Consider the following 69,204-nt stretch of genomic DNA (forward strand, 5'->3'; position numbering starts at 1 on the left):
AATGACTCCATACATTTAGAAAATGGGGAAGAAGGGATAAATCCTTTCAGGGGGATTTCAATTAATGTAGAAGGCTTGAGGGAAATAGAAAATCATTAGAAAACGACAGTAATGGGGCACCTGGTTGGTTCAGTCAGTTGAGCATCTGACTCTTGATTTCAGCTCAGGTCATGATCTCAGGGTGGTGAGATTGAGCCCTGCGTCCAACTCTGCACAGAGCATGGAGCCTGCTTGGGATTCTCTCCTTCCTCTGCGAGGCCCTCCCCCCACCCCCGCGTGCGCTCTCTCAAAAAAGAAAACCACGGTAATAATTGCTATAGTCAAGGTCAATGGATGAATGCTAAAATTAGTGGAACAGGATAACTTGCATAGTCTCAAAAAACCTACCTCAAGATTTACTGATTACTGTGGTGATTTTAACATTAGAGCGTAAATTCTTTGCTAACTCTCCTTCCAGGAGGTTTAGCCTCCCTCCTCTTAAGTGGGAGCTGGGCTTAGTGACTTGGCTTCTAACAGAGTATGGAAAGATATAAGTAAAAGAAAACAAAAACACCTTACCCTTAAAAGTGATCAATTTTGGGGCGCCTGGGTGGCTCAGTTGGTTAAGTGTCTGCCTTCAGCTCAGGTCATGATCCCAGGACCCTGGGATCTAGCCCCACATGGGGCTCCCTGCTCAGCAGGGAGCCTGCTTCTCCCTCTGCCTCTGCCATCCCCCACCCCCATACACTGCTTGTGCTCTCTGGCTCTATCTCTCTGTCAAATAAGTAAAATCCTAAAAAAAAAAAAAAAAAAAAACGAATTCAGAAGATGTTTAAAGTACAACCTAAATTAATTTTCCCTTCAACTCCCTTGGGCACATATTTACTTTTACCTGCAGTCTCTCACAGCAATTATACTATGACCTTGCTGTACACCTACAAGATAAGAAAGAGAAAAAGCCGTTCAAGAGGGCCTGGCCAACAAGGCTGAGTCTACTGAGCAAAAGTCAAGTTAGCCTTTTCTTCACTTTCTCCAACCCCATTCCTCCAGCCTTAGATGGGGTGCTTTTGTAGAATTTTTAGAGTATGGAAGACACACGTCTAGGGCTTCCTCCTGTTCTTGGCCCATGCTCTCAGGGGAGCAAAGGCAAAAGACTGAAACTAGCAACTTCTAGGATGATGCCATGCAATGGTTCTCTGTAGCATTTCTGGGAAATATTATAAATTATAAATTTCAAGTAACCTTAATTTGGATTCTGGTCACAGCGTATGTGGAGGAGGTGGTCTAGAAGGTATTTTTAGAGCCCTTGCATGAGACACACAAGAAAAATAGAAGCATGACCTATGATTAAGACATCAGCTGACAGCATTTCTTATATCTATCCTGTCTGAGGGAGACCATGGGGCATTGGTAGAAATATGGTAAAAGTCCCTCAGGCGATTTGTCCATGTAAAACCTGGAATCAGGCAAAGTGAGAACAAAACAGCATCCTTCAACTCCCCAATTCCTCAGAACTCCTTTCTAGATCAGAGTGCAGTGGTATTTCTCTGAGAGAACCCTACCAACTTAGGACAAAATCTCGTAAGCCTGGCTTATCAGATACAAGTCCTTGAATTCTTGGGCACAGAAGACCTTTAACCTTTCCCTAACCCTTAGAAAGAGCCTCGGGGAACTTCCTCTCCCATAAGATAGAATTACAGGAAAATAAGGTTCTAGAACTTAAAAGGGTCAGTCCATGGTGAGTCCGTGCGTAGGACTGTTCCATCTCTCCATTTGTTTTCATCTTTGTGACCTTCAATTTGAGAGCTACACTTTTGTGGTTTCTTCCAAGAATGCAAATTACTATATTGACAAACATGTGCACGTCAAGTGGCTGCTGCCGCTGGGTCAGAGGCTGTGAAAGCCAGGAGTCTCGTTCTGCTCAGCGCCGCGGCTTTTCGCCTCTCATCTGGGCACTTAGTTCTGCACGGAACAGGCTGTTTCTACGGGAGGGACCTGATGTTCTGTCTAAATGCCCTGACTGGAGGGCACTTTCAACCAACTCTTCCTTCTCTTACTCTTTCTTGACTAAGTGAGACGTCTTCACGCTCTGCTCAAACCAAGCACCGCCGGCCAGCATCACTCATTCCTCCTCCTTGGCAGGAATGGCATCTCAGGACCCTCGCGCCAGCAAATGACACAAGATTTCTAAAGCCTGCTTTCAAAGAATATCTATTAAAGAGCTGGTTCTCTTTCTTGCAGTTCTAGGAAGGACTGAGGTTAAATCAGAAAAGAAACATGAGAACGTCCATATTCTTCTTCATCTGCACCCACATCAGAACACAGGTAGGACTGCACTGGAGATTTTCTGACACTTTATTTTAAAATTTTAACCAAGAACGTAGCCACTGGTGTCTTCCGGCGTTGCATCTCTAGCACACGGGGCTGGTGCATCTTCACTCCCAGGACAGAAAGTATACGTTGCCCAGTGTGTCTCCCACTGCAAGCTGCAGGGTAGAGTCCGGGCCCAGCCAAGGTTCCAGGCAGCTGACAGCCGCTTCGCACTGGAACAGACCCAGCTACAACGGGGAACAAAAGACGGGGAGATGAAGGCTACAAGCCTAGGGCCTCCTTACTAACTCAGTTTTCTCTCACATTGACACCTTTTATTTAGAACCAGGTTAGTTGCACATGATAGCAAGGAGAGAAGAAAATAAATTTTGATCTTTTGTACATTCGTTGCCCAAGTTTGCTCTCTGTGACATCCCTTTAGCCCTCCTTGCACACGTACACACTTACCAGCTGCATACTGGGTCTCTCCCACAGCTTAACATCTCTGTCCTTTGAAGCTGTCACCAGCAACCCAGGCAGCACATGGAGGGCTGTGACACAGCCCGAGTGAATCTTGGAGGGGTAGGAGAAGGACCATGGTGAGCTTTCAGTGGCCCCTCCTCTGTCGAGGAAGCATCCACTTGTCAGACCTAGAGCCTCCTCCCCTCTATTTGTGACCCATCCCTCAAACTCACCTTTCTACGCTGCTGAGTCGACAGCTGTGGGGGTGGGGACCAGCTATATGCGCTGCTGTCATTCACAGATGAGGCTGTCTCTGGAGTTGGGGTTTCAGGCATTTCTGTTTTCTGCCAGATGTCACCTGTCTCCCATTCTCCTTCAGGGGTACGCTTGGCAAGTTTCCATAGCATCCCATCAGAGCTGGCGCACAAAAATGAGGACTCTGCCATTTCAAGGACAGAGGTTAGAGCTAGGTTTCCAGCTTCGAAGGACCCACCATCCCCTACAAGGCATCTCCAGACCTGTGGGTCCTCCCATCCCACTCACCAGATTCCGGTTTGGCCTGGGTTACCAACACGAAGGTTCCAGTAGGATTCTCCAAGTCTGGCTTAAACTCAAGGCTCTCTTCAAACTCTCCTGCCTCCTTTTGCCTCTGTGAAAGGATGGCTCATTCTGTTTGGCCTACTCATAGCGCTGACCCTACCCAGCCAAAGCAACTGTTTTTGGCTCTGGGCTGGTCAGGACTTTCTTAACAGTAATTTAGACATAGTAAAGAGTGTGAATCTTCTTCTTCTTCTTTTTTTTTTTTTTAAGATTTTACTTATTTATTGTCAGAGAGAGAGAGAGAAAGCACATAAGCAGGGGGAGCGGCAGGCAGAGGGAGAAGCAGGCAACCTGCTGAGCAAGAAGCCAGTGTGGGACTCAATCCCAGGACCTTGGGATCATGGCCTGAGCCGAAGGCAGACGCTTAACCGACTGAGCCACCCGGGTCAGTATGTATACATCCATGCACTCACTGCCCAGGTCAGGATGTAGAACATTTCCGGGGCGCCTGGGTGGCTCAGTCATTAAGCGTCTGCCTTCGGCTCAGGCCATGATCCCAGGGTCCTGGGATCGAGTCCTGTGTCAGGCTCTCCGCTCAGCAGGAAGCCTGCTTCTTCCTCTCCTACTCCCCCTGCTTGTGTTCCCTCTCTCACTGTCTCTGTCAAATAAATAAAATCTAAAAGAAAAAAAAAAAAAGATGTAGAACATTTCCATCACCCTAGGAACTTGCCTTCATGACCCTTCCCAGTCAATACCAGAGCACCCTGACCCTCCGAGTTAACAATATTCTGAGTTCTATCACCATAAATTAGTTCTGCTTGTTCTTTAACTTTATTTGAATGAAATCATGTAGTATGTACTCTTTTGTGTCTGGCTTCTTTCACCCAACGTAATGTCTATCAGATGTGTCTGTGTTGTTCCAGACACTAGTACTCTCAGTGGCAAGACAAGAGAGGCATGAAAAAAAATGCAATTAAGAAAACTCCTACATTGATGGTTTCCCGTGATTTTTTTTTAAACACTGGCATCCTTTTTTGTAACAATAAAATCATATAGGGAAGCTGAAACCCACTACAGAATGCTCTTAAGTAGGGCTGCTTCAGTCGAAGGAGGAAGGGAATTTGGAACCAACGCCTTTCCATTCCTCTTATCCTCAGTCATGGCCCCAAGGTTTTAAAAGTATTGGTCCCGGACAAATGTGGCAACACACACTCAAATAGCACTTACCAAGGAAAAAAGGCCTCCAGGTTCCGTTGGCTGCAGGACAAACACACCATAGTCTTGGTGGGCGGACAACAACATAGCGCACTCCGAATAGTTGCTGCTCCTGGTTTACAAGAAAGAAAAGAGGCTGAACCCATGAACATCTATCTGTAGGACCCCAGTGTTTCGTTCTAAGTGAGACCCAAGTCCAGGATAACCACTAACCCCCTTCTCCTTTTTCTGTAGCCCGAGAGGAAACGGCTTTTTGGGTCCTACCAGATTACAGAAGGAGCCTCCCCTGGCTTCACGCGCTGCAACTGCAAACCCGCGTTGGCCAAGATGAGGGAGTGACCGTCTGGAGCCAGGGCCACACCTGTCAGGAACCCTAAGTCCTCCTGCAGAACTCGGGTCAGGTGAAGACTGCAACTGAAAACAAGGTACAAGGTCAAGGAACGACCTATTTTAGTCTGCCTTTCTCAGGCTCCTCGGCTCCCCACGAACTCCTCAGGAGTGAAGTACAAAACACAATCGGTTACCTTCCCTACAAATTCTCTTCCTCTTCCTCTTTCTCTTTTACCGGTATTCATTGTCACCATCCCCTTCCCTGCTCGCACGAGGAATCTCTTACCTTCTTGTCTTTTCTTCCCTCCCGACCTCCACCTGATCAATAAGCACTAGGGATTCTACTTGCCAGCACAGGCCTAGATCTCTATCCCTCCTCCCACCGCCTGGCCTGGGGCCCACACTACATCTCCCTGCACTAGAGCAACCGCTGTGAGGGCAGTCTCCCTGCCTCTAATATCTCTCTACCACTGTCCAGCTTCCATACTGCCACTGGAGTCTTCTTCCTAAACGGCAGACAATTATTCTCAAAATCCTTACACGGTGCCCTCTACAGTCTGGCCCCAGTTTATCTTTTCGATCCAGTTCCCCAACACCCCCGCCCCCACTCTCACCAAGAACCCAGTGACTCAGCTGTGCCCAGAATATACCATGCCCTCTCATGCCTCCTTGCCTTTCGCTACTACTGCATCCTCTTCCTGAAGCACCATTCCCTTCCCCAGGGGTCCAGAAAACTCCTACCCATCCTTAAAGCCCAACCTCAAATAGCAACTCTTTCGTAAACCATAAATTCCTCAAACTCTGGGAACTACAGATCTCTCTCTTCATCACAGCACTAATCACCCTGCCTACCGCTGGTGGTTTACTTAAGTGCATACTCCTCTACTGTGCTTCCTAAATCAAAAGGTGATTTCCATCTGGTTCGTACAGCCTGGCTCAGAGTTTAGCATTAAGTAGACACTTGAGAATTATTATTTAAATTGACATGCTGGGGAGCCAAAAACCATTTCCCAGTGACTTTTTCCCACTTACTAACATCCTACTGAGCTAGTTCAGAAGTAAAGGTGGAGTGATTTGCACAAAATCCTGGGTTTAAGGAGACCACTGACGTACACGTTAACCCAGCTGGCCCATCTCACCTGAAATTTCTGGGTGTCGAACCCTCCTGCAGTTCCACTTGCCACTCGCTGACCTTTTCATTGTTGCTGAGAACAATCAAGGTGCGTGCCGAGTACCATAGCAGAGCACTGATGTGGCCTGCAGCCTTGGGAGCATAACAAGTCCATTTCAGTGTTCCTGAGGATTAACCCTCTTTCCCCTCCCAGCCACCTATGCACACACCAGTAGCACAGGCGCGGCTGGGGCAGGACTCACACAGACAAGCACCGAGGTTGCCCCAACGCACCTGTGCTGTGGCCACAGCCTTAGCTTTGTGCCACAAGGTTAGTTCCCCAGTTCGATTCCCAGATGCTGCCATAGAACCATCTGGGGCCCAGGCCACAGCAGTGATGGCTGCAGGACTCCTGGGCATATATGTGTCATCTGGAGAAGGAAGGAAGTGATGCCTTAGAAGCTGGACCACTGCTGGGACGTGAGAGGACATAGCAGACCACCCTTGACCTTCACGGCCCCACTAACACACCCCTCTTTCACATGTTGCCTCTGTCCATGCCTCACTCACCTGCTTCCTCAGGTACCTGCCAGAGCCGCACGGAGCCATCCTCTGAGGTGGTCAGCAGGAGGCCTGAGGTCTCTGAAACTGCAGCCGCACTGATTGGGCCACTGTGTCCCAGGAAGGTGTGTGTTTGAAACACCTAGGGAGAAAGGACGGAGATGGGAGAGCAGGGGTCAATGCCACAGGAGGTTGTCCCGCTCTGCCCTCTCCACTCCATCCACCCCAGTCCTTTCAGGGAACTCACCAAGAGTGGCTGCCACAACCGTGTGGCCCCATCCAGTCCAACAGTCACCACTAGAAGCTCTGACCCAGGCTGTCCAGCTGATAAGGCCCAGAGATGAAGTCAGGAGAAGGAGGGAAGCAGGTGGGAAGGGCAGAAAGGGAGCTGACGCTTCCTTACCTGCCCGGGGCTCCAGGGCAGCTGCACAGTGGCTGATAGGTCCCGAGTGAGCAGGGATGCTCGTCAGCTCCACGCCCTGGTGGTCCCACACTTTCAAGGTCCCATCTCGGCCCACAGACACCACGTGTTCCTCCTGCCCCAGAGCACAGGATCAGAGCAAGTCGCACTGAGCAGGACGTGGGGAGTGTGACTCCTAACACCGAGGTGAGGGCTGACCACTAAAGGCTCAGGAGATGTCCAAGAGTACGGAGAACTCGGGGGCCCAGGCAGGGCGGATCAGGCCTGCAACCCTGCACGAGGTCCGGATACTGAGCTGCCCGCTCCCTCCCCTCACACCGACCCTCCATCTCAATACTCTTGTCCTGCTCTGACCCAGGCCCGAGCATCTCATTCTCTACACTTCTTTTGCCTTCGAGATTAGATACCCAGTGCACCCAGTGTCCCAAAGCCTCCTGAGCCCTCCCAGAGGCCCCAGTGAGCTCTCCACCGCCTCCTCACCACGGCCACTACGGCGCTCACGGCACTCTGATGACCGAGGAACTGGCCAAGCTGCCGTTGCCGTTCTGGGTCCCACAGCCCCACAGAGCCATCGGTGGAGCAGGAGACCTGTGTAGTCAGAGTTAGAGGCGTGGGAGTATCAGCCTGCCTCCAGCATTTCTGTAGGTCTATCATGTGGGCGGGGTGGGGGGCAGTAAGGCTTGTGATTAAGAACACAGGCTGTCCTGGGTTCAAATCCTATCTCCACCATTCTTTACTTTGTGACCTGGGGCAAGTTCATCCCTCTGTGCCTTAGGCTTCTCATCCGGCCGACGGGATGACAACAGTGTCGCTACTGGATGGGGCTACTGTGGGGCTGGTGCGCATACGTGAAGGACGGCCTGGTACGTGCTGAGTCCTGAATAAATAGTGCCTATTGTCCTTGGTGTTAACACACTGTCCGACAACAAACCCAGACAAAGGTGAACAGGCTGCGATGCCAAGGAAAGATCCGGCTCCCCAGAGGGCAGGGGCAGAGAGCAGACTATGACAATTCATTCAACTGATTCTCGCTCCTTTCTCATCTCTTCTTGAGAAGAAGTGTGGGGACTCTGCACTGGAAAACTAGACTTCACCAACCTTGAGTGCATAATGTGAGGGGTGTTTTGCTTAGGACTGAAGAAATCACAGCAGTCGCCTCTACCTGCAGGGACAGGGCATCCTGAGCCCTTGGGGACACAGTTCTGTGTTCTCGTGAGGAGTGAGGGCTTTCTTACGTTTACTGCTTCCGCCTCATCACTTACCTGACCCTGGGAATGTTCTTTAACCTAACAGCTCAAGAGCCTCGTCTGTGAGATAGAGATAGTAGTAATGTCTACCTTGTCAAGTTGCTGTAAAGACTAAACGAGTTGTAAAGAATAAATGAGGCAAGATATACGAAGAGCTTAGTTCAATGCCTGGCACGTACTAAGTGCTCGATAAATGTCGGCTATTACTATTATTGTCGATGGGTGTCAGAAATAGGACGACACGGGCAGTGTGGTCCTCCCCCAGGAACCCTGCTGAGCTCTGCCCATCCCCACCTCTTCCCTTACCAGTAGGTTGTCTTTGGTCCAGGCACAGCCGGTGACCCAGTCACGGTGACAGGCAGAGAAGGAGCAAATCAGAACAGGGGCTTTGGGCATCCGCACATCCCAGCAGAAGAGATTCTGGATAGGTCCCAAGAGAGGGAGCAGTCAGGACCACAGGAGGGAGGTAGAAATATCGGGGCCATTTCCGGCGAGAAATTTTAAGGGAAAAGGGAGTATCAAGGAAGGGGATGGTGGACAGAGGCGGCACAGGAGGTGTGGAAAAGCAAAATGCCTCAGGAGCCATGGGAAATGGGACTGTTCAGGAATCCAGGACTCAGAGGGGCTGTGGGGGTCAAGGTGGGAGGACACCCATGGCTCACCCGGTCCCTGCCCCCGGTGGCCAGCCTGCCTCCATCAGTGCTGAAGCAACAGCAGCTCACGGGACCCTTATGTTCCCGGAGCTCGGTGCCACAGGGAAAGTCTTCTGCTGTCTGTGCCAGGGTCAGCGGCTGCCTTGGCCAGAGCCGCACTGTGAAATCTTCTGCATTAGAAATAGGGAGAAAGGAAGATTCCCTGAAAGAGGAAGTGAGACGGACCCCAAAGACAGAGGCAATCACGCCGGGTAGGGTGATATCCCACAGCAGTGAGTCACAGGCTGTGGAGAGTCTGAGTGACGAAGGTCAGTCATCACATGAGGTCACAAGACAGGATACCAGGCACTCCCAGCTCTGGCTCTTCAGCTGTCTACCTCCCTGCTACACCTCCAGACCCTCCTCTTCTCAAGTGACCACTACCGCTTGGACCAAGTCTCCTACCCAGAGAGGACTAAGACCATTCTGCATTTTCACCTCAACACCTCTCTCCTCCACCTAAGGGAAACCCATCCCCGTACACAGCAAAGTCTCCCCCGGGGCAGAAACTCAGGGGATTACAGGGATTAACAGAGGTCCCAGAATTCTTGTTAGGAAACAAGAACAAACAGTCTAGACTGATAATGCAAGAGAAATGCATTTAAACGCACTTTGAAAGTTGTAAAAATAATTATGTGTGTTTCCTGTACACATACACATATAAATTGAGGGAAGATACTAGCATATTTAAAAGGAAGCTGCCCACTGCACCTGAGGCAGAAGCCAAGAGTTCACTGGAGGTGGCCAGTCCCAACACGGGCTTCTGGTATCTGGATAAGAGCCAGAGGGACTGAAGGGAACTCTCCTTGAGAGCCCAGCCTTGCAGGGACCCGTCTTCGGCACCGCTCACCAACACCTTGGGGCTTAGCCAGACCAGTGCAGACACTGCCACATCTAGGGCTTGACATTGAGCCCCCTGGGAACCTAGAGCACGAGGAAAAAACCAAAGAGCGAGACACTTGGAAAGGGAGTTCAGGGTGGGGAGGCCCTTTCCAAAGGCTCTAACACCCCGTCCCCTCTCTCTTCAGTACCTGGAGCAATTTTGTAGGTCCTGATGCCGTCTGCTCGGTACCCAACGGCCACCCGATCACCATCTGGGCTGAGAGCCACAGAGAGGGCAGGAGAGAGAGAAAGGGAACCTAGGCACCCCCGGGGCCTACCCAGAGATCCGGACCACACCTGAACCTGAGGCCAAGAACAGAACTTAAAGATATACCACTTCCACCCCAGAGTGACAGCCACCCCCATTAACGTCCTCCTCCCCGCTAAAGACTCTTCTCCTGAAAGCAGCCCATGCCTACACTGCGCCCTCTCCCTGTAGCTTGCACCAGCAAAGCTCCTCCACAGGGTCCCCAACAAAGGCTCCACCCGCACCCAAATATGCCTTTCCTCCCCGCTCCTTCTAACCTACCACCAGCCCTCCACCACCTGACCTTGCCATCCTCTCCAGCTGTCAGTAACTGGCGCCCAGCACGCAGGAAAAGGGCAGTGGCCACAATGCCATGGTGGGCAGGGAAGGCAGCCAGCCGTGCCCCCTCATGCCAGGACCACAGTTCCACCATGCCATCCAGCCGACCCACAGCCACAACGCGCCCAGGAACACTGAACGCCACGCTACGGACAGAAGCTCCCGGGGCTCCCAGGTCCTATACAAGGAAGGAGAAATGAAAATGTGAGGACCTGCTCTCAACACGAGCCCAAAGTGAAAGAGAATGTGGATGTCCGTCATTCCGTATCTTCCACTTGCACCCTCCTGTGCTTCCACCCCAGGGAGACACGTGACCTTCTCACCTTGGCAACTTTGAGCCCGTCCACATGGAAGAGGCTGAAACTGCCAGCCCAGCTGCCTACCGCTACCATCTGCCCCTCTGGGTGGAAAGCAACGCAGTTCAGGGGCCTGGGTCCCGCGTGCTGGAAGGCCAGCTGCCCACGGACTGTGTCCCATAGCTGAAGGAGAGAGAAGGAGAGAAATCTAGGTGCGGAGTACAGATGCCTGAGCTTCTCGGACCCAGAGGCCACCTTGTCCAGTCCCCTGCCCTCAGCAGGAAAGGCCTCCCCAGGCCAAGCAGTCAGCAGCTCTGCCACACTAAGAACAACTTCATGGAGCTGACTTGGCGTTTAGGGCCACTCTGCCTATCACAGGGCCTTGGTCATTACCTTTACGCATCCCCCCAGGCACACGGTGGCCAGCAGCCGGCGGTCCGGGCTTAGGCAGCAGCCGGTGATTTGATACTGGTGAGCACTGGTCTGGAGCACCCTATCCCGGGGAGACAAAGTTAGGTTTCTAGAACCCCCTGGCCTCCCTCCTGTTTCCCCTCCCGCGGGGGGCTTCCGACAAGCAGGGAAGGCCCTCACTCCAACACATGGGGAAGGGACCCCGTACCGACAACCTTGCTGCAGGTCCCAGAGCTCCAGAAGCCCATCAAAGGCAGTAAGAAAGAGGGCATTGTCCGAGAGGAATGAGCAGGAGGAGACCCCGTCGCAGCCGCTCACCAAGGACTTCTCCTATGAGAACGAGCAGGGAAGCATGCTCAGGACATTCCCCTGATCCCCAATGTCCAGCCGCGCCAAGCTCCAACCAAAAAGGAGGCCAAGGCAAGAAGGACTGGAGAAAGGGTGGCCCTCTGGCCCCATATCAGGAGCACTTACTAGAAGTGAAAAGTTTTGGGCCCCACTCCAGATGCAGGCCAAGCCTTGGTTCAAGTGGAGCCACATCCTCTCCCCTCCTCCCAACCCCATATGTATCCCCAAGTCACAGAAGATCCTGATGGGTCTGTATGTATGCATATATACATGGGGGTGGGTGGTGATATGGGTGGGAGGCAGAGAGGGAGTGGCTGCGGCTGTGGGACCCACCTCTCCAGCCTAATCTGCTATTACCTTCCCGTAAGCACCCTCTGCTACAATCATTCCCAGCAATTTCCTCGAAACAGTCTCCCCTATGCCTTTCATTCAACTGGAATGCCTGCCCTTGCCTGTCCCATGTTCTCCTGAAAGCACCCAACGCACTCAGCTCTTGTCTATGTCACGTGGCTATGTTTTGGTTCCTTTTCACCTCGTATGTCGTATCTTTCAACAGAACTGACCACTGGGTGGGCAAAGACAACGTCCTAGCCCTGTGTTCCCTGCGATACTTAGAACAGCACAGCTTTGAATGGAAGCTGTGCGGTAAATATTTGGAAGGTGTGATTGATTTCATACCAAGCCTTTGATCTGATGTGAGGGAAATACAAATTGCTGAATCAACCAGGGTGATAACCGGTGGGGCTGGCTTGCTAAGGTCTTCAGGGCAGTCTGTGAGGCTTTTTCTGGAGGCAAACTCTGCCCACCTTGAGAGTCATACCTGCCAGGTTCTCAGGTCCAACAGGTAAACCATCCCACTGGCAGTGCCCACAGCCGCTCTTTGCCCACTGGGGGACAGAGCCACTGCTGTGGGGGATGAGGAAACTGCCAGAGACAGGCTGGAGCTAGAGAGAGAGTAGGAAGAAAGGGAGGAAATGAGGAATTCAGGGAAGGAAGGGAATGGAAATTCACACTTGCATTGCTGTGACCGAATCCCCCTCTCCATGGTGACTCTGGTCTGTATTTCTCCAGTTTCAGAAAGGGCTGTAGCTTGCTCTCTGACAGGCTTACCAGCATCTGGGGCCATGGGCCTTACCTTTGCTGGCCCTCCACGGTGTGGGGTTTATTAAGCCATCGTAGCATGTGCTGGAGGCGCCATCGCTGGGAAAGCTGTGGGGCCTGGCGGCAAAGAGGCGAGTCCAGCGGCTGGTTGGCTGCCTGCTGGGGCAGGAGCAGGGGGTACTGGCTGAGGACTGGAGCCTGCTGCCTCAGGAACGTGTGAAACACAGCCGTGTCAGCTTCAGGAAGACTTTGTTCATCTTCAGGGACTGAGGAAGCTGTGGAAAAGGTGCAGAGTGTCGCTGGGGAGCCAGCCTGGACCCCCATTAACCCCAGTACCAAATACAGTCATATGATGTGTCAGAAATGTTAAGTCTTGAAGTCTTGTGGCCCCACATCAGGAACACCCATTAAAAGTACAAAGCCTTGGGCCCCACTCTGGACCTAGGGAACCAGAGTCTGGGGACCCAGAGATCTGCAATTTGAACAACGTTCCCAGGTAATTTTATGCCTGTTAAATAAAGTTTGAGAACCTGCAGTCTAAGAGATCTAGGCAGAAGGTCCCCTGAAAATCACCTGCTTACTCTCTTGGCATTTTCAGCCTGGAACAGAAATTTCATTGTTCTTTGCACTATACCCCCCACCCCATGAACACACCCAGGAGGCCCAAATCTCAGAGAAGCCACTGACTTATCTCACCGTAGAGGGCGTGGGCCTCCAGGAGCCGAGAGACCAGACCCAGTTCCAGGTGTGCAGCCACCACATGGAGATTGGTGAGGAATTTTGCAAGATGGCCACGGTTCCCACTCTGGAGCTGGGAAGGTCAGATTGGACTCATTAGGATGTGAAGAGGCAGGTGAAGAGGAAGAGTCTAGTTTCCTCAACCTAGGAGCTGGGACAAAGGACCTGAAGGAAGAGGGCAGGAAAACTGAACGGAGAAAGGTAGACAGGGGTCACGGCAGTGGTGACGATGGTGGTGGTGAAGGGGGGGTGGGGTCTCAGAAGAGTCAAAGCAGTTGCTTGGGAGGAGGAGCCCATGGGATCTCGAGACTAACCAGGTGGTAAGGCAGATCTGCCAGAGCCTCAGGAAGGCAACTTCGGAAGGTGCCTGAGGCCTCAGGGTCACAAGTCTTCCAGAGCTGAGCTGCAGGTGTGAGTTACAGAACAGACATTGAGACGGGCCCCGCTCTAAAGCATCTCCAAAGATCGCATCCCACAGGTCACAGCACTCTGGGGTGGCAGGTGAGGGGGCCAGCCCCATGGGAGCACCCGTGGGTGGTCCTGGCCTCCAGGCGTAGGCCCCACTCTCAGTGCCCCGGGGCTGGTTCGGGCCAGTCGGGCCGCAATCACCTGCGATGAGGATGTGTGCCGTCTTCTCCAGCCCCAGCCTCTTCCCATATCGACATCGAGCTGCTGTCCTCAGGGGCCCGGCAGGGAGGCAGAGCCGGGCACCAGCACGCTCCAGGGGGCCCTCCCCCAGCAGACTGTCCTCATGTGAGGGAGAGAGGGCAGGAGAGGAGGGGAGGAGGCCTGTCAGTGAGCACCTGGCAATAGCTGTGGGCTCCCGTGTCCACCCCATAGAGCGGTAAACTGAGTGGCAGCCCATTCAGGGCCTGGGAGACAGGTTTCAGGGGCTATACCCAGGGAAGGTAGGATGAAGAAAGGATCTCATGGGGCCCTGGCTCAAAGATGGGAAGGCACCGGAGGTTGGTGGGAGTCCGACTGGGGGCCGCTGTACCTGCGCAGACTCTGGACGAGGCAGGCGAATGGGCCCATGGGGTAGGACTCCCCACTGTTGCCAGCAGCCACTGCTTCTTCCCAACTGTTGGCCCCCCTGGGAAGTATCCGCCACGCACTCAGCACTGCATGCAGCTGGTCCACAGTCAGACCTGAAAACCCCAGCTCTCTGAGGCTCTCACCAAACCGGTCACACAGCATAACCATCCCATGACACCTGGCCCTCCTCACATCGCTCACTGAGACCATAACTGAGCTAATGTCTCCCATCCCGCCCCAACCACTGACCACTACGTGTGGCCTCAAGGGTGGCCAAGGCTTGGGGAAGGACATCGGGGCCATGCTCCTTCTCCAGGGTGCCCAGGATGTGCTGCAGCAGCAGGGGGACCGTGGCGGGCAGGGTCCGGAGTCTCTCAGACACCTGGAAGAGGAGGGAGACTGGGCTGCAGTCAGTGGGGGGGAGGAGAAGAGGCAGCTTTCATTGTGGGGAGGGGAGTGGGCAGCAGGAGGACCTGTGGGAAAGGATGAAGAGAAGAGGAGAAAGGGTCGGGAGAAGGGGGTAGGGGTGAGCTAAGCATGGGGAATGGTGGTTACGAGGTGGGACAGGATGAGGGTACGAAAAGTAGAGGGATGGGGGTGGAAGAGGCCGAATGAAGACTGGGAAGAGGATTAGGACTGAGAAAATGAGGGTTTCTGTCCCCAGCCACCTGCTCATAGAGCGTGTAGAGCCTCAGGTGCTCGGTGACCAAGCGCAGGTAGAGTGGCAGGGAGGACCCCCGCTTCACCAGCAGCAGCCGCATCTGAGGAAACAAAGGGGGCTCAGTGCGGGGAGCAGAGAGCCTGCCAAGGCCAGCCCTCAGTCCCCCGGAGCTCCACCCCGAGCGCCCGCCGAGCCCACGGCAGCGCAGTGCCTCCTCTGAGAGTCCCCACCAGGCGTCACCCGATGGCCTCACCTCAGAACACAGCCGTCCCTTCCCTCTACTGCTCTGCCAGCCAGCCCCTCTTTCCAGAAAGCCCCCGTGGTTCAGCCTAGCCCACCCAATAACCACAGCCTTACTCCTCCCCTCATTGAGACAGGCCCTGGAAGGCCATTCGCCAGGAAGAAAAGGCTGGCTGGTATTATAAGGATTCTGAGTTATCTTATCGACAGCTTCCCCTGGCACAGAGCTCCTTCAGAAACAAAGGAGCAGGGCTGCACGCGGTCCTCACCCTGGGTCCTCACACCCACCAGCCTTTGGCCTACATCCAACCTGGTTGTTAAAAGGCGACTCCTCCAGCCGCTTCCCGTACAGAGCCAGCTCTTCTCTCACCAGCCGGGCCCGGGCAGATGGTTCCAGAGGCCCCAGGGCCACCACATGGGCACCTTGGCTCTGCTCAAGGGTGTCCCCCAGGCCCGCATCAGTAGACACGCTCAGTACCAGGTGCACCCGCTGCGGTATTTGGGCAAAAGAAGGAGGAGGTAGGAGAAAGAGGAGGACAACGTTGGAGAGGCCCCCTTCCCCACTACGGCCTCCCACCCCCACCTCCTTCTCACTCACCGGGGGAAGGGTCTTTGGGATCCAGTCTGAGACGGGCTGCCCATGCTGATCCACCAACCTGTCAGCCCCGTCGATGATTAGAACCAGGGTCTGGCCGCTTCTCAGGGACTGGGCATACTCGGGCAGCAGCCTCTGCTGGAGCTCCCATACCAGGCCCCTGTGTGTGCAGGGTAAGCACCAGGGTCAGCAGGAGAGGGAGACACGCGGGCGGTGGCCTGTGGCATCACCAAGGCTGGGCTAATGAGGGATACACACCGGTAGGTGGTGGGGAGGGCACTCGGCTTCTGCAGTTGGCTATGCAGATAGGCACAAAGGCGTCTGAGCAGGGTGAGGGCAAGACCCTGGTCTGGGCGGGCCCCTGAAAAGTGGAAGAAGACGAAGGGGGCCACCTTGGCCCCATCGGGAGCCCGCAGAGCTGACACAAGAGACGCCTGCATGGAAAGCAAAGAGAAAACGTGGGTGCATTTTCCATGCATGACTCCCCGGGCCCCCTTCCTCCCGCCCGGGGCTCTGGGACTATGTACCAGGAAGGCGGTCTTGCCCTGTCCTGACTGCCCAGTCACCAGGCTCAGCCTCTCTCGGTGCAGCATTAGCTGCTTCACTGTGTCCCGAAGAAGGTGCGGTCGGGCAGGACTCGGTGGGTTCTGCAGCTGCTGGAAGGTGGCCTGGACCAAGTCATCATCTGCGATGGACGCTGGCTGTTCCAGCTGGGCCCCAGGCTGAGGGCACACGGGACAGTAACTGACAATGTTTCCATGCCCCCAGAACCCCCAGGCCTGAAAACTCACAGAGCCCCCACCAAGTCACCTCCCACCCAGGACTCCCAGACCACCCTACCCCCTCTCCACTCCCCTGGCCACAGGTGTTCCCGCTGACCTGTAGGTAAAGCTTCTGGATCATATTCCACACATCCTGCAGAACCAACTGCCCAAACGCCTCCAGCCCCCCAGCATAGGGCCGGCCAGCTGCCACACACCCCCACTCACAGGAGTATCTACGAGCAAAGTGGGCACAAGCAGAGTCAGAGCGGGCTGGCTCCCCTCCCCACATCTCTCCCTGCAGGGGCTCTCCCTCCCCCAGCTCACCTGCGACAGGTAATCCCTTGCTGTCTGCTCAGGAAGCTCTTCAGTTCTGAGATCCGATGTGCAGCCTCTTCAGACTCAGAAGTAAAGTCAGATTTCCATGCATCCGGCACAGAGCTGACCCCCAAAGATACCCCAAGAGTGGAGCTACCCTCAGACCTCAGCCTCTCTTTACCCTCAGCCGTCGGACCTGGCTGTGGCTCCCTGAAACTCCGCAAGTGGCGATCTCCTGGCTTCAGCGGCAAGGCTGATTTGGTGCCGCGAGGCCAGCTCTCCAAGCCCCGTGCTCCCTTCCAGCCTCCTCCCTCCTACACTCTGAATGCCAGGGAGAGAAGATATGGCCACCGAGCCGAGAGGCCCAGAGCTGAGAGCAGGTACCTGAGGAAGCTGGAATCCCGGAAGTAGAGGAGAGCCTGGGCAGAGGGCTGCAGGCGCAGGCCCCGGTCCAGGAACTGCATCACCTCCATCTCTGTCACAGAGCGGCCTGCAGGGTACTGCTGGGCCTGCGGAGAGAAGGCAGAGGACAGGTGGACTCAGTCCCAGGTCACACTAACGCCTCCCTCGAGACCTGCCAAAATCCAGGGTTCCTGCATCTCAGTAACGTTCCCCCCAGACACAGGCCAATAAGACATAGCTAATAGCTAACACTTGTTGAATGCCTGTCATATGTTGAGCATTTTTAAAAACAGATGTCTAATCCTCATAGTAATCCTGCAGTATAGACACCACTGTTCCTCTTCAATACATGGGGAAGTTGAGGCTGGGTTAGGAAAAGCCGTGTCCCACCAAGTCACACAATCTGCAAATGCCAGAAGGGAGATCAGAACCCAGATCCGTCTGATAGCAAAACCTAAACAGACCTACCCTCTTACCCCTCGCATCCCTTGGCCAACTGAAAGATACTTCTCAAAGGAATCCCCTCATCTGGGATGTGGCCACTTGCACAATCTTCTGCCTGGGTTTCACTTCAAGTGTCAAGAAGCTTCCTGTGCATAGTCCCAAGGTTCCCGACACACTGGGGCTTCTCTCCACCGCTGCCCCAACCTTTGTTTCCTCCCCAGACCCTGCTCCACCCCTGCTGTCTGCCTTACCCAGCGGAAGTGAGGATGGTCAGGGAGGTTGTAGTTGGGGGGAACGTGTCCATAGCGGGAGCCCAGAATCCCCACAAATAGCTGCGCGTTCTCCACCTCCCCCAGGCACACTTCCAGTTGTCTGCAGACACGGTGATGGAGGCATCAGATCAGGGAATACAGGTACAAATAGGGCCTGGCTCACAACTGGGCAAAGCGAAGGCAGGCTGCTCTCGTTAGCATCCAAAGAGCTCCCCCTGCCATAGGCCCTCAGCCCTCCTTGCAGTTCTACTGCTCGAGCCCCTCATCCCTGACCTGGCTCCTCTTCTCTGTGGCCCCGTCACCTGTTCCTGCGGGTCTCCTCCTCAGTGACGCCCCAGCGCAGGTCGATGGCATGAAGGCTGATGTAGTGGGGGGCTGCTCGGGCCTGCAGTGCCGGCAGCACGGACCTCAGGAGCAGGTCCCGCTCCCCGTGCATGTCCCGGAAAGTGGACGAAATGAAAAGCCGGAGGCTGCGCCATCTGGGGGTAAGCAGAGGCCTGGGGTCGGTCTAGGGATGGGCCTCACAGCCCAATTAGACAGACGCGGCCGTGATCACCCTTTAGCACCGGCCAGCACGAGTAAGGTATGACAGACAGCAGGGGGATGTCCAGTAGGCCTCAGAGCCTCAACTGCAGAGCCCTGGAACTAAACCCTACTTGCCATCTCTCACACCCCCTCCTTGGTCAGCTGACTATTAGACACTACTTGCCCACGGTGTGCTCGTTACAACACTGTGAGGAAAGCACCATCATTATCTCCATTTTACTAATCGAAAAACTAAAGCTTTAAGAAATGAAGAACAACTAGCCCAAGATTCGAGCTACTATTTGGCAAAGCTGTCCTGAGAAAGCCAGAGCCTATTCTCCTGAGCCCTCTGCCTGAGCCCACCTCACAGTCTGACCGCCTTCCCCAGTAGAGAGAGGAGTTCGCTCATAAGCTGACAGCTTCCTCTGTCAGGGAAATCCCTACCTGGGAAAGAGGAAGCACCCCTCGGTGAGTAGAACAAGCGGCATCTCGACAGCCAGAAATGCAGCCCCCTGCCCACAGCTTGTCCCGACTCAAAGAGGCATGGAAACATAGACTAACCGAGGCTGGGAAATCGGAGCCAAGGGGCCTAGAGTGTTCTCTTCCAGTGGCCTGAGAGACAGGTCCCCTGTCTTTCCTGGGGGTGGCGGAACCTTGAATATTTTGTCCATTTGGCCCACATGTTCCAGAAGACGGGAGGCCCCACGCTCTGCAATGAACCTGACAAAAACGTGACCAAATAAGTAAGAGTGAATACCAGAGGCAGAATCAGATCTTCCAAGGGGCAGGGGACAAAGCTACAGCCGGGGAAGGTCACCCAGTTAACCAGAGCTCCTTAAGAAGACAGCCATAAGCAGTGAACGCAGACGTAAGCCAGAATGCAGAACCACGGGGATGAAGGAAGAGAGAAGAAACCCAGCTCCGGCCCCTCCTGTTATGCGTGCCTATCGTGGGTTTTCTTTCGGGCCGGGGCAATTAGGCTGGCGAAGCTTAAGAGTAAAGGTTAAAGATTAAGGCCATTCCAGAGCCTCATCAGCTCTGTATCAGCCATAAAATCTCCCTGGAGAAGGAGGAATGGGTATGAGTCTTCCTAATAGCAGTTGAGGGCAATGGAGGCATACAAAGGAAAAGGTAGGAGAGAAAACAAGTAAATGAGAGAACATGGAGAGAAAGACAAAGTAAAAAGATTTCTGTAACTTTGGCATCTATAAATAAATATAGCATGAGATTTCCTCTGGATCAAGAATGGAACAGAGGCCACGCACGACTCTTACAAGCAAACTGTGCAAACTCCCGTCCCTTTTCCTTCTTCCCACTAGATGTAATACAAAAATGAGGGCTGGAGCTGGAGCAGCTGTATTGAGCCATGAGGTGAAAGCAGAGTGTTTGAGGATGATGGAGCAATAAGACAGAAGGAGCCTGGGCCCCCCTCACACTGTTACTACTATACCAGGACAGCTGCAGAAGAGGAATAAGCTTCTATCTTGCTTAAAAAGAGAAGTAAAGGGAGTAGAAGCCAGGTAATCTCTGAAAGATGTTCTAACAAAACCTCCAACCCCTTCCGTGTCCATTCTGTACTCACTTCAGTATCCCGTCAGTGTAGCCTGAGAGTGTCACGTTATTGGGATTCGAATCTGGTAATCTGGCAAAGGAAGAAGCAGCCACGACCCATCAGAAACAGTGCCAGGAACACAGAGTCACTGCTTTCTAGGATGGATACCCCACGTCTGCACTTTTAATAGGGTTATGTGCTAGGCTGGGGCTGGAGTGGACCCTCACAAAGGGGCATGGCGCTAGGCTGAAGACTTCAGAGAAGGCTCTAGTACTTAAGAGGCAGAGATAGGGACGTGCCTGGTGAGTGGGAGTGTCCCAAAGTACAGTAGGGGTAGAGAGGAAATCTGGAAACCTATCTTCTGGCACTGGACGAGGAGTTTGAGCATTCTTACGTGTTACATGTCCTTTCTAGGGGGAGAGCAACAAAGAGGCACTTGGAATTCACATGCTGCCAGAAAAGCTGTTTGGCCTCATTTACCAGTCTGTTATACATACTGTTGCCAAAGAGGATGACCCTGTCCACCTGTAAGATGAAAAGAAAGGGGCTGGGATCAGGGAGCAGAGGACAGAAGGAATGTTAACAAACTCAGGACATCAGAAGAAAAGATCTCTGGGGATTAGCAGATTAGGACGGCTCTGAGGGGAATGGAAAGTGCCTCTTCAGAGAGCACTTAGAAGGGGGGAAGCCACTATACCCCAATATGGAGAGGCAAGAAACTGGGGGAAGGGAGGTGGCGTGCTGTAGCTGGCTCATTCGGGCTCACAAGAGCTGATGGATACATTTTTAGGGGGGCGTCTGGGTGGCTCAGATGGTTAAGCATCTGCCTTCGGCTCAGGTCATGATCTCCAGGTCTTAAGAGGGAGCCCCGCACCGGGCTCCCTGCTCAGTGGGGAGTCTGCTTCTCCCTCTCCCTCTCCGTCTGCCTCTCCCCTTCACTTGTGTTCTCTCTCTCTCTCTCAAATGAATAAGTAAAATCTTTTTTAAAAATATTAAAATAATTTTTTAGGAATTTTGTGAGCCATTTGTTAAACATGGCCACCATTAAACGTTAAATTGTATAAACTTAAATTATATTAAAAATAAAGGCTGTTGCCTTTATTTTTATATACTCAAAACTCATCACCTCCTAATTATTTTGCTACATTTTACCACTATCTCCTCTGGGTCTTATTTACATCTACTGTAGCTGTATCGTAGAAATACCATATGTGCTACCGAGCATTGCTTCCCAACTATGCCCACTGATAGCATGTTGGCAACTTGAAATCAGCTATGATGGGAGTATTTACACCACAGAGATAAGCAAATGCTATTAACCAAGGCTTATTTTTTCCAGAGAGCTGGTTGTTAAGCATTCACCAGCACGCCACTAGGTAGGGTGCTACAGCCAGCTGGGAGCAGAGTACTGTACGTAGTTTGAAAGATGACTTTTGAGAAAGTAGAGACATCAATGGTGGAAGGAAAAGTGGGGGGGGGGCAAGGGTTTCTCAGGGACTGGGAAGTACTCACAGGGACTCTTTGGGCAGCCAGAGACAGCAGATACTTCCCAAAAGTGTTCACGGACCATTCACCTTCTTCGTCCAAATCCTGAAGGAAAGAGTCTCATGTTCCTTGCTGGCACAGGAGATGACCAGTAAGCAACAAACACCATTTTCTGCTTGGGAAATCTTCAGAACTGTATACATACAAGCCTTTCCTGATTTATCAGGCTGTGTCCATTCATGCATTTTTGCATGGCGGGGGTGGGTGTCTGACCTGGACCTGGGCCTGGAGTATGCTGGCCGTCTTCAGGATACCTTCTTCTGCCTTAAACACAGCGGTCCTCATAGTGCCTCGTCCACACAGTAGGAGGTCCACCTGCTCCGCTCGGGCAATCATCATCCCAATCAGCAGCAGCACATAGTTTATGGGGCGCTGGTTGGACAAACATCACAGTGAAATACGGCTCCCCCTCCCTTTTTTTAAGTAAGCTCCATGCCCAACATGGGGCTTGAACTCACCACCGTGAGGTCCAGAGTTGCGTGCTCTCCCAACTAAGCCAGCCAAGCCAGCCAGGTGCCCCAGCTCCCCTATTTTGAAACCTACTTTTGCCATCCAGCCCTGGAGGTCAAACACCTCCATTGGTTGGGGAAAAGGGCCAAAATCCCCAGTTCGGAAGGAACAGCTTCAGCAGCTCTCAGGAAGAGCTGGCTGGGGAAGAAGGTGGAGCAGGGCCAGGATTCCTGCCCAAATTCAACACTGGGATGTAGGGAAGTAAAAATGAGGCATACTTTGGTGACAGAAATTAAGAGAGAATTAAGCACCAGTCCAATGTGAAATACAGCAGTATTATAATCCATGAGCAGGCTTGAGGCCACATTCTAGGAACTGCCCCTCGGAACAAGGTCTGATACTGGGAAGCAAATGCATGCCATTTATTTCCGTTCTGAGTACTTCCTCGGGAAAACCATGTCTGGGAACAGGACAGTTCTCAGGATCCCCAACATCCTACTAACCCCCCACCTTTTATTTATTTATTTTTTACCCCTTGTAGGTTGCTCTTCCGACAGAGCTCGTCTGTCCCCGCGTCCGTCAGATATACCAAGACAGTGCGGCCTGGCAGCGGGGGAAGGTTGTGCTTCCCGGAGATGTTCACAGCTGTCTCCAGCGCCTGCCGGTACCGAGCCATCATCTCACCATCATATTTCCCCCGTCTGCTGGCAGAAAAGACACAGACAGAAGGGCTCAGGGGCTCCTCTGTTTGCCACTTCGAGGCAGCCGGGAAGATGAGAACTTGGCACTCCCGCACTGAGTGTTCCCGCCCCTGCCAGGGCCCGCCTCCACTGCCCGTAGGGAAGACCGGGCAGAGCTTCCCGGGCTCCCATTCCATAGGCCTCTACTACCCATTCTTGTGGCAGAAGAGGGGAAGTCATCCGTAGACCCACTCTCTGAGATCGTCTGCCACACTTCCCACATCACCCCATACTTACTTCATGAGGCAAGATTTACCTGCTACATATTTTTTTAATTGTATTTTCAAGAACAAATACTAACTCCTATTCTGAAAACTGACAATTAAAGAGGAAAGAAGGGAACATTCATCCCACCTTCCCAGTAGAATCTCTACTTCAGGGTAACTGAATAGTTTAAGTTGATAAGACAGGTTCTTTTTAGGGTTCCAGCTAATAAATATGGGCAATGATAGGAAACCCCCACTCTAGAACTGCTAACGAGAGAACTGGTTCAGGCAAAGATCCCCAATGGATCAACCATCAACTTACAGTGAAGAGATCAGGCTACAACCACTGAAAAGCACGGATCAGTCTTAGCATCACTACGAGTAGGACCACCAGACCTTTGGTGCCTCCCGACCCTGTATCTTATTACAAGGTTTAAAAAAAAGAGTCTGGTGGCCTCATTTACAGTGTACGAAGGCTCCCCTATGAAATATTCTTGCAAGGAAGAAAAAAGTGAAATCTGAATCTATATAAGCCTTTAGAGTTAATGCCCTCAGCACATGAAATAGAGAAACAAGTTAGAAGACACCATGAAGAGGTTGATAAATCCAGCACGTGGGACACTCTGTGGGGCCCCTGAAGACAGTTTCCATAGTAAGTCAATGGCATGGAGATGGTGAAAAGAATAAAAGAGATATAAGAGAGTTAATAATCAAACGTAATGTGTATGTCTTGTTTGGATTCTGATTTGAATAAAATTGTGAAATCATACTTTTGAGACGATTGGGAAATTTAAATATGGACTAGATTATAAACGATAATACCAAGGAATTATTATTATTATTATTATTATTATTAGGTATATTAGTGACATTCTAACTACATAATAAAATGTATTAAGAGACACTTGTGAAATAGGAAGGGATGAAATAAAATGTATCATATTATTTGGCATTTGTTCTTAAAAACATCTTATGAGAAAAAAGAAGAAAGGGACCCCTAAAAGAACTGTGGCAAAATCTAGATAATCACTGAACGTGGCTAATAGTTTTACGGGAGTTTCATTACTTGCGTGCATGTTTAAAATTTTTTCATAATAATGTTTTTAATCAAGAAAATTCAGTATTCTCTACCAGTGCTATCCAATAGAATTAAGTTACATTTAATGAAACAAAATTAAAATTACACGTCACTAAAAATTTTTAGTAGCCACAGGAAAAAAGTAAAAACAGGAGAAATTAACTTAATATGACATTTGATTTAACACACTATTTTCTTTTTTTTTTTTAATTTTTCTTAAAGATTTTTTATTTACTTATTTGACAGAGAGAGACAGCCAGCGAGAGAGGGAACACAAGCAGGGGGAGTAGGAGAGGAAGAAGCAGGCTCATAGCGGAGGAGCCTGATGTGGGGCTTGATCCCACAACGCCAGGATCACTCCCTGAGCCGTAGGCAGACGCTTAACAACACTGCCACCCAGGTGCCCCAAACTATTTTCATTTTAACATGTAATTAATCCAGAAGTTACGGAGGAGTTATTTTACATCCTTTTTCATACTGTCCTCAAAATCTGGCACAACTCAGTTCCAACTAGCCACATGTGGCTAATGGCTACTGAACTGGCCAGCAAAGGCACGCTGCTTGGACTGGACCCCAGGCCTGACTTTTAAGTGGCACTGGGTTCAGCCACGGATTCACTAGTAGGTTAGACGAGCCCTGCATTCGTCTTGAATGAAGATCCTGTTGAAGTATCTAAAGGACTGAGTGCTGGGACTTCATCAACCTTACAGAACAGGTTTTATGTCTGACTTTGAGTCTGCTCGGTGACAACTATACGTATAAACAACGACAAAAAAAGAAAGCAAGTGGGTCAGAAAATAAAGACAGAGAGAGAGAGAGAGAGAAATGAAAAGAACAAACAGATATCATAGAGAAGAAAAAGAAGGTGAACCAGAGCAGGAGCAGAGGACACCAGCACACACTGAGAGAAAGGAGAACGCTGCACAGATTCATAGAACCCACAGAAACCGATAAAACAATCCCGGGTCATAAAGTGGAGGCCCAAACATAGTTTTTTTCCTCATGATTTCTTCACAGGATGATGTTAAAGACAAGGTTTGCTAAGCAAAGAAAGTTGGAACCAGGCAAGCCTGAGCCACTGGGGCAAGCAGGTCTTCACAGAATAAAAGTTGGGGCTCCCAGATGACTCCCAAGCCCTGCAAGGGTACCTCTTGTTGCCCACCCTTTGCTCCCAGATAGCATAGCACGCACGCACGCACACACACCTGGCCTTTTGTATTTTCAGCTTTTCCCACTTGAGCTGCTCATATATCACCGGTATCATCATTGTTGTCCGAAGTTGCCGACGACTTGGGGGGTGAGGATACCTTCGATAGGTCCAATTCTTGTCCTTTTTTGCGTTTCTAGTCATTATCGAACGTATCAGTTTTGTATTGGAAGGGGGTGGCAATGCTGTGTGGCGACAGGTAAGGAAGTGAGTCAGTGTCAGTCAGCTTCTGTTTCCTCCTTTTGTCCTCCCACCAATACCTGTCCTAAGCCCTGACCCTTGGGCCGGCCAATGTCTGACCTCTGCCCACCCCACACCCTGAGACCGGAAGACAAGAGGCTGAAACATACCAATGCTCCTAGTTCATCTACTCTCAGACTCAAGGGACAAACAGGATTCGGAAGATAGGTAATACCTTTACTTTTGAGTCGGGCCTCCAAGTCATTGATGGAATCATGGGCGTTAAGGAACCTGAAAGGGAACTGCCGACTGTGGATCACCGAATTCTGGAAAGCAAGGGAGGGGTCGTGAGCAAAGTACCGGGGAGTGTGGGATCGGGGGCGAGCAGGGGCCTCAGGGACCAGGCATACGAGATAACCACTCTATTAGATTTGTGGGCAAGTGAGGAAGGATAAAATGGATATTGGAGAAGAGACACAGAGAGAGGTGGAGAAGAATAAAGAAAATAGAAAGCTGTCAGGTGAGAATATAAGAGGGAAAAAAGGGAGAGGAAGTAATGAAGTAATGAAGGAGCCTGGTTTCTTTTATATCAGACTCCCTCTGAAGTCAGTTACATCACAGAAGTGCCACTTCTTGGTAAATCAGTGATCCAAGGAAAGTTCTCTGGGGCTCATCTCCCCAGATCTGTGTCCGCCAACCTATCCATATCTCCATACCTGTCTACAGCCCACACGGAGCTAGCTCGTGGCCGTGACCTTCCCCAGCCACGAGGAAGACGCAGCAGCATCCCCGCACCACCTCCAGGGCCCCTGCCCCTCCCCCGTACCTCATGCTGGAGTCTCTGCAGCACAAGCTCGTGGTGGCGGGCGCTGATCCCCACCCGCAGCAGGTTGCACAGATTCCGCAGCATGGCCATGAAGGGCAGCTTCCCGTTGTCTGTGGAAGGTCAGGCACAGGGTGAGGAAGGCAGACCAAGGGTGAGTGAGAGAGGTCACAGGCCAGGGCAAGACATTCAGAGGCCACCTAGAAAATTCAGGATGGAGGCCGTGGGGTACTAACGTATGACCTACCCTACTCAAAATGTTTTAGAGCTCTGGAAAGATAAAAACAGGATTGGCCTAAAGTGTGGAGCAAGATTTATATAACATTGTTGACGAGATGGCCGTCTGAATAAACAACTCCTACTACTATTTTGTTTGCTGGTCCAGCCATGAGATTGGGCTCAACTGGAAAAATATATTCTCTAATCTAGAGGAATGATTTCCAAATATTTTAGATGGTGAAATGTGAAATTTCTTAGTGTAAGTTTATCTATTTATAAATTGTATACATGTAATCATCGGGTTAATGTTTCCAGACACAACATAACCTAAGGTAAGGTTCACCTTTAATAACAGTGTATGTAAATTGACATTTCAAATAATCTTCCTGGTAATTTTTGAGTTTTCCGGCAAAATTCTTGTGACATCTGATCAAATAGTCATTATTTTTCATTGAAATAGAGGCGAAAAAGACTTGCACTAGAGCAGAATTTCACCCCTATCACTTTCGTATTGTCCATTTGTTCTGGGATATTAGCATCATCTTCAAGTCATAGTTTCGTAATAATAATGTCTTATGTCTATTTTATTTTATTTTTTTTAAAGATTTTATTTATTTATTTGAAAGAGCGAGAGAGAACACAAGCAGGTGGAGAAGCAGAGGGAGAGGGAGAAGCAGACTTCCCACTGAGCAGGGAGCCTGATGTGGGGCTCGATCTCAGGACCCTGGGATCATGACCTGAGCCGAAGGCAGACGCTTAAGGACTGAGCCACCCAGGCGCCCCTTATGTCTATTTTAGATGGCTAGTTTGGTTAAGACTGATTAATAATTCTAAATCCACTTACAATTCAAGGACAAGTTTGGTAAGTCATTACACAGAAACCAAAGAGAGTGATGGGCTCTACGGACACCCTCGTACTGTGGAAACCCTACTCTTCCTCCACAAACTTGAACTCTCATCTGCACCATGTACCATACGACACACAGACTGAGTGACCATAGGGGTGCGATTGGTATGGTAAATATTGGGAAAATCCTTTCTTTCTTTCAGACAAGCGAAACACATTCAGACCACTGTAGAGACATGGCCTGTCAGCCCCCGACCCCATCCCCAGGCGCTGGCCCAGCTTTTGTCAGAGAGTGGTGGTGCCTTTCTTTAAGAAGATGTAAGTCTTATTTGAATTGCAGCTAGAAGCTTGCAGCCTTCTGGAAGTCCTGCGGTTCCTGAGTCACACTTCTGATTCACAAGCTGTAGAGAACAATTAGGTTGTGCGCACCATGTAAACGGTGGGTGGCCACTCATGAACTGTTACATCCTTTGTCAGCTCACAAATTGTTCTCAACTGTTGCTATGTATGAGAGGTTTTCTAGACCATTTAGATAAGAACCTAAATGCAATATCATATTTATGATACTAGAAAATAAATTGAACATTTATCTTTTAGACTGAGAAGTTCACTGATTTCATTCCAAAAAACTGCTAATGAGTTATTAATGATCCCTGTGGTCTCCAAAGAGGGGTCTGTATATCTAATTACATTTTGTCTTCTATTTTATTCTTATATTTATTTACATTTTTTATAGTTTATTTTTTATACATACTTTCAGATCTGTATTTGTATAATTATATTTTATGTATTTCCTAAAGTACATAATTTACTAGTTTCATGTATAAAATTATTTAAATTATATATACATATATTCTGATGCATTCCAAAACGTTTTGTGCAATATATTACCAAAAAACTCTGGAGACCACTGGATTAAACTATGGGCATTAGACTCAGCCTAGATAAATGACAGTTTTAATTTTCAAGGGCAGAGGGAGGAAGTGGAGATGACACACACCAGAATCAGCTACACACCCTGGCTGCCGTCCAGGCTGCTTTATCCTCTTCCACCCGAAGTAGCAAATGCCGGGGAAGAGGTTGTCAGGCGTGTGTGTGTGTGCATGTGTGTGGTTTAACTCCCATGTGGTTCTGATGCTTACACCCCCCGCGACCAACCACACAGTGAGAGCAGTGACAGACAAGCAGCTGAGAATTCGGGCTGCCCTGGGCACAATCTGCACGCGGCAGTTCACAGAGAAATAGATAAAAACAAAAAAACCAAAAAAAACCTGGGACTTCTGAAGCCCCAAAAGATGAAGTCTGCAGAACTCAAGCAGTCAAAAGCTCTACAGCAAGATGTTTTTCAACAGATAGAAGTTGACTTGAAATTTTCAAAAATGGAAGAGGACATTAAAAAAAGAGAATAGAAAGAGGCTTCTATAGATAAAAATAAACTAACAACAATAACGAAAAGAGATAAACAGAAGACTGAAATAACTTGGTTTTCCCAATTCAATTTTTTTTTCTCTTTATCAGTATGGGCAGATTACCTAGAATGTCCATGTCTGAAATATGGGTTCCTGCGGAGATTCCAATATGCCAAGATGCCACGTGCCAGTCCCACCTTGACTGGATGACTTACCCAGTATGACACAAGTGAGATCAGAGAGAAGGTACCACTTTTGTCCCGTGTTGATAAGGGCTTGCGTATCACCTAACCACATCTGGAATAATGACCTTCCTATGACACCAGTGCCACTCAAAGCAGACACCACTGGTCTGCTGGGGCATAGTCAATGGCAAACCTCAGAAATCCAATCAGTTTCAGTGATGCAACCACCAGGCAAGAGAATAACTGTATCAGGCCACGGAAATTAACTCAGGGTCTAACGTGTAGAGGTGTGGATGGGGAAGAGAGGAAGGGAATACAGGGTCAGAGTGACTGTACCAATGAGTTCCTCCCAGACAGAAGCCTTGTTCCCCCGCAGGCTCAGCTCCCGCTCCCAGGTCTCTGGCCGAGGGAGCTTCATCCGCTTCCCAGCTCTGCTAGAATCCCACGGCCCAGGGAGGCGACTTCGAGAAAACATTTGTAGGTTGGAAGGATATCTGGGACAGAAGAGGGAAAGCTTACCATTTCATAGCCAGCTGAAAATAACTCAGAAAAGAAAAGGTCAGTCAGTCAAAGCCAGTCAGTGGTGCCTGCCACTAATGTTGCTGGGGTCGGAACGACACGCTCCGGGGCCGTGGAGGCTGAAAAGCCCCGGGGCTACCCAGGTGGCAGGCGTGTTCGGGGTGCGTCTTCTCACCTGTAGCCCAGCAGGGCTTGGACGTGCTGAGCAGGCTCCCGGATGTGCAGTCGCCGAACTAACTTCTTGAGAGTGAACCTCGGCTGCTGCTTTCGCTCCGGCACCGCGTTGTAGGTCTCCTCAAACTGTGGAAATATCCCCAAGTTCCACAGCGGCCCTTTAATCTAGGACCATGTCACTTGCTTCAGAAATCAGAACCGCAGACCTCCTATACCTATGAGGTAGTTTCCTGCCCCAAAGTAGATCTGGGCAAAGAGTAGGAATAGGGGGCAAAAGTGTCCAGCGATTGGAGCTCCTGCAGGGGACATACCATAGTAGCTCTTTGGGGTCACTGTGTTTTAGGTATACAAGACTGAACTATCAATAGTTAACACGGGATAACCAGCTTGTGAAAAACAAGATAGGGATGGAATGAACAAAGAACATCTTGTTCCCGGAGAGAAAGGAAAAAGCAGCTCTTATCTACATCACTGAGACTTGGAGGGGGAGGTGAATGGAGGCTATCAGCACGATGCAAGCTGTGAGGAGTGAAAAACCTGGAAGAAGATGGCTTTCTATGGTATCTTCTATGGCGGAATCTTCTATGGTCGAAGAGCTAAGTTTGGGATATATTATTAGAATGAAGAGAAACGATCAGCTGACCAACTGAGAATGTGTTCTCTTGTAATACCACCATATTATTTTCCTAATAATTTATCTGAATAATGATGTTGGTGACAGCTGACACTTACTCAGTGCCAGGTATTGTTAAAAGTATTTTAAATTCAGGGCTCCTGGGTGGCTCAGGTCATGATCCCGGGGTCCTGGGATCAAGTCCCGCACCAGGCTCCCTGCTCAACAGGGAAACTGCTTCTCCCTCTCCCTCTGCCACTCCCCACAGCTCGTGGGAGCTCTCTCTCTCTCTCTGTCTCTCCCTCTCACACAAAAAATGAATAAAATCTTGAGGAAAAAAAAAGAAATACTTTAAATTCAGTAACTAATTTAATCTTCGCAAAAACCCAATGAAATACCCAATGAGGTGCTGCTATTATCCCCATTTTATACCTGAGGAAAATGAAGTAAGACAGGGTAAGTCATTTGGCCAAGGTTGCACAGCCAGCAAGTGGTGCTGGTGGGGGGATTCAAACCCAGGTCTAAATCCTGATTCTATGCTCTTAACCACGAAGGGCAGTACCTTATTTGTCATTATTGCAAAAGGTTTGGTTTGGTTTGTTTATAAAACTTCCTATGGAAGGTAGGTATTTCATACATTATTTATTTATTTATACATTTATTTGACAGAGCGAGTGGGGGGAGGGGTGAAGAGAGAGAGAACCTCAAGAAGACTCCCTGCTGAGTGAGGAGCCCAATGCACGGGGCTCGAGTCCATGACCCCAAGATTATGACCTGAGCCGAAATCAAGAGTCAGATGCTTCACCAACTGAGCCACCCAGGTGCCCCTATTTCATACATTTTTAACGCAATTATCCAGCTGGACATGCCACCATCAGTAAATATCAAGGGGAGCAAAATGGGAAATAAAAGGAGCCTTTCCCAGTGCTCTGAAACCCGACCCTATAATCACAACTGAGAACTCCCCAGGTAGGAAACTGGCATGTTCCTACCACACCATTAGTATTTCTACACCAAACAGAATTCCATTTCTAAATACTAGCTGAGAAAAGGTTTTACATGCTCATATGGAACCCCAGAACAAGGCACTCACCTTCTTCTGTTCATCTTTAAGAGGCCTAAGGTACCTCGGCAAATATTTTTGTGTCTCAGAAAATGGGCGCCCTGTCTTCTGTAGGGACAGGAGAAGCAATTTCAAAACGGGAAATGGAACTCGTCCTTGGAGAGATCCATTCCAATAGTTCCAAAGCCCATTTCTACCAAAAGGAAGCCAGCCCAGAAAGAGGTAGGCCCTGTCCTCTCTGCTCCCTGAGCTCTACTTGGTTCCTCAGCCCTTCTCGGACTCCTTTTATTTCTGGTGGGAGGAATATGTCAGATGCTTAGAGTGGGATCCCCCAGGGTCACCATGTTCCTTCGACCACCCTCCTCCTCTCCAGAGAGAAGGGGCCTGGCTGTGAATGACCAGGTTGAGCAGGGACTGACTGGAGGGCGGGGAGGCGGGTGGGGGCGTCTCTTGGCCCGGTGCTTCCGAGGGCTGTACTTAGCCAGCTGGTACTCATCAAACTGGGCAAATTTGTCGGTCATAGCACCACGCAGGCAGGCAGGCAGGGGCACCAGCTTGCCCTCCTCTCCTCCAGCCAGTTTCTGTCAGAGAGGGAGGAAAGACCACCAGAAGTGAGACACAAACCGACATTCTAAAACAAGGCAAGACCACTTCACAGGGTTAAATGAGAGCACAGAAGAAGGCGGGGGTTTCCAGCCCCAGCTCTAAAATGACCATTTCTATGATCCTGGGCCAGTCGGCGACTTCTCTAATTCTCATCTCCTGCATTGTAAACACAAGGTCCAGAATAAGACCAATTTTTCTCCAACTGTGGTCCAGCTCTCCTCAGTCATATTCTCCCTATTGGGCAACCCAACCCAATCCAGGGAGAAGCTGTCCTGTTTGGGAAGCAAAGCTAAAGACGGCTGAGAGGAGGTGAAACTAGCTGAGAATTTTCCACAGGGATGCAATGAGCAAAGGAGAGGGAACCAGTGAGAGTCAAAGCTCAGGGAACTGAGTGCCATACCTCGTAGAACTCGGCTACCTGGAGCCAATCAGATGGCAGCTGGACAATGGCACAGAAATAGCGTCGCAGGTGGGGGCGGCAGACCGGCAAAAAGGCAGCAATGGCCAACACTTTGTTGGCCACAGTCCGGATGTTCAGCTGCTGCCTGGCGTACAGAGATGCCTAGGGCACAGGGCAGGGAGAGCTGGCATCTCAGCCACTTGTCCCATAGCATCATGCCCCAAACTAACGTGCTTGCCTAATCCGGCTGTATAAAACCTTTCCTGGGCTCTTCACATTGTCTATAAAATAGAAAGCCCAAGCCTCCTGGCTTGCTACATCCTCCATACCCTAGCCCTCACCCAGCTTTGGAGCATGGCTTCTTCTGCGTCTACTGATCACCTCCCAAGTCAACCAGGTACTTAGGTTTCCCACCATCGAGGTCTATCGAAAATTACCCAGGGTTCAAACTGCTGATTAAACCTGCCATCTTCCAAAAAGCTTCACAGAAAACACTTCCCCCTCCCCCGTTTCTGTTTTTGCAACATTCACTACCTATTACTCCATTTGCGTTTAAATAATATTTGGGAGTGTTCTGCTTCCCTAACAATATCATAAGCTCCTTAAGAGCCAGATCCAAGTTTCATTACATCTGTTGAAATGACTGTCAAGGCCTAGCTTTGTGTACTTACTAAACAAATAAGCCCTAGTATACTCTCCCAATCTCATCCTTCCCCGCTCCTCAGAGAACCCCAAGGACTAGCCCTCAGGCTCACCTGGAGATCCTACTCCCTTCCCACCAAAATGGCCACCATCCCCCTCCCACACCATGGCCACAGCTCCTACCTCCCAGCTTCCCATTCCCATCCCCTCCTTCACACCACAGTACCTTAAGGATGAATTCAGGCTCCAAGGGGGCAAGTTCACTACAGACTTCAAAGAGAGTACCCGAGGTCCGGTCAGCTGCATCTTCTATGTTTCCCTTTGACGTCAGAGTGGAGCACAGCAAGCTTATGAGAACCATCTGAGAATCAGGAAAGAGAGGGGAGAAAGGATGAAAGAGGTAATGAGGACCAACTCAAGCACCCACTCAGGCCCATTTATGCAATCAAGAGCAGAGAGAAATGACCCCACATTCAGAAAGATGTCTGTTTAACTGAGAGGTTAGAAAAGGTGATTAGGGAGTGAGAAATAAGAGCTGGGTGATGCCCCCTCTTCCCCTTCCATCCTTGGCCTTTGGTCACCACCCCTCTCACACCACCTCACACCCTTCCCTCCATCATCATCACCCTCTCCCCAACTCCAGAACTTTTACCTTCTTGTCCTTAAGGGCCTGGTCAGTGGGCCCAGGATGAGAGTCAGAGTCCCCAGCAGTGAGCTTCAGGACAGGCTCCTCCACCTTCTCCTCCTCTCCCAAGCTTAGATTATAAAAAGGCATTTGAACCTCTACCCATTCCTTCTCTTCTGGCATTTTCTCTTCTGAAGAGGAACAACGACCCTAGAGATAGTGGCAGTTATTAATCACACAGACAGATCTGAAGGCAGATCCCAGGCACAGGACGAGTCTACATCTATCTTCCAGCACCAAAACTCCTCCTCCCTCCCCCTTCACACCCCAGCGTCCAGCTCTCCTGGCTGACATAGTGACCCCTCACCGCCACTCACACCACCTTTCCCAATTCAACCTTCTGAGCCTTTGCTCAGATGCTTTGGAATATTCCCCTGTTTTCATCTCCTTAATGATGCCACAGCCTAGGAGCCTGGAGCCCCTCACAACACACCTCTTATGAGACTATTAAGATATTTTGGATTCAGAAGAAAAAGGGTCAAGTCCCAGATCAACCCCCCAGCAACCGCGAACTGCTTAACTTCTGAGTCTCAGCTTCTTCATTCCCTACTCCCTACTACCTTGAGGGTGCCATTCGATGATTAAATGGGATAATATATTTATGGCTCTTTGCAAATTGCAAAGCCCTAAATAAATGTAAGATGGCAATAGTAATCCTGACAATGACCCTCTGAGATACATTTTCACTGACCACGTTTTAAGGCGGAAGAAATCAGAGCTTCAGAAGGTTGAGTCTTGGCCAAGGCTGTATGGCTTATAGTTGGCAGAGATAATATCGCCTCTGCCTCAGTCTGAATCCCAAGTCCGTACAGAAGGAATGTGTGTTTTGTACTGATTCTGCCCTGTATGGTAAATGTGTTTGTATCGATGTAAGTGGACATATGTTTACGTGTGTACGTACAGGGAAGCGGGCCACGGAATAGCAGGCACACCCCCTGCTTGACATAAGATCTCAAAAGCGTCTGATTAGCTGCTCCTGCAGCATCGTGCTGCCCCTCGTCCTGAGCAGAGGCTCTCTAGGGACAGGCTCTGTTTTGCCTCTACTGTCCAGAATATCTGAACTCGATATGCAATAAAAGTAATGACGCAGAAGAAGGCAGCCCGAGGGTCAAGGGCACCTGAGGACAGAAGGTACACAGACACAGAGCAGCTCAGAGGGGTAACTGTGGCACCAACGGCTAGGGACTAGAGCATCCGACACAGGTGGAGTCAGGATGAGCGCCTGGGGCTATTACCAAAGCTGTTTCAGGAGCTCTCTCTTTGGCAGAGACGGACTTCAAGGCCGTGGGGCAGCTCAGACAGCCTAGCCCCTCCGAGAGGCACTGGGCCCTCCAGGTTGGAGGCTCGGAAGGTGGGCTAAGCAGATCAGCTTGCACCAGGGGAGCTCTCTGGAGACAGCGGAGCAAGGGGCTGGCAGACACAGTACTTTTTAGAACAGGGAGTGTGGCCAGGCACCGGTTTTCTAAAGAGAGGATGTCTGGGTGGGCAGACACATGCCCAAGTGGTTTCTCCATGGTCTTCAGGTCAGGAAGTGTGGCCAGGCACCGGTTTTCTAAAGAGAGGATGTCTGGGTGGGCAGACACATGCCCAAGTGGTTTCTCCATGGGCTGCAGGTTGGAGAGTGTGGCCAGGCACTGGTTTTCTAAAGAGAGGATGTCTGGGTGGGCAGACACATGCCCATGTGGTTTCTCCATGGGCTGCAGGTTGGGCAGTGTGGCCAGGCACCGGTTCTCTACGGAGAGAATGTCCAGGTGGGAAGATGCATGTCCGTGGAGTTTCTCCATAGCTGGATCCCAGCCAGTACATGCCTAGAAGGAGAGAAAGACAGGCAATGAGCTCCGGGCTACACTGGAGTGTGTTTGCACTGGGACTATGTCTTTCCCATAGTCCTCCTGGTAATGCCAGTGACCTGCAGGCAGGGAACAACCAATATTTCTTTTTCTAAGAGTGGGTTCATTCTAAGGATGTATTCAGAAACTATTATACAGAGAGAATGCAGGGAGCATTCTAAGTGAGAGGAGTAGGGAAAAGATAAGGCAGAAGCCGAAGAGCAGTATTAAAGAAGTATTAAAAAGGGGGGGGGGCTGGAGACAAAAGGGACATGTCTCCTCCTGAATGGGCAAAGGAGCCCCCTAGGGCTGTTAGTGTTATCCCAACTGAGTATAGGGGTCACACTTGTAATTGGGACTCTAGATTCTTAGCTCTAGAGAAACAAATGTTTTGATCAAGATGTCTATATTCACCAACCTCAACTCCCTTGTCCCCTACTCACTGCTCAACCAACTAAATGGGATTTTGTCCCCCCTATTCCTCCAAGGCTGTCCTCTTGGTTAACCAATGGAATTCTTGTTACTATGAGAACAGGCACATCTTGGCCCTTATCTTACCTCATCTCTCAAGCAGAATATAACACTGCTGCTCACTCTCTCATTGAAACTCTCTTTTTTCTTTGGCTGCCTTGGTGCCACTGTCTTGGTTTTCCTCTTACATCTCTGACCCCCTCTTCATGGCGGCTCTTTCCCCGCCATTGCCTGAATGTTGAAGCTCCTTAGAATTCTATTCTGATCCTATATACTTCCCCAGGATAGGCCCCAAATAACATTTCTGTGCTGGCAACTCACAGATTAGTTCCTTGGCCTGGATCTCCTCTGAGCTTCAGATTCATTTATCCATTTGCCTGTCGGACATCTCCACTTGGATGACTCAAAGGTACCCAAAACTCCAGACCCCAAATGTATCATCTTTCTCCCACTCTTCCTCTACTCGATTCCCTCTCCTTTCCCCCCTCTGCTTACAGGGATGTAGAGTGAAATAGACTTGAGTTTGAATCCTGATGGAAACTTGAATCTACCTGGGCTGGTTACTTAAACTCTCTGTGCCTCAGTTTCCTCATCTACAAAATTGAGATAAACGTCCACCTCATAGAGTTGTTAAAGAAATAAACAGAAATGCATTAAGCATTTAGAACAGTGCCTGGTAATTAGTAAGTGTTCAGTAAATGGAAGCTATTGTTATTTGTTATCATCATCCAGTAAACTACCAAATCCTATTGATTCTACTCCCTCAGTGTCTCTCCAATCTATCCAATTCTCTCCATTCTGCCTGCCACCACCTTTGTTGAAACCCTCCTATCCATGTGGCACATAGTATGTAGATCTGTCTACAGGAGCTCCTAAGTATATACCCCAGCCACCATTTATTACATCGCCTTGTTTATTTTACCACGATAAAAGATTATTTTGTTTGCCTATTTGCCTACTCCTTCCCTGTTTCTCCTTACTCAAATAAAACTCCCTAAGGGTCAGGGAGCTCCTCTGTCTGGTTCACCTGTGCATGGCCAGAATCACAGACACAGTCTAGTTTTTCATCCTCTCCCAGCCTCATCTCTCGCTGCTACTCCCATCTAAGCTGTGATCATACACACTCTTTGAAGTTTATGAATTGCCAAGGTCTCTCTTGGCTTTCAGCCTTTGCACAGGCAAATGCCTAAAACACTCTTCCTTCTACCAAGAGCACTTCCTTCCCCAGCTCCTTTACCAGTCCAAATTCTACTTTCCTGACACTCTGCAGGCCTCAATTTAATAGTCAGTTCCTCTAAGGAGACTTTGCCAACAGCCGGCCCTAGTCTAATATCCGTGGCTCTCACTATGTTCTCACGACAGCAAACCTCTTCTATCATAGAACATATTCCTTACGTTGTAGTTGCCTGTTTGTCTTTCCCTCCAGCAGACTATAAATTCCTGAGAACAGACACCTTTTTCACCTGTTCGCCATTGTTTCCATAATGCCTCATCAGTGAGATTTAGAGGCTTTTGAGAATCTGGTGAGAGCTGTGTAGCTTTTTCACAGAAAAACATGAGTATATACCATTTTGCCCTCAATTTTCAGGGAGTCCATTCATGGATCTCCTAGAATCCCCAGTAACTGCAAATTAAGAACCTCTGCCTGAGAAAATGCTTAAATTTCTATCATTAGGAATGTATTTACTTATTTGGACACGTGTTTATCTCCTATTTACATGTAAGTATTTTAGGAATAAGTCTGTTAAGCCGATCACTTAGATCTTAGTGTACAAGAGCTTAGGGACAGGAATGCAGAATACTTCCAAGACTTGGACTGACTGACCGTCCAGAACTAGAAAAGACGATACCCCACCAGACACTAGAGCATCAGTGTGAACAAATCACATCAAGAATGATGGCCTCTATGCCCTGCACACTTCCCTCACATCTTTGCTATATAAGCCCCTAGAGAAAGGAGTGGGAAATCTCAGAACTGACTGAAGATATATCAAAACAAAACAAAATAAAATAAAAAGTCTTACAATAGGGACGTCTGGGTGGTTCAGTCCGTTGGGCGTCTGCCTTTGGCTCAGGTCACGATCCCACTGTCCTGGGATCCAGTCTGTCAGGCTCCTTGCTCAGCGGGGAGCCTGCTTCTCCCTCTGCCTGCCAGTCCCCTTGCTTGTTTCTCTCGCTGACAAATAAATAAAATCTTTTAAAATAAATAAATTTTAAAAAGTCTTACGATAAAAACTAAGTTAACAGAAAAACACAGTTAAATATTGTTTGCACCCTAGAGTTTGTGAAGGGAGATTCAGCTGGACTGCAAACGAAAAGTAAACATCCCATGTCCAGTTCCATTCTCCAGAGATAACACTGTTAACTGCTCCGTATGAACAGTTTCAGACACTTTTCTATATATATACAAATACATGTTTATCTCCGCCCCCCCTCCCGGCTCCTGGTTTTGTTTTTATTTGCATTACACAAAGAGAACCCCGCTTTAGACACTATTCTGCACGTAGTGTATCTTGGCGACCTTGCCGCGTTAACACATTAAACCGCTTTTAAGCGGGCTCATATGCCTCCTGCTTCAGCACACCCCGTTATTAGAAGCCGTGCTCACACCACCTTCTGTTCGGTAACGGCAGCGACCCTCCCTTCCGAGGAGCACACAGAGCAGTGACTCATCCTCACCGGGTCTCTTTCCGTGCCCTTCCACCCCCTGCCCCTCCCTCTCCCTCGCGGTCTCCGCCGGCTCCCCCACTTCTCCTTCCACACCCACACCCGGTCCCGAGCAGCCCGGAGGACGCGGCGGCCAGAGGCTCCCCGCCGGCGCCAAGCCCTCCCGACTCTCCGGAGCGTCCGAAGTGGGAGCCAGGCGTTCCCGCCGGCTCCCCGCGGCCGAGCCCAGCGCCCCGGACCGGCTCCTACCTCCCCGACCGTCCCCGGAACCCACGCGGCTGGCGACGCTGGCTGACGCGCAGCGTCTCGATTCTCGGCAGCAGGAAGCCGGGGCCAGTGGGAAACCGGGGGAGGAGCGCACGGGGGGCGGTGCGCGGGGAGGGAGACGCTGCCCGGGCGGGTGCGGCGGCCGCGGGAGCTGAGCTGCCGGCTGGGGCTCCGCGCGCGTCCAGGACGCGGCAGCCTCTCCGGGACCCGAGTCTCGTCCCCGCCCCACTCCCCGTCCCTCCTTTCTCCGGCGGTATCCTCAAACTCCGTCTCTTGGGAAGGATTTTGGCGTGTTCGCTGCCTCTCCGGGATCCTTTTCTCTTGGTGTCAAAGATAGTTAGGCTCTTAATTTTAAAGTTACTTGGTGAAAGCGGAAATAAAAGGTGAGAGAAAATCTAATGGCCTGTGACCAGGTGAAACCAGTGTGTAACCAGTGCCTGTAAGCAGGTGTAGATATGGAATAATTAAGGCAGAATGAATTGAAAGCGTGCCAATGTCCACCTGGGAGAGATCCGTGGATCATAAAAACCCATTTGGAGCCATCCTGAAAGGCTAAGTAGAACTTTTCCCAGAAGGTTGGACCAGGCTCTGGAAAGAGACAAGTGACCTTTAGGATGGTAATGCTAGTGCCATTTCATAAATACCAGAGCCAAACAGATTGTAGCAGGAGAAATATGCTTACCTTGGGTAAGAGAGATTATCTGTCTTCTGGAAAACATGCCCTTCCTCAGGAAGGTACCCTTCATTGTCAGGTAAACACCTTAGGTTCAGCTCCGACTTGGGGGCATCCTATCTTCTCAAATTATTGAGCCAGATTCCAGTTTCTTTCCTTAGATGCTTCCCTCGCTACCTGCCTATCAGTCCCAACACTCCCTTCTTATCACAAATATTTTTATGCCCCCTTTATAACGCTGAACTACAATGTATAAATAATAAATAATACACACACAATTTGAAAATTTATAAAATGTCTAAAGAAATATAAAAGAATGGAAGGAAGATGATTTATTACAAAACACTATGTGGAGGCGCCTGGGTGGCTCAGACGGTTCAGCATCTGCCTTTGGCTCAGGTTATAATCTCCAGGTGCCAGGATTGAGCCCCAAGTCAGTCCGGCTCCCAGCTCAGCAGGGAGTCTGCTTCTCCCTCTCCTCTGCCTCTCCCCCTGCTTGTGCTCTCTCTGTCTCTCTCTCTCTGTCAAATGAATAAATAAAATCTTTTTTTTTTAAGATTCTATTTATTCATTTGACAGAGAGAGACAGCAAGAGAGGGAACACAAGCGGGGGCGGGGGGGGGGAGTGGGAGAGGAAGAAGCAGGCTCCCAGCAGAGCAAGGAGCCAGATGCAGAGCTCGATCCCAGGACCGAGCAGAAGGCAGACGCTTAACCGACTGAGCCACCCAGGCACCCCTAAAATCTTTTAAAAAATAAACAAAACACCGTGTGTTTATATATGTAAATACTTGGGCACAACATTCAAGAATACAGTGTAGTACTCAGATACATGCAGCTCTATATAGAATTACCTTGACTATAACAGCTACAGATGCAGCATGTTATGGGGATGTTACCATGGTGATTCAAATACCATGAATAGAGGTGCCAATGTGGCAATTATTTTACAAAATGACAATTACTGGCAAATTTTTTAGTAAAACAAGGTGTGATCATCCCATAATATTTATTTTTTTAAAAGATTTTTTAATTTATTTATTCGACAGGGACAGCCAGCGAGAGAGGGAACACAAGCAGGGGGAGTGGGAGAGGAAGAAGCAGGCTCATAGCAGAGGAGCCCGATGACGCCGGGATCACGCCCTGAGCCGAGGGCAGACGCTTAACCGCTGTGCCACCCAGGCGCCCCATCCCATAATATTTATAGTACTGGCCTTCATGGAAAGTTCAGGATGTATTAAACCATATATAAAATGCCTTATGATGATATTTAAAATAAAATCAGATCCTAATTACAATAGGTTTTCAACTACGTGAGTGATTGGTAAATCATTCAAAGTTGTCAGTGATGCAGGCATGTACGTTACTATGCGGGAGGGCCCTGAACAGTTGCTGAAAGTCTAGCACTCTTGGCTAGACATTAATCCTGCCCATTAAATGTCTACGGATAACTCTAAAAATTACGAGAGAAAAAAGAGCCTCCACAAATTTCTGAATCCACTCCCTAGGGGCATTACTGCTCATTGGAGGTCCATCTATAGGGGAAGGAGAGGAGTTTGGTGAAGGCACACCAGATCTAGGAAACCCATGGGGTGCCTGGGTCACTCAGTTGGTTAAACCTCCGACTCTTAACTTCGATCAGGTCATGATCTCAGGGTCATGAGATGGAGCCCTGGGACGGGCTCTGTACTGGGCATTGAGCCTGCTTAACATTCTCTCTCCGCCCCTCCCTGCCTGTCCCCGCCCTCCTTTTGCCCACACACTCTCTCTCTAAAAAAAAAAAAAAAGAAGAAGAAGAAGAAGAAGAAGAAGAAAGAAAAAGAAAAAAGAAAAAAATCTAGGAAACCGGAAAGAAGAGGTCCTGCAAGGAGACTGAAATGGTGGCGTATTGAGAAGAAGAAATAAGAAGAGAGGAAAAGAGTGGAGTGCACACATAACTTCCTTCTGAAGGTGTAAATCTTCAAGGCCTCCTCCCCTTGGAATAAGGGGGATACCTCAGATAATTGTCCCACCTCAAGGCCTCCTCCTCTGTAGCTCTCTGTAGGTACTATTTGCCCTACCAGCGGAAGGACAGGCTATGCCGCCCTTCCGACTTAGTCCAATGAGCACTGAAGCCCCAGTCAGAGAACACTAATGATGCAGGAATAATAGCAACAGGGGCCACCACTTCCTGATTTACTAGGAAGATACAGAGTTTACTTCATGGTTAGCTGTAGCAACAAATAAATTCAAGGCCAGCAAAGCCTAAACACCGGAACCACTAGAGATCTTTTACAAATTCCGTAACCCAGGGGGAGCTGGGTGGCTTAGTTGGTTAAGCCTCCGACTCTTGGTTTTGGCTCAGGTCATGATCTCAGGGTTGTGAGATCCAGCCCAGTGGCAGGCTCTGCTCTCAGCAGCGAGTCTGCTGGAGATTCTCTCCCTCCCTCTCCCTCTACCCTTCCCGCCCCCACTCGTGCACACTCGCAGTTTCTCTTTCTCTCATAAATAAATAAATAATAAATAAATAAATAATAAATAAATAAATAAATAAAATTTTTAAAAAATTCCATAACCCAGGCCACACCCCAGACCAATTAAATCAGTCTCCAGAGTAGGACCCAGGCACCAGTGGTTTTTGAAGCTCCCTAGATGATACTAACGTGCAGACAAGTTTGGGAACCTCTGCCCTAGGGTCTTGCTAATGAAACTATGGGCTGTGGACCACCATCATCAGCATCACCTTGTTAGAAACACAGACTCTCAGCCTCCACCCCTGACCTATGAATCCGAAACTATAATTTAACAAGATTCCCAGATTATTCCCACTCACATTAAACTTTGAGAAGCACTAATCTTGACAAGGGGAATGGGCCCTGGAGTCTGTTATTTCCAGACCCTGGGGGCCAGTTCTGGCAACTGGTGTTTTAACAGGCTCTCCAGCAGGTTTTGATATATGCTGAAGTTTAATAACCCCTGATTAAAACTGGGATTGCTGCTTACCACCCTTCATACCCCTTGAAAATTTCTGATTCAGTAGATCTGGGCTAGGACCCAAGAATTTGCATTTCTAACAAGTATTGCTCAGGTAATGTTGATTCTGATCTCCGATCCTGGGACCACATTTGGAAAAGCACTAGAGTGATCCCCAGACAGAGAGACAGCAAATGCCCACCCCACTGTAGTTTAATAAGGAACGCCCCTGCCATACCTGAATTTCATATATATATTTCATATCTATTGGGCCCGATTTGATTCTGTCCCAGTTAGAGAGCCACTGACTAATCCCTAGGGGATATTTCAGCTGGATTTTGAGGGACCCAGATAAATTATCTCTGCCTTGCAACAGAGAAAAATCTGTCCACTGGCAAAGAGTTTACAAAGTCCAAATTTAGTTTTTCTCTCCAGCGAACAACTGTAAATGCACATTGCCAATATTTGTTCTTTTGAGTCCTGCTTTTCTAAATTAGCCACTCTCTTGAGTTGAAGCAACCTTTCGTCAGATCGTAGTATCCAAACCGATTCCTTTCTGGGGTGAAGGAGTGCCATCCTCTCAGCCCTTTGAAGCCCCTTTATTAAGGGCCCTACCACCTGTGAAAATTGTTCATCTCTTCTTGTCCATTTTATTGCACACTTCTTGTCCTCCCCCATTTTGATTGAACAAACACCTGTTCACTGTAATATTATATGTCAACTACACTTCAACTAAAAAACTGTTTAATCTGTTAAGCATCTACTAAGTGCAAATGATAGCATGTAAAATGTATAAAACATGCATTCTTCTCAAGGCTTCACAATCTCATGCGGGAAACAGACACATGCAGAAGTCACAAAAATAATAGGCAGATTATGAGACATGCTATATTCCACTAGGAAACAAACTACAGGGTTACGTGGGGAAGGGACTTTGAACAACCACGTGGAGGGACAGGACTTTGAACTGGGAAGGGCAGGCCTCCTCGATAAGAACCTGAGAGGAGTGAGAGCCTTGGAAATGTAAAGGCCACTGGTTCCAATGGATTTCTTCTCCTTTGTGGACGATTATCTTTAGATTTACAGCTTGTGTTTCTGTTCAGTCTAACTAGTGCCAACTTCGAAACATCATACAAGTTGTGATACCTGGACAAGCACTTATTCAGTAGTACCTGACATCCCAAAGCAGCCCTTCTGGGCCATCTGAAAGCCACAGAAGCCAATCAGCAGGTGGCAAGAACTTTAGGGCATTCTTCCTTTTGACTCCTCTAACTCAAAACAACCCAGCGTTTGGTCTCTGGCCTGTTGACATTTACTAACACTACCTTCACCCTCCTTCCAGGGATGTTTCCCACCGTAAGCCCTCCCTCTCTGCCTAGTCTCCCTTACCAGGTATGACAGATTAAAGTAGACCACAAACTTTTTGCTTCTCCTGCCACTGAGAAATGGAGTCTGATTTTTCACTTCTTAAATCTGGAATGACCTGGTGACTTGCTTGACCAATATATGTTGCAGAAGTATCATTCTGGGACTTGTGGGCCTAGGTCAAAGGAACTTCGCACAGTCCACCCAGGACTCTTGGAATACTCCCTCTGGAGGCTGCCAAGTAAGTTCAACTACCCTTAGACTACCACACAGAAGAGGCCACATACGGGTGCCTCAGCTGAGCTTAGTTTTCTAGCCACCCCCACCATGGCACCAAACCTGTGAACCCAGCTGTCCTGGGCACTCCAGACCAGCCCACTGACCAGCTAAATACAACCAAGTAACTTCCATCAGTGAACACAGAACAGAAAAATCATCTAGCTAAACGCTGCCTGAATTTGAATGAAACCAGTGACACATAAAATCATGAGAAATAGAGTAAAATAGTTGTTGTTTTAAGTCACCACGTTTTGGGTAGTTTGTTACGCATCGTTAGATAATTGGAACACAACATTTAAAGTTAGTTTACATGGGATTACATTGTAATCAACCCACCTCCCTTTAAATCACTTTTAAACCTTTTAAATCACTTCCTAACACATTGGTTTGTGCAATAGTTCCTTGTAATAGAACTGCTCATCCTGGGAGGCAGCTTAGCCGAAGCAGATGCCGATGCATCGTACGCATCTCTGCATGCACAAGCAGCCTCGTATCTATTTAGTTGGTTTCACTCCCTCATCATTCATTCAACAAGTATTTATTCATTGATATCAAATTAATCAACATCCAAACCAATCTCTGGGATGTACGTGGTGAAGTCACATTTACAAATAGCTGTACAGCCCCAGAGTTAGGGTCAACAAACACAAGGAGACACAGGGGTGATCTATGAGATTCAGTGCTCCTTCAACCCTTGTGCCCTAGTACCTGTCTAGTCATCGTAGTCAGGGAAGTGGCCCTGTTTCTCAGCCTACAGAGAGGTATTGGGAAGAGGTCTTGACAGAGACAATGGACAGATTTCATACATTGTTCCCACATATTCTTCCACCTTTTGCATCGAAATGTAATATCAACTTTCATAACCTCTCCGAACATTTATTGAAGAGTATTAGCACTAAATAATCCCTGCTGCCTAGACTCAGGTAACAGGTAGCTTCACCACCTGCTCTTTGCACAGTAGCAAACACGTGTTTGAGCAGACTATGCAAGTGGTCAGAGGCCATTCTGGGTGGCCACATTCTAGATATGCAGCCCTAACAAAAACTTACCCAAATTCACTACAGAAGTTACTATGGCCAGGTACTCTAGCACTTAGCATTGCATCCCATCGCACGGCGTCTCGTGAAGGCCCGGGAAGAGGAGTCCATGCTGTGGATCAGTAATCCTGGAGGCTCTAAACATGGCCTTGACAATCCTGCCTATAGCCTGCTACTACATTTTAGCAATTGGAGAAAAACAGCTGTTATCACTTTCCTAACTACCCATTAATTGTTCACTTCACAGTCCAAAGGTTTTGAATGACTTACCCAGGTTGAAACAGCCAGTCAGAGAGGGAGCTAGGACCAGACACAAGTCCCTTGATTCCCAGTCCAGACCTTGGCCACAGTAGCACCAGCTCCCTTTGACATGTCTTTAGCATTATTGCCTACAGAAAGCCACAGTTAAAATGAACCATTGCCCTGGAGGCCTTTTTCATGAACACATTGAAAGAGTATGTCAGAGTCCATAAGTCTTGGAAGATGGGACCTGCCTGAGGAGTACAGACTCATGTCAAAAAAGTAATCATATTAAAAATCAGATCAGGGCACCTGATCTCACATAGGACTTGAGTGCTGCTTCTGGGTGATCGGGCCATTTCAAAGTAAACCTTGGATGTCAAAATAGTGGACTTGAGGGGTGCCTGGGTGGCTCAGTTGGTTAAGCAACTGCCTCCGGCTCAGGTCATAATCCCGGGGTCCTGGGATCAAGCCCCACATCGGGCTCCCCCTGCTCTGTGGGGAGCCTGCTTCTCCCTGTCCCTCTCCCTGCCACGCTCCCTGCTTGTACTCACTGTCAAATAAATAAATAAATAAATAAATAAATAAATAAATAAAATCTTTAAAAAAGAAAAAAGAAAAAAAAATAGTGGACTTGGGAGAATCTTTTAATGGTTTGTAAGAATAATGAAACAAATGTGGGAATTAGGATAGTCCCGGGAGGAGTGGAATACTTGGCCACCATGTTAGAGTAGTCTACGATGGGGGTGAAGATGGTATAGGATAGTAACTAAAAGTGTGCTCTGGGGTCCAACAGATCTGTGTCTTAACTCTGCTCTGCTCCTGATGAGCTGTGTGACCTGGGCTGCAGAAGAAAATAAGGTAAATAATCTCATAAACGCTGAACTGAGTAAGAGACTGGTCCTTGAGTCTGCAATAAGACCAGATGACGCTGGTAGGGTAAAGGGGCCAGTCAAGGTCCTCTATTTGAAAAGCGTCACCTGATATATCAGACTCATAACAATCCCTGGCTCAACGCACCCTAGCAAATGAAACAAACTACTGGAAGGAAGAGCCCTTTGCTCTGGCTGAGCGTCTCTGAAATTCACAACTCAGTAGGGGTTACAGTGCTTGTATATCAGGCTCCTCGGGACCTCGTCTCTAAGCCTCCAATGCCATTTCTACCCTTTTATCGCTCCCATTTGTAGAGTCCAGCGATGAGTTTCATGAATAAAGCGTACCACTCCGGGGAGGTGGGTCTACATTGGAGAGGTAGCATAACAAAGAAAGCACGCTCGGGGGCGCCTGGGGGGCTCAGCGTCTGCCTTGGGCTCAGGTCATGATCTGCAGGTCCTGGGATGGAGCCTTGTGTCAGCGGGGAGTTTGCTCCTCTCTCTCCCTCTGCCCCTTCCCACCCCACTCATTCTCTCTCTCTCTTTCTCTCAAATAAATAAATAAATAAAATCTTCACAAAAAAGAAAAAGAAAGAAAGTGGGCTTGAAATCTTCCTATTTGAGACTGAATACACACTCAACATATACATACTGTGTAACCTTATGTAAATAAATTCACTCTTCTAAGCTTCCGCTGTTTTTTTAATCTGTAAAAAGGCGACAATAATAGCAACCACTTTTTATGGGTTGTATTGACATTTAAATGAGATAATGTCTATAAAGCATTTAGCACACTGCCTCGTACATAACAAGCACCATAAAACAAGCAGTTTTTACTTAGTGATGAGAGAGTTGGCTTTCATCAGTGACCGTTTGCTTGAAAAGTATGCATTCGGATTCATATTGCCTATCTGTATATAGTTAGAAGACCCCTAACCTCCTAAACACCTTGGCCCTAGCTAGAATCCAGATGAACCCACATCTTTATCTTGGGAGCAATTTTAGGCCAGAGTAGCTGGGGATACACCTTGTAACCCTCTGTGTGGCACACATGGTTTCAGGGCGCTGGACAGCACACAGACTATCTTATTTGACACCATCTAGTTCACTGATCTAAAAGGATGTGGCCTTGGAGCGTGATTTACAGACTACCAGTGCATGCTCTTCCCGACGTACCTGGAGGTTCTTAGGACTATCCCAAGCTCTGGGACTCACGACTCTATTAGCACTATGATGTTTATAGTACAGTAATATCCCTAGTTTATGGACTAAGATACTGGCATTCAAAGTGATTAAGGGACTGACAATTACCAAAGCACCAATTGCTCTGGGGCTGGAACCTAAGTTACTGATTCTAATTCAGTACACTTTCAAGCTGTACTTTTTTTCATTATTCTAATCAGAAATACAGATGATTACATCTTGAATTATCAGCTATAACAACAATATCATGAACATCCTATCTCTTAGAGGAAAAAAAAGACTATAATCTCACTGCTAGTGACATACACATATATCCCTGCACACACACACACACACACACACACACACACACACAGCTCTATATTACCAGGAACTGTGACAAATTCACACTCTTCCACATATAGCCCCTGATCCCAGGGGTTAGCCAGGATTTGGAATGTAGTCTATGGCCCTGAAAGAGTAGTTAGGACGTTCCTGCCTGTAGACCCAAATTGCGATGCTTGTCCAGCCAGCCTCTTGGTCCCTACGTACAGATAAGTCACCTGGAAACCACTCTCATAAAAGCTGTCCTCTTCATTATCCAGACTGTGTCACAAACCTTGGCTTCCTGAACTTTATAAAGAAGGTTTGAATGACACGATCTCTAAAATCTCTTCATTCCATGATTCCACTAAACAATCTTGCTGTGCAGTTTCCCACTCCTCTGGCATTGTTGCTTCTTCAGCCCAGACTCTGTCTGGGCAAATAAGGATACTTGGTTTTGTATCTACTAGGATTTTCACGTCACTTTCACCCTCTTTTTTTTTTTTTTCCATTTAAAAACTTTTCTTCTATTAACTTTCCCGGTATCCAGGACATACTATATGCAGTGTATTTGAGAGAGAAAACACTGGGACAAGAAACCAGTTAGGGTTCTATTTCACTAGTTCTGAATCACGTGAGTCAAGTGAAGAAGAAAGATAAGGGGAGAAAAAGCTCAAATGATTTCAAAGCTTTGTGTCTAGGAAAAGGAGGAAATGCTAGTGTAAACGAAGCCTGATGAGTCTGAAGTCATGATGCTGATACATCCAAGTAGAGGTGAGGAAGCCTGGAAAAAAATCAGACTAGAATCCAGGTGAGTTATTATGACTGTAGATGGAGGGGAGGGGAGGTTTCTCAAGAGGAATGAACATGAAGCAAGGTTAGAGAACATGGACAACCTAGAATGAGGCACAGGAGACAAGGGACCCAGGTAACCCAATGCATTTACTGATACCAGACATCAGCCTACATGCCCCATCCTATCCAGTTTCTGAGTCAGTCTTGAAAAGATGGGAGCAATAGTAGAAATTCCACCCTCCCCCACAAAGGAGGTTGAAAGAAGAGTGTGGAGGGAGCTAGTAGGGGGATATCTAAAACGCCCTGGCTCATTATCTGATGTACCAAAGGTAAGAATCCTCGGCCTCCACACACTCGCCAAACTGTAGCCGAAATCCTGGATTCCCATGATTGCCCACTTTGTGTGAATGTTTTCTGTCCCAGTTCTTGATTCTCACCCCACTTCCCTTCTGGGCTTGCAATACTACACTGAATCTCAGACCACTTGGGCCCCAACCTGTTCCCTGGCCTATATCAGGCCTTTCTCACAGAAGAGTAGTCCATTGACTAGTGTCCTGCTACAAATCGGAAGCCTCCTTCTCTCTTCTCACTCCATCCTCAATTCAAGAACTAAATAATGAGGAGTGCCTGGGTGGCTGTTTGTTGGGTATCCAACTCTTAATCTGAGGGTCACGAGTTCAAACCCTGCATTGGGCTCCATGCTGGGTGTGGAGCCTACATTAAAAAACAAACAAACAAACAAGAAACCACTAGATAATGAAAGCTAGAGACTTCTGTAACTACCCTATCCACATAGTTTTGGACTGTTGGCTGTCAGCAACACCTGGGATGGAGCAATGCCCTTTTGGACAATATGATTTAGCTTTCTGCCACCTCTTTGGTTTTTTTTTTTTTAAAGATATTTATTTATTAGAGAGAGAGAGATAGCAAGTGAGAGAGAAAGAGAGAGGAGAGAGAGAGAGAGAGAAAGAGCACACAGAGGGAAAATGAGAGGGAGAAGCAGACTCCCGGCCAAGCAGAGAGCCCAATGCGGGGCTCAATCCCAGGACCCAGAGATCATGACCTGAGCCGAAGGCACTTAACCAACTGATCCACCCAGGCACCCCTCTTTGGGTTTTTTAAAATAATTTTTTAAAATTTTATTTATATATTTATGTATCTATTCATTTAAGTAATCTCTACACCCAACATGGGGCTTGAACTCACAGCCCCAAGATCAAGAGTCACATGTTCCTCTGACTGAGCCAGCCAGGCACCCCTTCTGCCACCTCTTTGGATTGGAGAAGTAAGAGACCGCCCAGAAGAGTGTGCTTTCTGGAGCCAGAGGAGGAGAAGTATTTAGGGTAAGAGCCAATTTTCAAGCCAGTCAATCCTGCAGAAGGATGAAGGAGAATGAGGATGGGCTTAGATTATTTGGTGAGAAGCAGGTCATGGTGACATTGAGGGAGGGTGATTTCAATAGTGTGGTGGAGACAGGAGCCAAATTACAGGGGACTTTTACATGCTTTTTATAATAGAGAAACTCAGACAAGACTCATTCAGTAATGATGAAACCTTTATTTGAGCCTGTCTTTGCCTACAAAGCACAAAGAACCTGTTCACAGAAGTTCATCCTAAAGACTCAGTCCTCATAGCTTCTCAGGACTTCAATTTCCTTCTTCTCTGGTTCCGTCAGTCCTCCCTTTTGTCATATATATCCTACTTACCCCTCCTCGTGTTCCTCTACACTCCAAAACAGAGATACAGGGGGAAAAGAACTTAATCATGAAATCTCAAAAAAATAAACAAAAGCATGTCCAGCACCTCCGGGCCAGGATGAAGAAAGGTGCAAGAGAGCCTCCTCTATTTCACCCTTAGGAGCACGAGACTCTTAATAAGCAATGGTAATAGAAAACTGACCTCTATAAAGAACTGGCCTCTCTTTGCCCTGAACTTTTGCTCAGGGGTCAGAAATGGAAACACCAGACAGGAAAGACTTAGGGGAGTTGTGAATGGAGGGAATTTACAATTAAGTAAAAGCTACTGTCTTCAGGAAAGCTCTAGAGAAGAGGCTGGCTGGCAATAACAGCAGAAGCCTCTGAAGAACCCTCTGGAATACTGACTTCCCCTTTGCTATAGAGAGGGGTGCTACATGTCCCACTTGCTTCTTTTCTCTGACTAGAATGCCTTCCTCCTTCTCTGACTGGTGAGTTTCCAAAGAGTCTTCAAAATCCAACTCAAACTACACCCATGTGATGACGACTTCCTTAGCAGAAGCCTTCCCTGGGCAGAGCTCACTCCTCCATTGTCTGAGCTCTCATACCTCCAAGAGTGAGGTACGAGAGGGATGAGATAAGTGGCCATACTCCTCAGTCCACTGACGAGTCTGCCTGCTGGTCAGGCGCCCTCTGACCTCTGTGTCCTCCGTGCCTCATTTAGTGCCTGGCACATAGTAAGTGACTGATCACTGTGTGGGAGAAGGGACAAGAGAAAAAGAGAGAAGGAAAAAAAGAAGGAAGAGCAGGGTGGAGGAAGGGAGAAAAGGAGCATCTGACTTAACTCTGCCTGGCCAAAAAAGGGAACTAGATCTTAAAAACTCTAGAGGAAAGGGAAAGAAAGGGGGAAAACCACTTTTCTGAGTCCTCTCTGCCTCCTCCTCTCACAACTTAGGACCTCACACTCCAACTGTCCTGTTACCACTCCTGATCCCTGAAGTCAGGCTTCTGGCTTCTTCCACCCCACCTCTCCAACCTCGTCCCATTCCTTTCCCACTACAGACGCCTCGCTCCTTTGCCTGGGCTCCTCATCTTCCCCACACACAGCACTCCCGCCTCATCACCCTGGCCACTCAGGCCCCTGTGCAGCGCCAGCTGGGGACAAGGACTTCTGCCAAGGGGCTCTCGGGGCGGCCTGCAGTGTATGGGCTGAGGAAACACTGGGCCGAGCCTACAAGTTACCTGAGAAAGAATATTGCCAAGAGGGCTTAGGTGTCCCAGGGATTGGAGAGTAGAAAGGAGCAAGTCCTGAAAAAGGGAAGAGCATGACAATTACAGTCCTTCCCCCACACTCCTCAAACTCTTTCACGGGTGGCCTTTCCATGTTTTGCACCTTGATCCAGGGGTCGGAATCATCATTTTCCTGACTGTCCTCTCATGGCCCCTACATGTTGACTCCTGGAGCTTCTTAACTGCCTTTCCAGCCAGATGCGCTTTCCCCACCGATGATGGTGTCAGGGTCCCTACACCTGTCGAGCTGCTCCTGGGCCTCCTCTCCTTATCCAGGCACTCAGCTGCCTTCCCCTCTCCAACAGCCTTTTCTAGGAATTCTGGAGCTACCTTTTGCTCAGCGAAGGTCATATATACAAAAGCAGTTTGTGAGTTATAAAACACTGTGCTGGAAGAAAATGCTATCACGAATAAAGCCTTCTCTTTCTCCCCCTATCATCTCTGTCCTTCTCTCATGATGTTTCTGATCCCTTCCTTCATGCCCCCCCCATCCACTGCTGCTCCCTACTCACCCAGCAGGTTTGGTTTGGTGCCGTGTGGGAACCAAAGGTATGCGCTGCACAGGGGGCCGCGTCAGGATGCAGGCAGGCATCTCAGCCCGAGGCCTCGGCAGAGTTCCCAGGCAGAGCCATCGGCCCAGGCCAGGACAGTAAGCATGGATAAGGTGGGAAAGGGCGTAAGTACGGTGGCTGTAGCCCCCCAGCACCAGTAGCTCCCCCTGCAGCGCAGCACCTGCAGCCCCCACATGGGGGGAGGGCAAAGGTGCCAGATGAGTCCAGCTATCAGTCTTCGGTTCATAGGCCTCAAAGCTCAGTAGATCCCCCTTCTCACCTAGCCCGCCTGCTACGTACAACCGGCCACCCAGAGCAGCCATGACATGGCCAGCCCGAGGTACCCCCATAGGGCTCAGAAGTGTCCCTGGCTTCTCAAGCTTGGGGTCATAGTGCAGCAACGAGGCCAGGTATTGGCCAGCCCCGCTGCAGCCACCGCTCACGTACAATCGGCCCTCCAAAACAGCAGCTGCGTGGGCAAAGCGTGGTGCTGGAAGAGCAGGTGCTGGCCTAAGGGAGAATAGGGCACGTGATCAGGCAGAAATCCCCTTCAACTTCTCTTCCAAGTCCCCTAGCCTTTCCCTAATGTCTGGAAACAGCCCCTTCCCCGCTTACCTCCAGACATTGAGCTCGGGGTCATAGGCCTCCACGGAGTTGAGAGCAACATCACCGTCTCGGCCGCCTAGGGCATAAAGCAGTCCATCCAGGGCCACCAGGGGAAAAAAGCTCCGAGCCTGGCACAAAGGCGCCACCTCCCCCCAGTCCTCTTGACTGGGGTCCCACCTGGACGCAGCGGAACAAAAGAGGAGAAGAGTGACCCCGGGACTATGTGGGTGGCTAGGCCAACAATTTCCCTCAGCTGCCCACCTTGGGGCCAGCTACTCTGTGGGGCCCATACCTGAGAGTCGAAGCCAGGGTGTTGGAGGGGCTGTAGAAATCCTGCCCCCCGCACACGTAGAGTTCACTTCCTGCTAGGCTGGCGGCCCCATGCCGGAAGCGCCCTGGGCCGGGCAGGGCCGGCAGCCGGCCCCACTCCACGGTTCGGACCAGCCCCGTGCCACAGCGGAAGGCCCGGGCCCACCACACGCCTCGGGATGGCTGTGTTCTGGCCATGTCTGATCGCAGCCCATCCCCGCCAATCACTACCAGGGCCTGGTCAGGCTCCCGCCGCCTCTCTTGACCCGGAACCGCAGCCTCTACCAGGAGCTGATGCAGCAAGTCTGGGGGCAGGGGGGGAGGCAGCCCAGCTGCCCGAACCCTCCGCAGCTCCCTGGTGGACATGCGGCCGAAGCGAACACATCGAAGCAGGGCCTTGGCCTCTGACTCCTCGGTCTCGGGCTGGGCAGCTAACCAACGCCACGCAGCCATGAAGGCCTCGAACTCCTCTTTCACGTGTAGCTCATCGCTATCCAGGAGCTCAGCCAGGCAGGCAGACGGTAAAGAAGGGAAAGTGGGGCACAAAGCCACGGCAGGCAGGTGGGTGAGGAGGTAGTGACGGGCTTTGCTCCAGAGCCTCTCTAAGCCAGGGGCTTCAGCTATGGGGAACAGGGCCAGGCAACGTGCAGGGCTGAGGCCGCGTGCCAAGGCTCTCTGGCACAGGGCGAGGCAAGAAGAGCTCTGGTACTGCAGAGCAGCCTGGGCAGCTCTCAGCAGTCCTGGCCACCTTGCCCGCACAACACCAGAGTAGGCAAAAGAGACGAGGAGTCTCAGGTCCTGGGCAGAGATGGTGTGCAGAGACACCTCTGTGCCCTGGGATTCCCTCATTCCACTCAGGAGCATGGCGCCAAAGAACTCGCTGCCGCAGGCCAGGGCTGCTCGGTGCACTGCAAGAAGGAGAAGCAGAGGGGAATCCAGAGTGTTGCAAATTGCCAGGCGCTATTCCAGCTTCACACCCCCAACTTGGGCCGACCACCCAAGGCTACAGGCCAAACTGTGGTGTGCAACAGAATACCATGGGGTGCTTGTTAAAATGCAGGATTCGGGGACCCACCCCCGGAGATTCTGACTCAGTAGGTCTGGGTGGAGACCCTAGAAGTTTGTATCCTAGCATTTTCAAGCATCCTGCACGACTCTCTTGTTAGTGGCCTGAAGATACTACGATAAACATTGCTTTAGTTTTTTTGATCCAGGTCAGTTAGAAAAAGAGCCTTGATCAATCAAGTTGAGTAGATGTTATAGACAGCATTTGCCAAAAGGGGGCACAAAAAACCTGCAAAGAGCAATGTGCAACTTATATAGGCCTCTATCGTGCACAAAATAAAGTTCTTTCCTTTACTACTGTAAGAGCCACTGACATCAGCCATTCGTTAGTCCAATTTTACTTAGAAAAGGGTCCCACACTCAGGAATGGCTGGGACCTAACCTCCACTAACTGCCATCTCCTGCTTAAGATTTCCCGGGTGCAGCTTTTCTCTGCACACCTCCCCCATCTCAGTACAATTCATGGAATTGTGACATTTTAAACTGGAAGCTTGTGAAATCACCCAGTTCAATCGCTCCTTTTAAGAGAAGGAAACTGAGTCCTAGAGAAAGGAAGTGATTTATTTTCTATTCCATGGCTGTCTGAGCCGATCTTCACTGCCCACTGGCACGATGTCCGGCTGCATGGCCCTCGTGACACGGAAACCATCCAGTTAACCGATGCTATTAAATCACTAAACTCATATGCTTCCTTTTCTTTTTTTTTTTTTTTAAGATTTTATTTATTTATTTGACAAAGAGAGAGACAGCCAGCGAGAGAGGGAACACAAGCAGGGGGAGTGGGAGAGGAAGAAGCAGGCTCCCAGCGGAGGAGCCTGATGCAGGGCTCGATCGCAGAACGCTGGGATCACGCCGAGCCGAAGGCAGACGCTTAACAACTGCGCTACCCAGGCGCCCCTAAACTCATATGCTTCCTAATGCAACTCAGTTTGAGATATTTGGCCTCCAGCAGGGAGTATTCTGACCAAAATATTTAACCTAAATCTCATTGAACCTTTAGCTCTCAATTCAAATTTATAGGAAATTGAGAGGCTAAAGGAACAAGTTAAAACCATGACAGAAAACACAGACACATCTAGAAAACAGAGCATTCTATAAGGTAACTAATCTTGTCTCTTCAATTACGTCAAGTCCTAAGAAGGGAGAGAGAGGACTGTACAGAGTAAAGGAAGCATGAGGCATGTGGATCTGAACACAGCATAGTCCTGGATGGGGCCCTGGGTTGAATAAACCAGCTCTGAAAGACATTTTCGGACAAGTGGGAAAATTTCAACATGAATTAGGTAATACTAAGGAATTATTGTTCATTTTGCTAGACATGCGGAAGGTGTTATGGTAATGTCCTTTTTTAAAGAGACACAGACCCAAGTATTTATCATCAAAGTGTCACAGATTTACTTTAAACTTCAGTGACAAATAAAGAGATGAAACAAATTTCATAAAATGCTAACTGTTAAGTCTGGGTGAGTTAAGACAAAGTAGTATTATTGGAGGGCTGAGAAGTGTTAAGAATCCAGTGAGTTCTGAGTTGGCATTAATGTGATCCACGGTCCGGTCAGGGACCAGCAGCAAGGCCAACCAAGAGGACCTCCGGCAGGAGGCTGTGATTCAGAGGCAGGGGAGATGGGTGTTTGAGTGTTCATATTAATGTTTTCTTAATTGTGTTAAGTGCTTCGTAATAAAAAGGGGGAATACTGCCGGCAGTCCTCTCAGGCAGGTAACAGGGCCGAACTCCCCGGAAAGCTTATAAACCTCCAGCTGCTCTGACCAGCTGTGGCACGCTGGCCTCTCTCAAAGGACAGCTGGTGTCGATGTGGCTTTCCGTTGTCTTTTTAAGCAGTCGGTAGTGCCTTGGTGCTTCCCAAGAAGTGATTAGCAGTGACAGCTTTCAAATACATATTGCCTGAGAAAATCTGCGTTCCTCAAAGCAGGTAAGCCATTTCAGTTCCCATATAATCAACCAACCTATAGCTCAGGGCCACTGGGAAAGGGTCACAGCTACTTGTATTCCCCCTCCTACTCATCATTAGTCCCTAGAATTTTATGTGACAGGTTTCCAACATTAAGTTCGAATGTTCCTTAGGGAAATGAAAGCAGGGATAGAAGTATGTTTAAATTCCAAACCCTAGAGAGAATTTTATAACTATGAAATTTCTAATCCCCCCCTCCATCTACTACTATCAGAAATCATAACAAACACTTCAAAGATCTGCTATGGATTGAATGTTTATGTCCCCCCTCCCCCCAAATCATGTTGAAGCTGTGGTCCTGTGTGGTGATATTTGTAGGTTGTGGCCTTTGGCAGGTAATTAGGTATGGGAGTGGACCCCTTGTGAATGGGATTACTGTCTTATAAGAAGAGACATGAGAAAGATAACCTCTCCCTCCACCAAGTGGGGATATCATGAGAAGGTGGCCCTCTTCTAACCAGAACCTGACCATAGGGGCACCCTGATCTTGGACTTCCAGGCTCCAGAACTGTAAGAAATAAATTTCTGTTGTGAAACCAACCAGTCTATGGTACTTTTATGAAAGCAGGCTAAGCTAAGACAGGATGCTTTTTCCTCTGGGAGTCCCAGAAGCACTTTGGGTTCCAGTCATTCTAATGAGCAGTAGCTATGTGACTTTGGACATGGCTTGAAGTCTGTTCTCTTTGTCAGTAAAGTATACAAGCTGACCTAGATAACCTCTGAATCAATACCTTCTAATTTTAAATTTGTATGTGCCTGCATTCCAACTCCCAGTGTCAGATCCCACGTGTCTTTGGTTTGGTTGCGTACGAGGGAACGTGAAAGCAGACTGGGCTAGTGAATGTCGGCTTATACCCTGGTTCTCACCAGTTAACATCTCTGAGTTTACCGCTCTTCCCCTGCACCTAGGGGTAATGGTACCTACCTCACTAGTTTTCAGTGAGAATGAAAAGAGATGACGTGTGTAAAAATTCCTGGACCCCAGTACCTCACTGAGTTAGTAGAATCCGAATAATACTCAACTTATCCAACCCTCCTTAGCTTTCCTGGTGATGAGCACAATTAACTTCAAAGGACGGTGTCCTGGTAGTCTTAAGATTTGTGGCAAAACAGAACCAGACCTTTTTGTTAGCTGTAGGACTTTTATCTACCAAGATGTCAAGCACACTTAGGTGAGAGGACACACTGTGAGTTTTTCTACCATATTCCTCCGGCTTTCCTGTGTCCTAAATAGAAGAAGCCAAGAAGGGCCTTTGGTTAATCCCTGTTTGAGTCAATCACTCTCTGCTTGTTCTTCTGGCTTAGAGTGTACTCCTAACACCAGCCAGCTGGCTGGAAATTCCTTGTTACTGGCCACAGGGAAAGCCACAGGTTTGAAGGGTCATCTTAAATCTGTCAGTGCTCCCACGAAAACAACACAACTGCGCATGCCTCACTCTCAGTGGGTCAGGAAAGGCACCAAAGGCCACCCCCAAGGAAATTCTGCCTGCAGCAGGCATCAAAACCACTGTCGTAGGGATCAAACCACACATGCATTTGCACCTGAAGTAACGTCATGCCACACTGGTCCTCACCTTGCAGCCGGCAGCCGCCTGCCTCCAGCTCCAGGTCACACCCCACGCCATCTTTGTAGAGAAGCTCGATGTTACGCAGGTTCTCCCTCAGCTCCTCTGCCTGGCTGGGCTGCTTTTCGTCTTCCCCGGGGCTTCCAGCCCCCTTGCCTCTCCTCTGGGCCGCGGCCTTCACCCGGGGTGCTCCCAGAGCCTCGGCCACGACCAGCACATCTCCCCACGGGGCAGGGCCCAGGAAACCCTCATAGGCAAAGGTCAGCGCGGCCTCCCAGGCCCCGGCGGCCACGTCGAGGCTGAGGGGCGGTCGTGGACCTGTGCCGCCCAGCATCCTGTCTCGGAAGAGGCTGCTAACTGCAGCCAGGATTACCCGATGCACCCCGTATACTCGCCCCGCAACTGACACCTCTTCGTCCAGCAACAGCCTCTGCTCCCGAAGCCGCCGTGCCTCATTGAAAAACTGGCTCGGATGTTCCTCGCTGCGCAGTCCCTCCAGCTCTGCCGCGTCTTCTTCGTCTTCATTTTCTTCCCCCTCGTCTTCCTCTAGGGACAAGGCCGGAGAGGGAAGGTTCCCTGGGGCCACAGGCCTGGGGACAGCCTCTTCCAGAGGAAAGGGGGGCAAACCGGGATCCCCGTCGGGGGAAGGAGGCCAGGAGGGAGTTCTCCGGTCGGGTAAAGGGAGGCCGAGGCCGTCCTTCTGGGCGGGAAGAGGGTCCGAGGAACGATGTGCGGAGTCCGAGACGCTCATGGTCCGGTCCGCTGTTTGGCCGCAGGGAAGAGGGAAGAGAGGAAGCGTTGCTGAGAGCTGGACCCAGAGAGGCCGGAGGAACCCCTGCCTCCAGCCCGGCCACGCGGCAGCCCCTCTCCCTACTTCAAACCGCACTCCCCACCCCCATCCCAAGGCTCGAGCAGCTAGGTTATACTGCCCAGCTCTGGGCTTCACCAAGCGCAGCGAAGCGTGCAAGGAGCCTGTGTAAGGATTCAGCAGCCAGAGCGTATCCCACCCGTCTTGCCCCCATCCCATCCCGATAGTCACCCTCCTGAGACACCAGTGTTCCTTCTGCCTCTCACTTGAACCTTCTCAGCTTCGGACGGTGTGGCAGAGGGAACTTGCCCCTCAACCGGTCAGTGGCCCCACCCGACTAATTATAGCCGGTGCTGGCGGGCTTGGGGACTGGGCTCCGGGTGCCCAAACTCTGACACCCAATCCCCCAGGCCTTATCCCGAGATGACCTCCTTCTCCCTTCCACCTGTAGGTCACGTCCTTGTGCTGAGCGAGGCAAATTCGGAAGCCAAGGAGGGTGCGGGGATCGGGAGAGTGTGCCAGGCCAGAAAGGCTGCGTTCACCGGACGGGTCTGGAGGGGGAGGGGAAGAGAGTCTGCACTGCGCACCCGCGGGAGCATGGGGCCAGAAGAGGGAGGGGTCTGTTTGGGGTCAGTTCTAGGCTCTGACTGTTGCTTTTTCCCCGTGCACGATAAAGCTGAGACCCTGGAGCGATCGATACTGACATGAAATCCACACAGAAACAGGCTGGATCCACCCAGGGCGGAGGGGAAGGGGAAACGGAAGGGGTCAGGGCTAGGTACCACAGGTGATCCACCCCCCAGCTCGGGATTTCCTCCCCGTCCGGAGGTGGGGTCAGTGGTGAGACAAAGAAGCCCAACACTGTGTGTTCAGAGTCGGGATGAGTCTAACTCTCACCTAGGTCTCTGGGATGAGGACCCCACAGTGGGACGTGGTGTCATCTCTGCTGCTGGGGGCCCAAAGTCCTCAGGGGGGCCATAAGCATTTTCACTGAGGCAGGACACCAACAGCTGCTCCCTCTGTCCAGGATAAAGCCTCTTTCTTACTCCGAGACCCTCTAAATCTGGGGTTTTCACTGCAATTCTAGGTATCTTCATGGGGAAGAAATTTAGGGAATGGGATAGGAATGCCTCTTCTCTACCTCTCCCTGGAAGGTAGGACAGGCCAAGGGCTGCTGGGGTGGATTCCCTGGCCAATAAAAAGATTGGTCCAGGCTGCATAGATTGACCCAACAGGCTGACTTAACCAGGGAGCGACGCTCGATTGTTCCTTACAAGCCAGGTGAGAGGGTGGCCTTCTTGTGGCGGAGGGGCGAGACCAGCCAGGTTCCTCTTTCCTCTCCTCTCACGTGGCACTATGTCCTGTTTCATGCAGCCTGGGTCCAGAGCTTGGCGGTACCGTGTGGATCATCTTCACTTTGGACAACGCGTCAGTCATGGCTATGCAAAAGGCGGGCTTCACAGAGATCTTTTCAAACCTGCTCCTGGTAATGTTCATCCCCTCCTCTGATATGTCCTTTTCCCAAGTGGGCTGACTAGCAGCCTGCACTTTTGGTGACTCCAGCCTGGACAAGTCATTTTAAGAATCAGGTGGAGGCATCAGATCAGTCAATAAAGTCTCTGTAACCCACTCCGTCTGTGTTCTGCCCTTCCAGGAGCATGGGTGCAGCTACCTAACCTAGATCTGGAAAACGAGTCAGGTGGTGACCATGACTGTCCTTCTGTGCTTGGCAATGGGCAGTGTGGAGTGGAGGTCCAAAGCAGTGGCCAGGGAGTCAAGATGGGGGTGAGAGTAACTGAGGGGATGGCTGTGAGAGCTGGATAGATCTGGAAAGGGCCAAATGTGGGCAGATGTGGAATTGGGTGTGTGTGTGTGTAGCTGGCAGAGCAGATTCTCAGGGACCCAACCTGAAACTGGGCAGATTCGCTGGAAGAGACTCCATATGCCAACTCTTTAAGGGAAAAATAAGGACTTATTCTAGGGATCTGCTGGGATGAGCACTAGACAAGACTACTAGATGAGAAATGCCATTTCCTGCTCCCAGATAGTTATAATCTTGAGATCCACCCTTTTTTTTTTTTTTAAGATTTTATTTATTTATTTGACAGAGATAGAGACAGCCAGTGAGAGAGGAAACACAAGCAGGGGGAGTGGGAGAGGAAGAAGCAGGCTCACAGCAGAGGAGCCTGATGTGGGGCTCGATCCCATAACGCCGGGATCACGCCCTGAGCCGAAGGCAGACGCTCAACCGCTGTGCCACCCAGGCGCCCCGAGATCCACCCTTCTGGTAAGTGAAGGGACACTTTGCAATTTGAGGCAGGAAGGAAAAGACATCTATTTAGCCAGACTCCTTTATGGGAAGAGGTTCATGGGAAAGGGAACTTAGAGGATGGGAGAGGAGAGTAAGGAGAAGGAGGAGAAGTTCTTCCTCCCCTTCCACTCATTTCTCCTTTTTTTTTTTTTTCTTTTGGTCACCCATGGTAGCCCAAATGATCTTCCTGATCCTCTCTCTCTCTTTTTTTTAAAAGATTTTACTCATTGGGGCACCTGGGTGGCTCAGTCGGTTAAGTGTCTGCCTTCAGCTCAGGTGCCTTCCAGTCAAGATCCTGGAGTTCTGGGCTCAAACCCAAGTCGGATCAGTCGGGCTCCCTGCTCCGCAGGGAGCCTGCTTCTCCCTCTCCCTCCGCTGCCCCCCACCCCCGCTTGTGCTCTTGCGCTCACTCGCTCTCTCAAATACAAAAGTCTTAAAAAATATGTATTTATTAGAGAGAGAGAGCGAGCATGCAAGCACAAACAAGGGCAGGGGGAGAAGCAGACTCCCCTGCTGGATCCAGGACCCTGGGATCATGACCTGAACCCGAGGCAGACGCTTAAGTGACTTAACCACCCAGGTGCTCCCCTGATCCTTTTATCAATTATCTGCTAGAACATTCCTCCCCACAAACCCCAGCTGACAAGCCACTTGCTTCTTTGGATACCCAGGTGAGACAATGGGAAGCTGGCTGAGAAATGTATTAAAGGGAATGCATGTCTCAGAATGTCACCTCCCCTTGGAGCAGGGTAACTCATTAGCCCAAGCCTCCCCAGAGAAGACCCCGTGACTTCTGATTCTGTATGTCATTTGCAAGTTGTCCATCAGAACACTCACAGTCCTGTAAGTCGCTGGGCTGGCTGGTTTATAATCTTGCCTTAGTCGTCCCAGCCTAACCTAAGTCACTGACAATAAACTGGGTACAGGGGTAATGAGCGTGGCTGAATGAAGGGAAGCCAGGAGTTGACCCCTAAAAAACCCAGTTTTTCTCTCTGTTCTTTTACATAAAGAGCGTTTTCTTTGGAAATATGGTCCCGCAGTGGTGAGGTCCTGAGGGCGGTTTCTTTGGCATGTTTTCCATCTTCTCCTTAGCCACTTGGGTCCTCACAGGGACCAGTATCTCTGGAGACCTCAAGGTGAGAACCACGCTGAGGTATGGAGCATACCCGTCACCTGCCCCCTTCTCTTACCACTAAGGGTTCTACTTTTGCTTCCAGGACCCTGCTACAGCTATCCTTGCCATCATACAGACACACTTTCCTACCTGGGGATTTTTGCCACAAGTGGTAAACCTTCTGTGCAGAATGACCTGGAGCCCTGCTTTCTGCCTCTCTGAGGGCCAAGGGTATACGTGATGAAATGAGCAAGAGACTTCATCAATCACGTTAAAAGTAGTTTAAATGCAGGTAGCCCCTCACCTTCCTTCACCATGTCTCCCCATCCCTCATGTCACTAAAAAATTGTGTGGTGTTCTTTGATTATCAAATTCGGCATCCCCAGCATCTGGGTGGCTTAGTCGGTCTGCCTTCAGCTCAGGTCATGATCCCAGGCTTCTGGGATGGAACCCTGCATGGGGCTCCTGACTCAGCAAAGAGCCTGGTTCTCCCTCTTCCCCTCCTCCCGCTCGTGCACTCTCTTGCTCTCTCTCAAATAAATACATAAAAATCTGAAAAAAAAAAGAAAAGAAAAAAAATTGGCATGTCCCCCTCCCCACCTCACACACCTTCCATTCCCCCCTCTGGCACTGGTGGTGCCTAGACAGTCCTACTGCTCTGGCATGTGATTCTCTCTCCACAAAGGAATGTGTGTTCCCAATCTCATTTCCAGGCTCCTGTATGATTGGAGAAGCTCCAGGAAGTAGGACTGACGTTGGTGTGTGGAATGGGAGCTGCCTGGGGCCAGAGTGCCAGTAAGGCTAGGATTTCCACAGTTGTCCAGAGCAAGGGTCCTGTCCTGCCTGAATAGCCCTCTCTAATCACCATCAGGGGAGTGAACCAGAGGGGAAGGTGAGAGAGATAAACCTTACCTAGCCCATCGCTTGGCACAGAGTAGATGCTCAGAAATCAATAATGACTCAAGGGGATTCATGTGGGCAAGGTAAAACCTTCAAAGACAGGATAAAATTTAGCATGGCCAGCAACTTCTGGGAAAGCTAGGTGAAAATATTGATTTCTGCCTCTGCCCTTGTCCTCAGACCATGAGCATGGATGGTGTCTGCCTCTAGCCCCCCAGTGGCTGCCCGGACTCTAAAGTGCCATTCTGTCCTCTGCCCTTTCCTGCTTTGTTTCAACCCCCAAAGTCTTCCAGGTCAGTTGGTATCTTACCAAGAGGTTTGGCGGGAAAAGGAGAAAATGTAGGTAGAGTCTAGGGGCATCCTAAGAGTATAATTTTGGGAGGAGGAGGAGTACAAGAGGGGTCTGTCTAAGCCACCAGGAGTTAGATGACGATGTAGGGAGGTGGAGATGACTGTGGTTGGCTGGTGTTTGACAGTCCAAGCTCGCATGGCAAAATTCAGTCTGCCGGTACATCAAGGCAAAGTTTGGGGAGGGTATCTCTCATCCATCTGCCTCCCGTTTTCCATCCCACATTACCAGGCATCTCACTGCACTCTACTCCCATCCCTTCTTCCCATTAAGATCCCTAAGCTCCCTCGACTCTTTGCTCTGTGCTCCCCGCTCCTTCCTGCCTCTCGAGAGGAGGAGGGGGCAATCATTCTCCCTCTACCTGGGACCATTCTCCAGTGATTGCCATGCCCTCTTATAGTGGCTGTGCCAGAATAAACTCTACCAGTCATTGGCTTTTTTGGGAAAGGCTATGGCAGGAACCATGAACGTATGTGAGGCTATCTGTTCACGTTGCTTATTGCTGTAGTTTTCGTCCTTATTGGTGAGTACTCCTCCTCCACCCCCACGTGGGCCTTCATTAGTCACCTTTCCCCTCGTGCCCCTCACTGCCCTACCTCTGACTTTTAGGGCTTGACCCTGAAGCCTCTTTTCTGTCTCTCTAGTCCTAAAAGTGGGAAAACGTCTGCTAACTTGGTAGTGGTGTACATGGAAGTTGGACTGGGGAGGAAGGAATAGAGTATGGGGAAAGGAAGCCAGAATCTGCTGTCCTTGTGTCTCTAGACCTCAAACTCATGACTCATTTGGAGACCAACCTCCTGACCTTTCATCTCTCCCAAAGCTGATCTGAACACCACCCCCACCATCTCCAACTTCTTCCTCTGCTCCTATGCCCTTGTCAACTTTGGTTGTTTCCCTGCTTCCCTTAGGTGGTTGCCTGGTTAGTATGGGCACGTGTTAGCAGCGGTCAGGCCCTGGGTTGGGAGGACCTGGGAGACTTGGAGGAGCATCCTGGGGTGCAAGAGTGGGTGGTACTGAGGCTTGGACAAGGGACAGGCTGCATTCACTCTTCCCTGCTGTCTGGTGTCCTTCCTACCCCCGTACAGCCCCTGGCTCTCCCTCCTCGGCGCTCTGCTCCACCTGCTCGTCATGCTCCTTCTCACTTGGCGGGTGGCGCTCACTGCTATGTTGCTTACCCCGCTGCTGCTGTTCCATACATTCTACAAGAAACCTGGTAAGCGGGCAGGCGGGTAAGGGAATGAGGACGTGAGATACAGCATGAGGCTGACGCCCATATGAAAGCCAGAACTGCCAGAAGGAACTCATTTCCTCTCCTGCCTGAGGAATGAGGCCCCACTTCTGGTCATTCTGCAACCCCGCTTCCTCAGCGGATGTGAACTGGAGCTCTTCCGTCCAGGTGGGCACCTACCACATGGCGCTATCCTGTTCAGAAAGCTTGACCAGTGTGCAGGACCACGTCAAGAACTGGTGAGGGAGTCTCTAGACCAGAGGTTGAACACTGGTGGCCTTTGGACTGGATCTTACCTGCACAAGTTTAGTGCAGACTGTACAGAATTTACAATTTTTACAATTAATTGCCAATATTTAACATGCATCTGGTAGTTTGGGGCCTCCATCCCCCAGGACACACGCAGCTGGAGCCAAGTAGCTGCTGTCCCACAGGACAGGCCACATATTCTTCCGTTTGCCACAGTTCCCACCCGGTCCACTTTAGCTTTTGATATTGTCTGTCTGGTTCTTACAGGGTTTTGAGTTTTCAATCCCTACTCTAGCCATAAAAGGAAACTAGCTTCCCCAAATCCAGGAGGGGCAGGGTAGACAAAGTAGGCCTCCCTGCCAATAAGAGACTCGGGAGAGACTGAGCTAGGAGGAGAAGTCCACAATTGAGGACTCAGGGAGCCATAATTTTAGTCTCTTGGTTTTACAAACTGTAAGGCTATCTTGAGATGCCTCAGCCAAGAGCCCAAAGCTCCCTAAAGAAAGAATCTCCTGCTAAGCAGTACCAGCTGGGTCTACAGTGCTCAAGAAGGTCCTCCCTCCAAGATCCATACCATCCCATAATATTAATAAAAACTTATAAATACCCAAGTCTAATACATAATAACATGCTTGATTCCCATTTACAAAATTAACTCCCCAAGCCTAGAGAGGCAGAGATCATTCTCGTTCTCAAATATATTCAAGGAGAGAACTTTATCTTCTACCTGCATCCCAAACACTCCCTCTTCTACCCCGAAGTTTCTGATTGTAAAAGTCCACGTCTTAGTGTATTTTCAACCCACTTACGGGTTTATCCCGAAAAAAGTGTTCATCAGCAACTTACTCTACAACTTACTCTTTTCCCAGGTGCATATAATCCCAATTCTTTTTATCTTTTGGCCCAAGTCTTACTTGATAGTCTTTGATTATCTCTGGTTTGCCTCCACATCAATTTATTCATTCACTCAGCAAACGCTAACTGAATGTCCACCCTATTCTAAGTAAGTACTGGGAGATTACAAGACCCCTTCCTCTCATGGAGTTCATATTGTAATGGGAGAAGTCAAACAACAAACACAAATAAAACTATTAGATTAGAAGGTGATAAGTGCTATGAAGAAAAATAAAACAGACAAGGGGGCTAGAAAGTGCTGGAGGAGAGTAATTTTAAGTCGGGCTGTCAGGAAGATCTCACTAAAAACAGAAAAAACGTTGAACAAAGACTTAAAGATTGAGCTGACAGAGCAAGCTCTGGCTGAGGGAAGAGCTTTCCAGGCAGAGGGAGCAGCAAGTATGAAGACCTTGAGGACTGGCACATCTTCAGTGTGTAAGGAAAAACGAAATGGCCACTGTTGCCGGAGCAGAGTGAACAAGGTGAGTAGCAGGAAATGAGGTCAAAGCAGTAAGTGGGGGAGAGGCAGGGCAGATGGGGAGGGTCTCAAGGCCTTTGAAGGACTCTGGTTTTACTCCAATATAGGAAGACTCAGAGGGTTCTGAGCAGCAGAGTGACATGACCTACAGTAACACTGTTCACTCTGGCCGCTGTGTTGAAAGACTGTAAGTGGGCAGTGGTAGAAGCAGATACACCAGCTTCGGCAATAATCTCGGAGGCAGAGAATTCTGGCTTAGTCTAGGGGGGCAGTGGTGGAAGTAAGAAGAACCAGGATTCAGGATATATTCTGAAGGTAAAGTCAGTGTGATTTGATGAACTGGAGATGGAAAAGAGGTGCCAGATAACACCAGGGCACTGTGACATGAACAACTAGAAGGACAGGGTTGTCATCCACTGAAATAGGGAAGCCTGCAGCATGAAGATGGGGAGAAAAAAGTTCAGTTTTGTGTGTTAGATTTGAGATGTCTATCAGGCATCCAAGTTGAGATGCCAATCGGCAGCTAGATATTCAGAAGTCTAGGTTGAGGCTAAAAAATTGGGAGTCATCCACACTGAAACGGTTTAAATGTAGAAGACTGGATGAAATCACTGGAGGTGTGTGCAAACAGACAAGCAGTCCAAGGACTGAATCCTAGTTACTAGCTTGTGGAAATGAGGACAAACCAGCAAAGCAGACAAAGAAAGAGCAGTCAGTAAGCTGGGAGGCAAACCAAAGAACGTGTTCTAAAGCCAAGCAAAGAAAACGTTTCAAAGATGGAGTGCCAAATGCTGCTGATTGCCTATGTGGGATGAAGCTGGTTATGCCATTAGAGTTAGCTATGTGAAGTCTTTGGTGACCATGATAAGGACAGCCTTGTGGGGGTGCCTGCGTGGCTCAGGTCATGACCTCCGGGTCCTGGGATCCAGCCCCGGCTCATTGGGGAGTTTGCTTCTACCTCTCCCTCTGCCCCCTCCCCCCTGCTCATGTACACATGCACTCTCTCTTCCCCTCCCTCTCAAATAAATAAAATCTTAAAAAAAAAAAAAAAAAAGAACAGCCTTCATAGCTGTTGGGTGGAATGGACTTCATAGGGAGTTGGTTGAGAGGAATTAGAAACAACTCTTTTAAGATGTTTTGCTATAAAATGGAGCAGAAAAACGGGAAGCAACTGAAAGGGGAAAACAGGCTCAAGAGGCAATCTTGTGTTTTAAGATGAGGAAAACGAAAGCATAACTGTGTGCTGAGAGAAAAATCTAGGAAAGAAAGGGAAATATGGACTCTACAGAAAAGGAGGGAGAACTGTTGTCCTGAAAGGCTAGAGGATGGGATGGACCATAGAAAGAGCTGGACAGGAGCACGGACAGTTTGTTTATAGCGGTTTCTCAACCTTGACATTGATGACATATTAGCCTAGAGAATTCTTGTGTGGATGCTGTTCTGTATATTGCAGGGTATTTTGCAGCATCCCTGGCCTCTACCTAGTAGCCCTGCCTCAGCTGTGGCAACCAGCTGTCCTCTGGAGAGCAAAATCAATCCCAACTGAGTATATAGTAACCGGTATTAACAGTATACTGCTAAGACAGGAACAGAAGGGAAAGCAGAGTACATGGGTATAAATACTGGAAGGTGGCTGGACGTAGTGGTGGGAGCTCGTGAACGTTCTCTGATTGCTTCTATCTTCTCACTAAAATAGGAGCCAAAGAAGAGTAAGAATCGGGGGAGACACAGGAGATTTCAGGGGCCAGAAGGCATAAAACAGTTGTTGGAAAGAGGGCAAGTGAAAGGACTGGGGAATATTGGGAGGTGGCCGAAGTTTCAGGATGATGGATTTAAAGTAAGACGAGTCAGCCTGGCTGTTTTTCACCAGCCCTTTCAGCTGCATAGCTCTAGGATTCAAGTGTGTCAAGAGTTCAAGTATGAGAAAAGCAAGTAAGGCAGAGGAGGTGAGGCATTGCAGTGAGGCGCTCACGACTGGAGTTTAGCTGGAGGGGAATGAAGACACACAGGGGATGAGGTCAGTGGGAAGGAAGATCTACAGATTCAGGGCCTGATAAAAAGATGAACTGTTAGATTCAGTGCACTAAAGGGTATGAGCTGGAAAGATAGGAGGGATGTCTGAGATTGAGATATGGAGAAGCTGTAGGTCTAGACTAGGACCAAGGGAATGAGTGGCTGCAGTGGGGGCAGGGGACAAGATCACGGGAGGAGCACAGAGCTGAGACCAGAGCGTTAGAAGGATGACCCACACAGGTACTAAAGTCAAGATTTGGTTTGTTTTTAAGACTTTATTTATTTATTTGAGAGAGAAGAAGAGCACAAGCGAAGGGAAGGGACAGAGGGAGACGGAGCAGGCTCCCTGCTGAGTAGGGAGCCCGAGGCGGGACTCGATCCCAGCATCCTGGGATCATGACCTCAGCCGAAGGCAGATACTTAACCAACTGAGCCCCCGAGGTGCCCCTAAAATCGAGATTTGATAGGAGTGGTTGTGGCACGTTATAGTCTAACGAACGGCATGTGTTTCAAAGCTAAGGTGTGGCAGGGATGAGAGGGAACAGACTGAACATAGTATGAGGAAAAATAAGGACACCCACACCACCACCTCTGGGGCCAGTGGTACAAAGGATGTGGGGGAGAGAAAACAGCACCACTAGAGGCGGTAGGAGAAGCGGAGTCCTCAGGAGAAACCAGGGCTCTGAGCGGGAATGTAAAGAGAACATTCAGAAGAAAGGTTGAGGATATAGATAATTTTACTAATAACCAGCTATCAGTTCTAGAGAGCACAAAAGAAGTTCAGGAGGAATAGAAAAGGGGTGGAGAGCAATGGTTATTAGAGTGCAGAGCTGGGAGGTGACTTGGTAGTTTGGGACTTCTGGTGGTGACTGACAAACAAGATAAAGGCCATGATGACATTAGTACTGGCAGCTGGGGCAGGGACAGAGGGATCTGGGCACCCCATAAGCCTGCCCGTGGAAGTGTATGGAGGCGTATGTAGGAGTAAGAGTACGGAGGAGGAACGGTTTTGCTCTTGAGTTACAAGTTAGTACAAAAAGAGTCCTGGCTCCAGCCTATTCTGAGGCAAGTCAGGAGAACTTACTTCGAAGAATTTAAATGAGATGACAAACACAAAGCAGTCAGCATTAAGCAGGACACGAAAACAGTATTAGTAATGATAACACTATAATTAAGGGGAAGTTACAAGAGCACCTAAGAAGTCCCTCAGTCGGCTCCAGAGCAGTCCCGAACC

The 69,204-nt window shown here is 49.5% G+C and overlaps 2 protein-coding genes across 8 annotated transcripts; both read right to left on the bottom strand.

Annotated features, from left to right (window-relative positions):
* Nucleotides 1–2,316: 2,316 nt before the first annotated feature.
* TEP1 (telomerase associated protein 1) lies at nucleotides 2,317–38,950 on the bottom strand. 5 transcript variants are annotated; one of them, XM_026490546.4, is made up of 56 exons: nucleotides 38,843–38,950; nucleotides 37,951–38,102; nucleotides 34,862–35,434; nucleotides 33,594–33,776; nucleotides 33,168–33,302; nucleotides 32,300–32,461; nucleotides 31,713–31,874; nucleotides 31,324–31,401; nucleotides 29,619–29,743; nucleotides 29,261–29,418; nucleotides 26,268–26,377; nucleotides 25,677–25,767; nucleotides 25,260–25,446; nucleotides 22,563–22,731; nucleotides 21,794–21,952; nucleotides 21,548–21,625; nucleotides 20,430–20,560; nucleotides 20,066–20,125; nucleotides 19,045–19,203; nucleotides 18,261–18,437; nucleotides 17,938–18,058; nucleotides 17,225–17,349; nucleotides 16,850–16,963; nucleotides 16,641–16,758; nucleotides 16,289–16,483; nucleotides 16,020–16,195; nucleotides 15,765–15,921; nucleotides 15,477–15,656; nucleotides 14,934–15,026; nucleotides 14,515–14,647; nucleotides 14,228–14,378; nucleotides 13,840–13,973; nucleotides 13,545–13,633; nucleotides 13,189–13,303; nucleotides 12,527–12,767; nucleotides 12,212–12,335; nucleotides 11,252–11,373; nucleotides 11,026–11,125; nucleotides 10,660–10,815; nucleotides 10,302–10,514; nucleotides 9,900–10,053; nucleotides 9,580–9,792; nucleotides 8,839–8,999; nucleotides 8,483–8,596; nucleotides 7,410–7,517; nucleotides 6,912–7,044; nucleotides 6,756–6,832; nucleotides 6,518–6,650; nucleotides 6,242–6,378; nucleotides 5,976–6,100; nucleotides 4,771–4,920; nucleotides 4,519–4,618; nucleotides 3,295–3,400; nucleotides 2,985–3,190; nucleotides 2,758–2,862; nucleotides 2,317–2,537 (listed from the first exon to the last, which is right to left on the bottom strand). In XM_026490546.4, the coding sequence occupies exons 3-56, from the start codon at nucleotides 35,408–35,410 to the stop codon at nucleotides 2,415–2,417; spliced, it is 7,875 nt and encodes a 2,624-aa protein (XP_026346331.3). In that variant the 5' UTR covers nucleotides 35,411–35,434; nucleotides 37,951–38,102; nucleotides 38,843–38,950; the 3' UTR covers nucleotides 2,317–2,414. The 5 variants fall into 5 exon arrangements, with proteins under 5 accessions (XP_026346331.3, XP_026346330.3, XP_057162411.1 ...); XM_026490545.4 differs by having other exon boundaries at nucleotides 22,563–22,734; XM_057306428.1 differs by lacking the exon at nucleotides 38,843–38,950 and adding an exon at nucleotides 38,540–38,611 and having other exon boundaries at nucleotides 22,563–22,734.
* Nucleotides 38,951–50,113: 11,163 nt separating this feature from the next.
* On the bottom strand, nucleotides 50,114–59,002 carry KLHL33 (kelch like family member 33). Of its 3 annotated transcripts, XM_026490538.4 has the most exons (7): nucleotides 58,666–59,002; nucleotides 57,636–58,388; nucleotides 53,010–53,934; nucleotides 52,727–52,894; nucleotides 52,073–52,621; nucleotides 51,513–51,578; nucleotides 50,114–51,022 (listed from the first exon to the last, which is right to left on the bottom strand). In XM_026490538.4, the coding sequence occupies exons 2-6, from the start codon at nucleotides 58,375–58,377 to the stop codon at nucleotides 51,539–51,541; spliced, it is 2,424 nt and encodes an 807-aa protein (XP_026346323.2). In that variant the 5' UTR covers nucleotides 58,378–58,388; nucleotides 58,666–59,002; the 3' UTR covers nucleotides 50,114–51,022; nucleotides 51,513–51,538. The 3 variants fall into 3 exon arrangements, with proteins under 3 accessions (XP_026346323.2, XP_026346322.2, XP_044236739.2); XM_026490537.4 differs by having other exon boundaries at nucleotides 50,114–51,578; XM_044380804.3 differs by having other exon boundaries at nucleotides 50,114–52,621; nucleotides 58,666–58,998.
* Nucleotides 59,003–69,204: the final 10,202 nt, after the last annotated feature.

Source organism: Ursus arctos, unplaced genomic scaffold (assembly GCF_023065955.2).
Source record: "Ursus arctos isolate Adak ecotype North America unplaced genomic scaffold, UrsArc2.0 scaffold_37, whole genome shotgun sequence".
NCBI lineage: Eukaryota > Metazoa > Chordata > Mammalia > Carnivora > Ursidae > Ursus > Ursus arctos.

What these genes read in the sequence shown, in the direction of transcription:
- TEP1 (XM_026490545.4), bottom strand. Translation starts at nt 35,410, where the DNA reads ATGGAGAAACTCCACGGACATGCATCTTCCCACCTGGACATTCTCTCC. An exon ending in TCCCAAAGACCCTTCCCCCG is followed by an intron (nt 15,657 to 15,764) that starts GTGAGTGAGAAG and finishes CAAATACCGCAG; the next exon opens with CGGGTGCACCTGGTACTGAG. An exon ending in CTCGTCCAGAGTCTGCGCAG is followed by an intron (nt 13,974 to 14,227) that starts GTACAGCGGCCC and finishes ACATGAGGACAG; the next exon opens with TCTGCTGGGGGAGGGCCCCC.
- KLHL33 (XM_026490538.4), bottom strand. Translation starts at nt 58,377, where the DNA reads ATGAGCGTCTCGGACTCCGCACATCGTTCCTCGGACCCTCTTCCCGCC. An exon ending in AGGCGGCTGCCGGCTGCAAG is followed by an intron (nt 53,935 to 57,635) that starts GTGAGGACCAGT and finishes TCCTTCTTGCAG; the next exon opens with TGCACCGAGCAGCCCTGGCC. An exon ending in ACCCTGGCTTCGACTCTCAG is followed by an intron (nt 52,895 to 53,009) that starts GTATGGGCCCCA and finishes CGCTGCGTCCAG; the next exon opens with GTGGGACCCCAGTCAAGAGG.